Genomic DNA, 72,089 nt, shown 5'->3' with positions numbered 1-72,089 from the left:
CTCGATAATAATTAAATAAATAAACAATCAAAAGTAAATGAAAACCAGAATGAACCTAAATATTTTACGCGCACACACACATCAATTTCTTAGTCACTATAATATTTTTTTTCGAATATGGACTTGATATTATCAACTACGTAAAAAAAATCACCTCAGTCCTTAGTTGTTAATACTGTTCCTTTTTTACCTTCCAGTTTTACCTTTTTTATTGTTAGAAATGAAGGTCGGTAGACTCGTGGCGTTCTGAAAAACGTTTAATTTGGGTTTCTGTGATCTCAGGGAAATTACTAATTATCTTCTCGGCTCACGAAAAAATTCAGAATAATTTAATTTAATTTTGTGGGCATCGCGTTGACAATGCGAGAAAAAATGTAGAATAGCAAAATCTGTAGCATTTATAAACTGGGTTGGCAAATGGCTCTGAGCACTATGGGACTTAACTTCTGAGGTCATCAGTCCCCAAGAACTTAGAACTACTTAAACCTAACTAACCTACGGACATCACACACATCCATGCCCGAGACAGGATTCGAACCTGCGACTGTAGTGGTCGCGCGGTTCCAGACTGTAGCGCCTAGAATCGCTCGGCCATCCCGCCTAGAATCGCTCGGCCACCCAGGCCGGCTATAAATTGGGGATTGATTATCGTTACTGTGAAATGAAGCATAAATGCCAAATTAAACAATCATTATTTAACGAAAGAAGCTTTTTATACAGACATCTCGTGCATTAATCTCACAGTTTTGAACATAACAAGAAATTTTTTGCCGTATTCCGGTGAAATACGTAGAAGTTACAATAATATTAGCCCAACTAGGGAGCGAAAGAAAAAAAAGTATTCATAGTAAAGTCATTTCAGTAATCGGAATTGACGATAATAATGGCACAATCAAACAAATTCCTAACATGAATACAATTTCAGTTCATTTGAATAAAATGGAAGAAAATAAGAGTCTGATAGCGTAAGATGCTGTCGGAAAGGCGCGCGACTAAAGAAGAAGAGGAGAAGAGAGAGAAAAGACGAACGCGCATTCTTATATAGAACAAAATACACATAATAATGTTACGCCGTTCTCATTATGCTGACTTGCAGCGCAGTTCATTCACTCAGTGGTTAGATTATATCTTTAACTCTTGGTATTTCGATAGTAAAGGAAAATAGTATGTTATTACTTCGAGGGGAGGGCACAATATTACAATCGCAACGAGGTAACTCAAGCCTGTCAGGTTTCGCACGTCCCAGTCGGCAACACATCGCTGACTCCTGCAATTTTGGAATGTGCGAGCACTCATTCGATGTTTTCGAAAGGATTACAGTCAAACATCTCGCTCCTCAACTGGACGTCTCTGTTAGTAGTCCACTTGTTGGGATACTCAAAGGTATGATCCCGTTGGATTCCTCCCCTCCTAACGGAATACCAAAAAGAGCAAGAAAGGACCGTCTGTGTGGAACTGCTTGACCGTTATGACGCTGATCGTGACGATTTTTTGTCGAACATCGTCACAGGCGGTGAAACGTGGGTTCATCACTTCGAACCGGAAACAAAACGTTAATCCATGGAGTGGCGCATCACCATGTCTTCTCTGAAAAAATGTTCACAGCCGCAGCCTCAACGGGTGAAGTCATGGTGACGGTTTTCTGGGACTCTGAAGGATTATTCCGTTTCGTGTCCTCCGTCATGGTGCGACGATCAACTGTCCTCAGAAAAGTGAAGAAACGACGTGTCTGCCACCACAAAAATGTAAACCGACTTCTCCCTATCCATAACGACGCAAGGCTTCACAGAAATCTGCGCGCTCGAGAGGAGCTTACAGAAGTTCACTGTACTGTTATTCTTCACCCAGCCTTCAGCCCGGATCTCGCATATTTCGAATTTCATCTGTTTGGCCCAATGATGAAAGCACTCCGCGGGAAGCAGAACATGGGTGATGGGGAGGTTGTTGATGCAACAAGACGTTCGCTCCGACGTCGAGCAGCTACATCGTCCCACTGAACGGAGATTGTCTTAAAAAATAGGGTTTTGTAGCCAGAGGAGTGAGGGATGGTATAGTGTGTTGGAATCTTGAATAGAACCAATATGCTTTCAGCGAAACTATGTTGCATTACTCACTGAACGCCCCTCGTATATACTCGTATGTCTTTTTGCATGCTGCATATGAATTTTTATTTATACATCCAGGCGACATTCGTCTTTGTAACATTTTTCATACAATTCCTCTCCCCCCCCCCCCCCCCGCTCTTCCCCCCTCTCATGTGAAAAACAGATTGAATGGCGCACTTTTCAAGGAGTATTTACCCGCCGTTTTCGATTTGTGAAGTGTCTTATGTCCAATAGGAAATACGGATGAAGGACAACAGGCATGTTCCATATCCCTAGAAAGGCAGCTGATACTGCGACTCACTGCAGACTGCTGATGAGAGTACGAGCATAGGGAATAGGTTAGCAGATATGTAACTCGAAGATTACTTAAGTAATAGAACCCATTACGGTGTCCTCGATGGCGAGTGTTCGTCAGAGACAAGGGTAACGTCGGGAGTGCCCAGCGGAAGTGTGATAGGACCGTTCTTACTTCTATGTACATAAACAATTTGGCGGACAGTGTGAGCAGCAATCTGTTTGCTGGTTATGCAGTGGTGTGCGGAAAGGTTTCGTCATTGAGTGACTGTAGGAGGATGTAAAATGTCTTAGACAAAATTTCTAGTTTGTATGACGAATGGCAGCTAGCTCTAAATGTAGATCAATGTAAGCTAAGGCGGATGGGTAAGAAAAACGAAACCATAATGTTCGAATACAGCATTAGAAGGGTGCTTCGTGACAGAGGCGCGTCAGTTAAATGTTCAGGTGTAACCTTCCAAAGATATCTCAAACGGAACGAGCATGTAAGCATTCTAGTTGGAAAGGCGAATGATCGACTCTGGTTTATTGGGACAATTTTGGGAAAGTGTGGTTCGTGTGTAAAGGAGACCGCATGCAGGACATTGGTGGATCCTTTGTTAATCACTGTTCGAGTGAAACTTCCTGGCAGATTAATACTGTGTGCCGGACCGAGACTCGAACTCGGGACCTTTGCCTTTCGCGGGCAAGTGCTCTACCAACTGACCGAGCGAGGTGGCGCAGTGGTTTGCACGGGAGGACGACGGTTCAATCCCGTCTCCAGCCATCATGATTTAGGTTTTTCCGTGATTTCCCTAAATCGTTTCAGGCAAATGCCGGGATAGTTCCTTTGAAAGGGCACGGCCAGTTTCCTTCCCAATCCTTCCCTAACCCGAGCTTGCGCTCCGTGTCTAATGACCTCGTTGTCGACGGGACGTTAAACACTAACCACCACCACCACCACCAACTGAGTTACCCAAGCACGACTCACTCCCCTTCCTCACAGCTTTACTTCTGCCAGTGCCTCGCCTCCTACCTTACAAACTGTTCGAGTGCTTGCAATCAACACCAGTTCGGATTAAAAGAAGAAATCGAAGCAATTCTGTGGCGTCCTGCTAGATTTGTTATCGGTAGGTTTGAACAACACGCAAGTATTACGGAGATGCATCAGAAACTGAGATGGGAATTCCTGGAGGCGCAGCGACGTTCTGTTCGAGAAAAAATAGAGAACTGGCATTTTAAGCTGACAGCAGGACGATTCTGCGGCTACCAACGTACCTACATTTCGCGTAAGGACCACCAAGATAAGAGCAAGTAACGCTCTTACGGAAGCATATAGATAATAATATTTCCCTCGCTCTATTTGCGAGTGGGACAGGAAAGAAATTGACCAGTGATGGTAAAGGATACCCTCCGTCACGTACCGCTCGGTGGCTTGCGGAGTGTGTATGTAGATGTAGGTCACAAATCTCGTTATTTCTGGTATATAAACACGTACATGCAAACGCACACACAGATCCACCCACACATATAGACACGCACACACACACCCACACACACACACACACACACACACACACACACACACGCACGCACACACGAATAACAGGTAGAAACAACAAATCGGGGACTCTGCACCCACACACAGAACCACTGACACTGTAGATGTCGATTATGATTATGACAGTTGAATCAGTACTACGTTTGGAAAGGGCAGTGACTCGACTGTACACGGAAAAGTGCCCCTTTCAACCAGTTTCCCACACGTGGGAAAACTACACGACCTTCAAGAAATGAATCACATGTTTTACTGTAAGTGTATTTTTATTTTTTATAACATATTTCCGTGATCCGTTTGAAATGTAGAAATGAATACGTGAAAACAAAAAATTACGCACGTGAAAAGGCGAAAGTAGGTAATAACAGTCATGTGCAGCACGCAGAATAGCGTTTCTTGCTAATTACTACACCGAAACTGTGTAACTTTCCGCGTACAATATGAGAAACATTTATCGATGTCTCCGTTCCCTAGTTCGCAAGTGGTAGTTGTCGGGCGACACTAAGCAAACAGGGGGTGTCAACCTTGAAGACGAGCAACATTTCAGCAAGTGGACAGGGCGCAGTGCCACTGTTCAATGTTTCCGTTTTTGGTATCATATTTATGTTGTTGCAGCGTAGAAAGAGAGACGAATTAGACAGGCCACCCGTAATAGATCCAGAAAAAGTAAATAAATCGAGGTGCGTATTGGAAGTACCTACTTTTTATGTGGCTAAAGCCTTAGAAGATGTGACGTCCCTTCCCTCCTTCTTCACTCGCCGGGAGGAGACGCGACTCGTAACGATGTTCGTCCCCGTCGGCATGACGTGGAACAACACCTGAAACTCTCGTAAGAACACAACTTCTCGCGTGATTTAGAAATATTCTGTTATCTGTCCCTCAACAGTCTTCTCAGCTTGTGCGAACTGGTAAACTGCAATCCTTTATTTCTATTTTATGCCCGGTTAGTTCCGTGATGAAGTAACTGTCGTTTTTCACATCATACATAGCGAGGATGAAGTTTTACTGTTTACTATTCCGTTGCGATACTGTTGCTACGTCAAGTTATTAACAACGGTCTAACTTAACTCCAGAGATAACTTATGTTGAAGTAAATATATTTTTATTTAATACGCCGTAATACTGGTTTCAACTAATCACTTTTCACTGTCTATTATTCATGTATTCACTTAGTCACTTAGTCACTAGTGTTTAAAGAGTCAATCAACTTGCATTAATACACATTGTATTGTCGTTTAATGAGTTGGGCGACACGTAAAATTTATCTTTTGACTCAGATTTTACTGTACTGTACTGTAATTAATCGTTTTTCCCTGCAACACACGCACATCGATATATCATTCAAGATTAACTTCTGTTCAGTTCAGTAATCGTGACGCTGACAAGTTTTGACTAATCAGCGTACTTGTGTTCTTCGTATCTTCGTTTTATTGTGTCCTACCCAAGACTACGAATTGTTTATCTGTCGTTGATCCATTGCTCTCAAGGTTTGTAACTGTTCATCAGTACGAAGGCCAAGTCCGATAAACCAGTATCACGCAATTGAAGCCTAACACTCGTCTTACTATACCGTCGAGTTGAGAACAGTAAAGATTAACTTTCCTCAGTCGAATGACTGAGCAATACTTCAGTCTCTACCTCACGAACCGGCCAGTGTGGCCGAGCGGTTCTAGGCGCTTCAGTCTGGAACCGCGCGACCGGTACGGTCTCAGGTTCGAATCCTGCTTCGGGCATTGGTGTGTGTGATGTCCTTAGGTTAGTTAGGTTTAACTAGTTCTAAGTTCTAGGGGACTGATGACCTCAGATGTCAAGTCCCATAGTGCTCAGAGCCATTTGAACCATTTAAACGTCACGATTTATCAAACTTACAAAAAGTGAAACAATCTAATAGCGTTTGCGTCTAGACAACTATGGCAAAAGTACTCTAGTGCGACTCAAGAGCAACTAACTGACTGAACATTTCCATATCCGAGTTGCATTGTAGTCGCACTGAATTTCCTTTTCGATGCGGCTACAACTCTCTTCCATGTTAAATATTATCTTTGATTTTCTTGGATTTAACATTCTTTCATATGATTTTGAATTTATTCTATAGATGTTTGATAAAGAATCTATCATAATCCTTTCCTTTTATCTACCCTTTTTGTATGCTATTCTCTGTATTTGAATGATATATATATGTTATTCAATATATTACTAGTGAAGATTATATCGTCAATAGTTGTCGTCACTGTCAAGATGACTCGCTTCCCTTTTTAATATTCCACAGAGTTTGTTAATTGGGGTTTTCTGTACTTGTAGAGTTACAAAGAGAACATCAACAACGTAACATGAGCGTAGCTTGAATAAATAGTAACAAGATAAAGAGGTTCCACAGACTTCTGCCTTTTTGTGCCGAATGTAAGCAGACTCGAACTCACGTACATTTCGTGTGTTTATTTTTATGATTGGCATATAAAATGCTCCAAATGTTGAGATTCATCTGGTCTCGACGCAGCATTAAGGTCTTCGCTATAACTTCTTGTTTTAATTTTGTTCACAGATGAAAGTCGAGAAACAGCGCTTAAGGTTGTAAAGGAACTGAAAATATTGTGATTTAATCGCAGAGGTGCTGAAAAATTGTTCCAGTGACACACCAGAGAAATATCTGGTAAACTTTTTATCTTTGAGAGACATAGGAACAATTTCGCCCTTCGTTTTTTATTTCTTGTATGAACGACTATTTTTTGTTCTGATGGGCTGGTGGGATGTCGTACTGTCTAATTACTAGTGTGTGTGTGTGTGTGTGGTAAATGAATGAGTTAAAAGACGCAAGATGTGTTTTATATTATTTTCATCGCACAACAAGCCTTATTCCCATGCCTATGGAGTATTTATGTTAAGCAGAGAAGGCGAGTTTTAGATGGAACCGAAGATCTTCAAAACGGCGCTGCTCAACAATAGAGGTACGTGATTGTGCTCTCTACTTTCCTTTCGTGGCCGCTAAAATTACTTCCGATTCGTTTTGCCGAGACATTTAGAACCTGCAATCTTCTTTTTCTTATAAAAATACTAGTCCGATGCAAAAGAAATACTCTTAGATTTAAATAATTGCCATTCTTTTACCCAGGCCACGGGGAATGATAGAACGTACGTGCCTCTACTCTGAATGTACGTTCGCAATCTCCGAGTGTGTTACGACGAAATTATTTCACAATGAAAATTTCTCATCAGACCGCAACCACTCGCACGCGAATGTACGTACCCTCTGAATGTATCTAGTCAGTCACGCGCGTTGTTCAAAAGCTTTACTTTTAATATTCAGTGGATTACATTTCCGAAACTAATTTTTGTTTATGCTGCAAATCGTACTTCACGCGAAGTATTTATTACGTAAGTTTCAGGCTCAATTTAATAAAAAAAAAGATTCCGAATAATAGAAATAAAGAATAACAATCAAACAAATCAAACCTAAATAAACAGAAAGAGGGGACGTTACAAGGTCTTCGAGAGTCGTCGATACTTTCCTGTAACTTCTTGTTTCAGTTCTCCCCTCGGATGAAAGTTCAGGGCAGTTACGTCCGGTGAACGTGCGTACAAATTTGTATTTCCCGAACAACCGATCCCAGGATTTCCAAATTTTGTACTGCGATGGTCTATAATAATGTGTGAGAAATGGACGGAACATCCGACACGTATCACATATATTTCCTTATTTAAACAAAATCTTGCATAAAAATGCCACATCACATTGCGTTTTTAGAAGACACGAGACGGAGACCTAATCAATTGGCACGAAGCTGTAGATGGAGCGAAATGTGTAAAGGAGGTAGTGCCTGCAAACGCAGTATGCGCAGAACTCACCATTGACTGATCCCATTCCAGAATTTTTTCGTAATATTTGCAAAGATAGTTCGTGTGGATTTTGCACGATCAGCAAAGATGCCATTCAATTTTGAATTGCACCGCTGCACTAAGAGTTTGGCGACTTTCGCCATAAACGGAAATCGTATTCACTTTATCGACTGTCGTAAAAACTCCGAAAGTTTAAACACCTTGACGAATAAGTTGCGTGGCCGCTAAAACAGCTGGCTATGAACTAATTGGCATCAAGTACACCGGTTAATACACGAACCGTAGCTGATTTACGTGTTTGCGTTCGTTTGGCGCAAGAGGGACGACATTCGTAGCAGCTCTAACGACGGGATACTGGTTTTACGGTGCTGTTACCTCGTTACTGTTCGATTAATTTCCACACATGTTATGTCACCGAAGTCATCTTTGAAGACTTGTAACAGAAGAAAATCGGTGTCATAATTCGGCAGCTATAAACGCTAAAAATTACTTGTTTACGTCTGAAAATTGCCCGCAATGCCCGCTATAGAGTTAGAGAAACTGCAAACATAAAATGAGTCGCTGCAAGTACACACTGTCCATTCAGATTAACGAGACCACTGCCTATTCTCGCGCCCGTCGGCCGTCGTAATTCAATTTATTATTTACTTCACAGATTGATTGGTAATGGTGATTGCGCCGACTTACGTGGTGGGCCTTAATCAAAATTATACTCCATTATATTTTGATTTACAATTAAATGCTTTTGTGAAGTTGTCTCCTGTTTTTTACAATATTAATCTTCAGTGGAAATTATTTGTTACGCCAATGACTGTAAGACTCGCTGAATCTTAAAGCATGAGCATTAAGTTGAACTTTGGAATAAGCTTTTCATATTAATTTCCTCGGCTAGTCAGTTCACTTTATAGCAAAAAATCTGTAATTATTAATTACAATTGCGGCCAATACATGCGCTACAGTATTTTTTCTTACTTCCGTTAACCACTGCATTGTAGTCGGAGTCCTGGCTTTGGATCTCGGCTGTTGTACTGAAAATGAAAATCTTAAATCTACGTGTTTTCGGCAACGTCGGGCGGCTGTGGACAGAAATGTATATCAGGTTAATAGCGGTCAAGTTTTTCGCTTCCGCTAATTTTTATAAGTTAATATCGCCACGTGATGTCGTCGTTGGCTACATCGGCCGCTGCGATTGTTGCACTGTAAATTATTCGAATGCAGGTTAATTGAAGGCAGGTGGTCATGAAATCGGGATCACCTCTTACAAATTAAAAGTGAACAATATTATCAAATAAATGTATTATCTGCTTAATTAGTACAAATATGCTTACATTTGCCAGCACTCGCAAGGTGTCCGTCTACACGCTACCAAGACAAGAGAAGAAGTGAAGACGACTAAAAAAATTAACAAGAGAGCGCATCTTGTCGTCTCTTTAGATTATTTTGTTTCGAGTGCATATTTATATTTCTTTGCCCTAGAAACTTACACAGAGAAATTATTATAATACGGATACATGAGAAAAATACATGTTCGTCTGAGCGGCTAGTGTCCACTTATTATTCAATTTTTAAATATCTCTTCTTTATAAATACTATTTTTAAGTCTTTTCTATACTATGTTCAACGTCAATGTGCAATAACCACTCACAGACGTTAAGTGGCAGCAGCAATAGCAGTGGAGAATATATAAAGTGTGTCAAGGGATGCGGAAAACACACAGCGTTGTGTGATAAGAGTTCTTGGATGCAGAGGGTGAAACGCCCATTCGCATTCATGAAAGACTGAAAAATGTATACAGTGATGTGACAGTGGATATCAGCACTGTTAAACGATTGTTTCGACGCTATAATGAAGCTGAAGCACAAACACTATTGGCTGACGAAACACGGGGCAGCAAGCTGAGCAGAAAGTGTGATTGTGATTGATTTTTTGGAACTGTGGTGCACAATAAATTCTCTCCAATACTTCGTAAGTCTGAAACAGCTTGAAGCACGTCTTCAGCGAATTCGCCCAACAGAAGGTACGGCAGATTTTCTTTCTTTCCATGAAAATAGATGGCCACACTCCAGTCATCACACCACTGAAGAGATTTGAAAATTGGACGGGAAGTCTTGCCTGTTCCCCGCACACAGCTCTGACTTGGTCGCTACAGACTTCCATTGTTTAGGCTGCTAAAAAAAGCATGGGATTCACTTTCAACACGAGGGATGTGTGAAAACGTTTGTGCGTCAATGGCTTTGGAAAGAGGACCGTCAGTTTTACCACACTGCAGTACATGCCCCCGTTGAAAGCTGGAACAAAACTGTAAAAATAGACAGCCATTATATTGAAAAACTATAAATTAATCGATGTTGTTGTGGCTCTATTTAGTTGTGTTTGAAATTATTGACACACAAAATAAGAGGCACCACTTTCTGACTGACACTCGTAAAAAGGAGAAAAAATTAGGTAAATCAAATACGCAACAAACGTGCAGAAACTAAAACCTTTTCACGAGTACAAACCACAGAAAACTGAACATTATGTGCGAAAATAGTTTCAGAATGTGTTGCATGAAGCTTTCCCGCTGGTTTCCTTCTTTTGTCTGGTGCAACAGGACAGGTAATTCTTATGAAAAGAAATGTATTGGTCTGCAAAATTTAGATAGTTTACTTATGTGAAACTGAAATGACTGAAAACTAATTTTACACCTCAGACTGGATTTTATGTGCAAGATAATTTTGTATGTGCTTCAATACTATAACATGGAGTTACCAGATGATAACGGAGACACTTTACAGTATACATCCGTGCTACGCCACTTTATAAACGATGTTTTCGCCTACCACCGGATTTTACATGTGTATTTTACGTTTACAAGTACGGTAACTTTGAACCTCTTTATCTCGGAAACGGATAAAATTTTCAAGGTTATACGGCATCAGGATCTTAGGAATGAGACAAAAATTTCAACCATTTTCTATGAGTAGCCGCCTTGGAATCCTCGGCTGTGTTTTGGTCCCGCGGGTGACGGCGAAAATATAGTAAAAACCTTTTTGTGCGATTTTCGGAGAAACCGTCCGTAAACTAATGGCGATTCCGTAAGTCCAATCAAGTCCACTGTAGACCACATCTGAATGCAAGAAGAACCAACCGATTTGCTCAATTTGCCTCAGCAGGAGGAAGTGCGTAAGGATATCATGCAGAACAAAGCGGGAATTGTATCAAAATGTTAGAAGTAGTCACAATCAAGCTACAGTAGCCCACTACAAACAGTATTGTAAGGTGCTTAAAATCTTATTAGCAAGGCAAAAAGTAAGTGGTATGCAAATAGAATAGCTAATTCAAAGGATAAAATTAAAGCCATATGGTCAGTTGTGAAGGAAGTGTCTGGTCAGCAGAATAAGGTTGATGATATAAAGTCAGTCGCAGTAATAACAATTCTGTTACTGATAAATCAGATATATGTACAGTATTTAACAACAATTTTCTGAGCATTGCTGGTGAATTAAACAAAAATTTAGTTTCTACAGGAAATCATATAAATTTCTTAGCAAATGCCTTTTCGAGATTGACGTCTGAAATACTCCTCTGTGATACAGACAAGAGGGAGATTGAGACAGTGATCAAATCACTGAGGACTAAGGACTCTCACGATTATGATGGAGTGTCTAGTAGAATATTAAAGTACTGTGCTGCGCACGTTAGCCCTGTATTTAGCCATATTTGTAATTTTTCCTTTGGGAATGGTCAGTTTCCTGAGCGATTAAAGTACTCAGTAGTAAAGCCGCTTTATAAAAAGGGAGAAAGGGAAAATGTAGATAATTTTAGACCTATTTCTATGCCATCAGTGTTTGCAAAAGTTATCGAAAAGGCTGTGTTTGTAAGATTAATAGATCATTTTACATCACACGAATTGCTATCAAATGTACAGTTCGGCTTTAGAAGTCGTTTGACAACTGAAAATGCTATATTCTCTTTTCTCTCTGAGGTACTGGATGGGATAAACAAAAAGTTTCGAACGCTTGGCGTATTTTTTGATTTAACAAAGGCATTTGACTGTGTTGATCTCACAATATTACTCCAGAAGTTGGACCATTACGGAATAAGGGGAGTAGCTCACAATTGGTTCACCTCTTACTTTAGCAACAGGCAGCAAAAGGTCATTATTCACAATGTTGATAACGGCTGTGATGTGGGATCTTAGTGGGGTACTGTCAAGTGGGGGTTGCCCCAGGGATCAGTGTTGGGGCCGCTCCTGTTCCTTATTTATATAAATGATATGCCCTCTAGTATTATGGATAACTCTAAAATATTTATGTTTGCTGATGACGCTAGCTTGGTAGTAAAGGATGTTGTGTGCAACACTGATTCGGTTTCAAGTTGTGCAGTACATGACCTCAGTTCATGGCTTCTAGAAAATAAACTAACGTTAAATCACAGTAATATTCAGTTTTTACAGTTTCTAACACACAATTCAACGAAACATGACATTTTAATCTCACAGAACGGGCATATAATTAGTGAAACTGAACAGTTAAAATTCCTAGGTGTTCAGATAGATAGTAAGCTGTCGTGGAAAGCTCACGTTCAGGATCTTGTTCAAAGACATAATACTGCCTTTTTCACTATTCGAACGGTATCGAAAGTGAGTGATACTTTGACGCGTAAATTAGTCTACTTTGCTTATTTTCATTCACTTTTGTCGTATGGTATTGTGTTTTGGGGTAACTCTTCCCATTCTAGAAGGATATTTTTGGCTCAGAAAAGGGCGGTTCGGGCAATAAGTGGTGTGAGCTCACGAACCTCTTGTCGTCCTCTGTTCACGAGTCTGGATATTTTGACATTGGACTCTCAATATGTATATTCCTTTATGTATATTCCTTAGTGTCGTTTCTTGTTACCAATATTAGCTTATTTCTAACAATAAGCAGCTTTCACTCGGTTAATACTTGTCAGAAATCAAACCTCCATTTGGATCGGACTTCCTTAACTCTTGTGCAAAAAGGTGTGCAGTATGCTGCTGCATCCATTTTCAATAAGTTGCCACTCGAATTCAAAAATCTTAGCAGTAACCCACGCTCTTTCAAATTGAAACTGAAGAGTTTCCTCATGTGTCACTCCTTCTACTCTGTCGAGGAGTTCCTTGAAAAATTGCCGGCCGCGGTGGTCTCGCGGTTCTAGGCGCGCAGTCCTGAACCGTGCGACTGCTACGGTCGCAGGTTCGTATCCTGCCTTGGGCATGGATGTGTGTGATGTCCTTAGGTTAGTTAGGTTTAAGTAGTTCTAAGTTCTAGGGGACTAATGACCACAGCAGTTGAGTCCCATAGTGCTCAGAGCCATTTTTTGAAAAATTAAGCTGATTCTCATTGTATTGCTGATAGCGTTAGCTTAAACTTATGGACTGATTTTCTTTCAGGTTCATGAAGATTTATTTTTATATGTTATTACTTTTATGTTGTAAGTTCATGTACTGACAAATTCCATGACCCTGGAGATTTGCTCCTCAATTTGGTCCTACGGAACTTAACATGTAAATAAAATAAATAAAATTCATATTTTGACCTTGTCTGTAGGATAGTGATACTAAGACGATCCTACTGTTGAATGTTCAAATGGTCCCTAGCCCAAGGACGTTTTATCACCAATAGGATCCGGGGTATGAGCACCGTAAAAACCTCTTCTTTCGCGCAGAGTTCTGGGACATATTAGGTACGCATGCTGAATTATGCATACTGATACGTTTGTGGATCGACGCAACGGTGTTTATTCTTTCTAACTTCGTTGTGATTTACTAGGAGTACGACATATTTATTTAAACAGAATAGTCGCTTACTTAGCTACACGCATTTCAGGTAGAAGAAAAAGTGCCTCCCTACAAAGACTGTAGCATGACACACGCTGAGAGAGTCAAAGAAGAAATACTTAGCTTCATAATCAAATATAAGTCTGGCAGAAGATGCAGTGAAAGCCGTCGATATTCCAGGAAGTCTATCCACAATTGAGGAATTTGTCTAAAACCGGCAAAGGAAGGTATTATGAGTCAAAGAACGTTTGTTGGATGTAGAAAAATTACCGCTACCAGTCACTAGTCACAATCTGTTGGATACCCATTGGGCTAGCGGGAACAGACTGTTCATCTGCTGGATTTTCCTAACAGTTGCAATAGCAGAAGATGAAACATGTTTGTAGATTATCAATGTACCAAAAAGTATAAGACGGTGATGACCTGAAGGTAAAATAGCACTGGCGTTTCTTGCAGTTTTGATGTCGCTGCTTCTGTTGAGTGAATGGTATTTGAGAATAGTACGTAACATAGAAACAAGGAAATTACAAGTTCGTATAGAAAAGAAGATAATTATATTAAGAAAAGAAACACTAACTCAGCATACCTGAAGAAAGTAGAAGAACACGTAAATAGATAGTGTCTTAAGATAAGTTACAAAAGGCGCCAAAGCAGTTTAATACATTACTTTAGAAGGCAAAGAAGAACTGCAAGAATAGGGAATGTAGTACAGAGGAAGGAAAGGATCCTAGAATCGACAATCGAATAAAAATCAGAATAATAAGCATAAATATCTGCTACTTAATAGAAAAAAAGCTTTCAAAAATGGTTCAAATGGTTCTGAGCACTATGCCACTTAACTTTTGAGATCATCAGTCGCCTAGAACTTAGAACTAATTAAAACTAACTAACCTAAGGACATCACACACATCCATGCCGAGGCAGGATTCGAACCTGCGACCGTAGCGGTCTCTCGGCTCCAGACTGTAGCGCCTAGAACCGCACGGCCAATCCGGCCGGCAAAAAAAGCTTTCCACTGTGCATAAATACGTGTAGTTATTGAAGGAGGATCATGCTGTCAGCATAATGTTTGGAAAGTAGTATTTTTTTCAACAAGGTCATTGAAATACAATACAGTGATGCAGTAAGAAGTTACTACAGCATTTACTCGAATTAATAGAATTAAAACAAGGAAGATATGATACTTTGGCAAGACATAATGAAGGCAAAACTGTTATTGAATATGGGGAAACAGGACTAGACAGAACTCACGAGTAAAATGATAAGCACTTTTAGTTATAGAAGACGTTTATGTCATACTATCAAAAACATGCACATTACAACCTCACAATGTTAGCAATTGTAATACTTTTCATTATGTATAATACTGTTTCCAACAAATCTGTAAAATTTACTGACATAATCGTTTCATAAATTTTATAAAATTCTTATTTGCTAACGGAGATTACAACGGAATTGATACCAGCTATTCGTTGTTGTTTTCAAGAGTCTAAATAGTTTCAAGGTATTCACAGAGTTTTTAATTTCGTCTCTCTTTATTCGTTGCAGAAATTACCGCATTACCTTTCTGAGTTCTGTGAAAAGTCTCTCAGCATAGTATTTTTGGTACCAGAACTGTGTCAGCTTTTCAGTAAAGGTGCTCATGTATCACAGACATTCTTTTCGTCAACTCCAAAGTATCGAAACATTTCTCAACGTGTTTCTCCATACCTTCCCTGTAGCAAGGTGCTGCCACATTTTCACATCACAGACGTTTTACATATACAGATTCCGACTCAGTATCACAGTCGTGCTTTACTACGTAGCTGAGCGTCTACTCGGCTTTGACTTTCACTCTAAAGCCTGCGACGAACTGGAAGATCGCCCGAGCAGACAGGTACAGTACGTAGGCTGCGATGGCTGCGACTAGTAGAACGAATGCGATGACGTCGAGCATTAGCCGCTGCCACCAGTGCAGATCGAGGGCGGCACTGCGCATGTGCGGAGCCCCCTTGTGACGTATCACGTACTCCAGCCACCACACGGCGCGCTCCAAAGACTCCGCCTTGTGCTCGCGGAATATCGACGACAATGTCCTCATGTTGTCCTTGTACCTACAAATAAAAGAACGCTACATCATTGGGCCTCACACGTAAGTACAGTAATGCAATAAGAGAAATCCAGAAACAGGAAATTTGTCAAATTATAGCCAGAATGCCAATGGTGGCCACAGAGAGACAGAGAGACAGGCCATGTAGAGAGAGAGAGAGTTCATGCATGCGTGAGGTATGGTTCCCTCTGTGAACGCGTGCGTGTTTTCTTTTCTTTTTGGAAGAAGACTTCGGGCGGAAGATCAGTGTAACTGTGCCTATCTGTAACTTAACGTGTCATCTTTATGGTGAGTAGCACTTATCCTTTCCGTGATTAAGTGTAAACCAGTTCAGAACTTCAGGTTTGGAATATAACTTTGCACATACATTTGTTTACATTCTTGTCCTCTGAAACTTCAGAAGTATATGTTGTTACCTATGAACGGCACCTGTTCTCTTCCGCAACTTTTCATCGTTACAGATATAAACAATATAAACAATTATTGTCTCCTGTCGTTGTTGTTGTTGTGGTCTTCAGTCCTGGGACTGGTCTGATGCAGCTCTCCATGCTACTCTATCCTGTGCAAGCTTCTTCATCTCCCAGTACCTACTGCAACCTACATCCTTCTGAATCTGCTTGGTGTATTCATCTCTTGGTCTCCCTCTACGATTTTTACCGCACCACTCTGCCCTCCAATGCTAAATTGGTGATCCCTTGATGCCTCACAACATGTCCTACGAATCGATGTCTTCCTCTAGCCAAGTTGTGCCACAACCTCCTCTTCTCCTCAATTCTATTCAATACCTCCTTATTAGTTATGTGATCTACCCATCTAATCTTCAGCATTCTTCTGTAGCACCACATTTCGAATGCTTCAATTCTCTTCTTGTCCAAACTATTTATTGTCCATGTTTCACTTCCATACATGTTTACACTCCATACAAATACTTTCAGAAATGACTTCCTGACACTTAAATCTATACTCAATGTAAACAAATTTCTTTTCTTCAGAAACGCTTTCCTTGCTATTGCCAGTCTACATTTTATATCCTCTCTACTTCGTCCCTCATCAGTTACTTTGCTCCCCAAACAGCAAAACTCCTTTACTACTTTAAGTGTTTCATTTCCTAATATAATACCCTCAGCATCTGCCAACTTAGTTCGATTACATTCCATTATCCTTGTTTTGCTTTTGCTGATGTGTCCTGTAACAAATGTGTCCTGTAACAAACAAGAAATGCGACAGTGATTTACAATTTTGTGAACCACTGAATGGTCTCTCTCTCTCTCTCTCTCTCTCTCTCTCTCTCTTTCTTTCTTTCACACACACACACACACATACACATACACACACACTCACACACCCACATCTCTTTTTCACTCTAGTAGGTTTTGTCCTAAGCAGGGGTTCCCCTTATTGGAAAGTGCAGGACCTCTGACTTGCGTGAAAAGACGTGACTTGCATAAAAAGACGGTGCGACTGGCATCGATTGTGTGGGAAGGCACCTAGTTTTTGTAAGTCAATGACATGGTGTGACAAACATAATTCTGTCCCTCTTTACTCACAGCTCGGAGCAGCAGGTGGAGCGACATTTTTCTATGGGTGTTCGAACAAGCCAATATTGCCAATAACGAGTGTGTATGGCAGCAAGCAACTGGACATTTCGATATTTCCATTACGTTCAAATATGTAACTATCGGGGCATAAATGAAATCGACCAGACAATGAAGTGTTCAACTGAAGTCGTCCTGTTTTAGTTTTCAGTTTTATTCGTGGAATTTTTAGTTTTCGCAGTAACATCTCACTCCACTTCAGTTTAATCTTAGCCATGTATTCTGATCAATGAGTGTGACGTCAGTGTCATTTCGAATATCATTTCGCAGTGCTTGGCTTATAGTATCCCTGCATTTGACTCCTTTCTTGTGTTTACGCAGCCATTAAGAGTTGCCGGCTCCTGTGGCCGAGCTGTTCTAGGCGCTTCAGTCCGCAGCCGCGCTGCTGCTGCGGCCGTAGGTTCGAATCCTGCCTTGGGCATGGATGTGTGTAATGTCCAAAGGATAGTTAGGTTTAAGTAGCTGTAAGTCTAGGGGACTGATGACATCAGATGTTAAGTCCCATAGTGCTTGGAATCACAAGGTGTAATTGAACGTGTGCAGGCTTCTCTCTGGGCATCACCCTTAGTAATTTTGCCAAAACCTCCCGGAAAATTGAGACTTTGTGTGGACTTCAAGGCAACAGTGAATCCACAACTAGTGATAGCAACTTTTCTTTTACCCCGCCCGGAAGATCTTTTTGACAAACTGTGCCCGGGTAAATATTATTCGAAGTTGGACCTGGCAGATGCGTACTTGCAAATACTGGTGGACGAAGAATCCCAGCACGTTTTGGTGGTTAACACGCATCTTGGGTGGTATCGATTCAAAACGACAGCCATTCGGGTGTGCATCCACCCCTGCATTGTTTTAGCAATATCTACAAACTGTTTGTGCGTCGGTCCCTACTGCAGCCAATTATGTGGACGATATTGTGATCTCCCGAAAGACGGAAGAAGAACATTTGGCCAATCTCAGAACATTATTTCAGGTCTTGCGACAAAATGGTCTTCGCTTGCGGAAGGACAAATGTGTGTTTTTTGCTCGGGACTTGCCATGCTTGGGACACGTACTCAATGCCCAAGGTATACATCCCAGTCCAACGCACCTTCGTGCTATACAAGACTTGCATTCGCCGCAGAATTTGAAGCAGCTACAGAGTGTGCTAGGAAAAATCAACTATTATGATAAATATGTTCCACATGCCTCTTCCATTTCAGCTCCGCTTCATCGCTTACGCCGTAAGGGTGTTCCGTTCGCCTGGACGACGGAATGCGAACGCGCCTTTCGCCAGTTGAAATCGGCGTTGCTTTCTAATACTTGCCTTACGCCATTCGATCCCCAGAAGCCCCTTTTGTTGATGGTGGATGCATCGGATTTCGGGATCGGTGCTGTGCTAGCGCACAAAGATGGATCGCACGATCGCCCTATTGCCTTTGCGTCCAAATTGCTCTCGTCTGCGCAAAGAAATTATTCACAGATCGAGAAAGAAGCATTGGCTCTCGTATTTGGTGTTACAAAGTTTCATGATTTCTTGTATGGTCGTCACTATACCATAATCACAGACCACAAACCTTTGACATCGCTTTTTCATCCGACCAAGCCTGTCCCTCCACGTACAGCGCAGAAATTCATTCGCTGGTCTATTTTCCTCTCGCAGTACAGCTACGATATCTTGTATCGGTCCACTGCTAAGCACGGACACGCCGATGCGTTGTCCCGCTGGCCTGTTGCTGAGAATAGGGCATTCGATTCCTCCGAACTTGCTTGCATGTTCATTGATGCGGAAACCGATGTCGTGATCGAATCGTTTCCGATTGATTTTCGTCGTGTAGCTACAGCCACAGCTGCCGACCCTGTCCTTGCTCCCGTTCTGAGTTTTATTGCTACGCAATGGCCCTTGTCAAAGTCACGGATCGGGGACCCGTTGGTTCACCGACTTTTTGCTCATAAGGAAAGACTTTTTGTACGACGTGATGTTTTGCTGTTGCGTTCTGATAATGATCAGTCCAGGGTCGTGGTACCACGTTCGTTAGTCCTCTGTCTTACAGCTTCTCCACAAAGGACACTGGGGTATAGTGAGAACGAAACAACTTGCTCGTCAGTACTGTACTTGGTTCGGAATCCATGCCACGATTACGAATATGTGCTCTTCTTGCATGGTGTGTACCGAACAACAATCAGCACCACCGCGGAAATCTTTGCATGGCCAAAAGCCACTTCCCCTTGGCAACGCCTACACATCGATTTTGCTGATCCATTCTGGAATGCTCGATGGTTTGTTGTGGTAGATTCATTCAGTAATTTTCCTTTTGTTGTCCGGATGTCTTCCACGACATCGTCTGCCACCATCCAAGCATTGTCTGCAATCTTTTGGATTGAAGGTCTTCCACAGACTATTGTTTCCGACAATGGCCCACAATTCATGTCCGCAGAATTTCAGTCATTCTGCAAGGCCAATGGTATTCAACATCTGACGTCCGCGCCGTTTTCGCCACAGTCAAACGGTGCCGCTGAACGGTTGGTCAGGACTTTCAAGTCACAGATGTTGAAGTTGAAAGAGTCGCATTCTCGGGAGGACGCGTTATTGCTCTTTTTGTCCTCCTATCGCCTTCAGCCCCGAGATGGTCGCTCGCCGGCTGAGTTGCTCCACGGTCGTCATCATCGAACCTTGATGTCTTTGCTACATCCGCCGCTTCAGGTTCCTGTGCAGCGGCAGACACCTGCTTTTGCTCCAGGCGACGTTGTCTACTATCGCCACTATCGAGGTTCACGGCGTTGGCTCGAAGGGCGCATTCTTAGCTGCCTCGGACGCGCTATGTATCTGGTTTTGGGGGCCTCTGGTGAGGTGCGTCGGTATCTCAATCAGCTGCGCCTCTGTCGTCGCACGTGATCTGCCGCTCGCCGTCTGCTTTCAGCGACGGTGCCGTCCGGTCAGCGCCCCGGGGACCCATCTACTGGCTCGCCTCAGCCCCAGGTGTTACCGACGCTGCCTTCCATTTTGCCCCATGGCGACGCGCCGCCGCCGCCGCCGCCGCCTTTTCTCCCGCCGGCGACGCCCGCAATGGACGCGTCGCTGCAACCGCCGGGCGCCTCCCTGGGTCACGCGCCGCCGATCGCTTCACGTGACCAGTTGTCGTCCGACATGGAACTCTTGCCCGCTCCGGACCGTATGTCGTCTTCGCCCGTCGGGTGCCCCGACCCGATGGAGGTCGACCCTTCGGCCCCTCCTGTCTCTCTACGGGCGCATACACCGCATGTTGGCGTGCACCTTGGAGCAGGTTTTCAGGCGTTTCCTAGCTCCCCGCGGTCCGAATGGCAGGGTGCGGGTGGTACAGCCTCGCCTGTTGTTAGGCTCCCCACCTCGTCGCCTACGTCAACAACGGGTCCTCCCCACGGCGGGCGGAAGGCTTATGCCACAACCGTACGCCGATTTGCGGGGGAGGAATGTGGTGTCACCGCCAGACACCACACTTGCTAGGTGGTAGCCTTCAAATCGGCCGCGGTCCGGTAGTATACGTCGGACCCGCGTGTCGCCACTATCAGTGATTGCCGACCGAGTGCCGCCTCACGGCAGGTCTAGAGAGACTTCCTGCACTCGCCCCAGTTGTACAGCCGACTTTGCTAGCGATGGTTCACTGACTTCTACGCTCTCATTTGCCGAGACGATAGTTAGCATAGCCTTCAGCTACGTTATTTGCTACGACCTAGCAAGGCGCCAGTATTCGTACTATTGATATTGTGAATCATGTACCATAAAGAGCGACGTTCTTCATGAATAGATTAAAGTTAAGTGAACTAGCTAGTTCTGCATGTTTCGCAGAAGAGCTTCTGTAAAGTTTGGAAGGTAGGAGACGGATACGGGCAAAAGTAAAGCTGTGAGTACCGGTCGTGAGTCGTGCTTCGGTAGCTCAGTTGGTAGAGCACTTGCCCGCGAAAGGCAAAGGTCCCGAGTTCGAGTCTCGGTCGGGCACACAGTTTTAATCTGCCAGGAAGTTTCATATCAGCGCACACTCCGCTGCAGAGTGAAAATCTCATTCAGGAAACATCCCCCAGGCTGTGGCTAAGCCATGTCTCCACAGTATCCTTTCTTTCAGGAGTGCTAGTTCTGCATGTTTCGCAGAAGAGCTTCTGTAAAGTTTGGAAGGTAGGAGACGGATACGGGCAGAAGTAAAGCTGTGAGTGCCGGTCGTGAGTCGTGCTTCGGTAGCTCAGTTGGTAGAGCACTTGCCCGCGAAAGGCAAAGGTCCCGAGTTCGAGTCTCGGTCGGGCACACAGTTTTAATCTGCCAGGAAGTTTCAAATAGTATGTTATTTGGAACAAGAATAACACATAAAAATGTCACATGCACGTTCGTAAGGATAGCTATATCGGCAAGTTCATATACGCAGCTAAATACGTTGTGTAAGTAGGCTGTTTAGATTTTCTTATTGGTAACGCCATGTAGCGCTCTGTATGAAAATCACTGGCTGTGCTGTGTGCAGTCTGTGGCTAGTTTGCATTGTTGTCTGCCATTGTAGTGTTGGGCAGCTGGATGTTAACAGCACGTAGCGTTGCGCAGTTGGATGTGATCCGCCAGCAGTGGTGGATGTGGGGACGTGATATGGCGGATTTTTGAGAATGGATAATCTGGAGGTGTGTCCATCAGAAGCAGTACATTTGTAAGAATGGATGTCATGAACTGCTATATATATTATGACTATTAAGGTAAATACATTGTTTGTCTTCTATTAAAATCTTTCATTTGCTAACTATGCCTATCAGTAGTTAGTGCCTTCCATAGTTTGAATGTTTTATTTAGCTGGCAGTAGTGGCACTCGCTGTATTGCAGTAGCTTGAGTAACGAAGATTTTTGTGAGGTAAGTGATTTGTGAAAGGTATAGTTTAATGTTAGTCAGGGCCATTCTCTTGTAGGGATTATTGAAAGTCAGATTCCGTTGCGCTAAAATAATATTGTGTGCCAGTTTAAGCACAGTCATGTATAATTGTTCTAAGGGGACGTTTCAGTTGATTACGAGTGTTTTAGTGTTACATGGAGCGTAGATCAGATAGAGTGTTTTCCTCTGAAAACAGCAAGAATGTAACAAAGAGCTCTAAACCTGATGAGCTAAACCTGTATCTGAATGTATTATTTTATACTCACGTTTTCCACAGACAAGTGATATCCGGATCTCACACGCTTCAAACCATCAATACTGCACTTGAATTCGTAGGACGTACTGATCCGAATTGAGTTTTAATACTGCTTTTTAAGTCATGAAGCTTAAGGCCATTTGATTGTAACAATCCAATAGGTCGTCATGTATGAGAAAAACACGTAAACGTTGACTTACTTGCAGTCGTGCAGGACGCTCCGCAAATCCCTCAGCAGGGTGTCCTTGGTGACGTCACTGTACTCCAGCCAGACGCCTATCCCTGCCTGCTGTATTTTGGCGGCGTTGTGCCCCTGGTCGGAGAAGAACGGAATGACGAGCAGCGGCACGGCGTGGTACGTGGCTTCATTCAGACTCTGCAGGCCGCCTTGCGTTATGAAGAGCCGCACGTTTGGATGTGCTGTAACAACGAAACAACCAAAACGTTACTACAAGTCTGAAAATTCCATAACGATTTCCGAGATTTAATGTCCCATGCGTCTAGCACCAACTACCATTCAACGCTGGAAGTCTTAATTCCCGTCTTGCGGTGATAATCACGTCGCAAACCTTTTCACGTCAATGATCTGAGTACAAATGACAGCTCCGCCAATGTACTATCCTTTTATACTTTGTGTACGCGATACTATTGCCATCTGTATATGTGCATATCGCTATTCCGTGACTTTTGTCACCTCAGTGTCTTCAGCTAGCCGACAAACATTACACTACCGTTGTGATTCCACCGCGCAGCAAGGGGACGGGCACCTAATTGCTAATTGTGGAACGATGACGGTCACGTAAAGCGCTGCCATGTCTACGTTCTAGTGGCACTGGCCGATCGCTTTCTGCAGCTTGGTAAGGGCTGTTCGACGAAACGCCAGAGAAAGGATTAGGGCTCCGTAACTGCGCGGTTCTGTAATGGTTCGCTTTCACCTTCCACCCTGACTACAGATAAGTGTCGGAACCGCTGCCGCATCGAGTAACCATCATAATTTCCCGTGAATAGTGTGACAACCAAACGAACTGAAAATATAAGGATCAGTCAAATGAAAACGAGACAGATGGTAAAAAGTAAGTAAAACTGAATGCCTTCATGAAAAATGTTTGCGGTTGCCAACAGACACATAATTATACCCAGGCGTGCACCTCTTCTTCCGAAGCAAATGGACGGCCACGAATATTTATCTTCAGAGCTCCAAAAATATGATAATCGTGTGGGCAGAGATCGCGACGTGGACAGTGGGTAAGGGCTTCCCAGCGAAAGTTCCACTATGTAACCGAAACAGCCTTGGCAATATGTGGACGGACACCGTCCAGGAAGAGAATAATGCCGCCCGTCAACACTCTTATGCGTTTAGTCCTCAGCTCGTGGTCGTGCGGTAGCGTTCTCACGTCCCGCGCCCGGGTTCCCGGGTTCGATTCCAGGCGGGGTCAGGGATTTTCTCTACCTCGTGATGACTGGGTGTTGTGTGATGTCGTTAGCTTTAAGTAGTTCTAAGTTCTAGGGGACTGATGACCATAGATGTTAAAGTCCCATAGTGCTCAGAGCCATTTGAACCTACGTGTTTGGACTTGATGGCGCGCTTCAGTTTTCTCAAACTGTCCAAGTACCACCGTGCATTAGTTGTAGAGCCGTGTTCCAAGTAGTCAATCAGCAGCGGGCCATTGCAGTCGAAGAAAATGGTTATGATGACTTTACCAAAGATGGCGTGTCTGTTGGTTCGATTATGCTGCAGAAATTTCGCTGGAAAGCCCTTATACATCCTCCATACAGTCCCGATTTCTCACAATGCGATTTCCATATTTTTGGAACACTGGACAAAAACATTCGTGGTCGTCGATTTGCTTTGAACGAAGACGTGGGCGCCTGGGCACAATAATGCTTTCGTAGTGTAATGGTACTTGAATTACGTAACCATTTCGGCAGCTCACCTCAACCTCTCGATACTAGCAATATTCTACTGTGTTTCTGTAAAGTAGTTAACATATTTCTGAGACAACATTCAGATTTGATTTCATTAATGTAGAGGTACTTTGATACATCGATATGTTTATATTGAAATGATATTATTCTTATGTGTATTCTTTCTTTCTTTTGCCACTATGATCTTTGACGTATTTGTAACTCTGATTTTTGGGCTTGTAAGCGGTTGTTAGAGACTTAGTGAGGAGTCAAGTCATGGACGTCATGTTGGAAAGACACAAATTATAGTCAGTTTATAAAATGTGAACTTTAACAGCGAGGAAGATATTTTCGAGTATGTTTTATATTGTGAAGTGATTTTTTGTGTTACGTGATATTGCAATAAAAGTAATAAAAAAGAAGTGTAACTTAAATTCGGGGCCCTGATTACTTTTTTACATCACCATTGTGCTAACTTTCAAAGGTTTAATCTTCAAGAATGGTTTGTGAAACACATCTATAAAACTTTTGAATATCGCAGAATAAAACCTAGGCCTCTTTGCATCCGAGCTTGGAATCATCGCCACCTACTTTTTCGACGATTGAGCCATGAATTCACAACGAGACCAGCGTGGGAAACACGAAAAGATGAGTGCCTAGTTTATCCATTATTTCATCAAATGATTTTATTAACTGTGCTCTAATGACACCTGCCACATAATATAACTTTATTGTTGCCCGAAAATGCAGTACTTAGCAGCGTGAGCAACACCACAATCATAATTAATTTTTGACCTTTGTTGTGGTAGGGTTGTTAGAGTAGGCAACTGCAAACATTTTTCCATGAAGGCACTGACCATCTTGTCTTACACTGCGACAAATGCATTAACAGTTATGGCGATTACTTTTGAAATAATAAACTATTTACTTAATGTTTTCCATCTGTCACGTTTTCATTTGACTGCCCCGTATATATAGGCATTCCTAATGTTGCAACATTTTCCCTCGCTCTGCGCAATGTAAAATCTGGAATTTTCTAGAGTCACAGACTGCTAGCAGTTCGTCAGAATCCTCATATGAATAAAAAATCTGTACCCAAATTAGATTCCAGGAGGTGACGAGCATCGCCTCTTGCCACACTCGCGGGCGCCAATAGTTAGAAATAAGAGAAACCCTGAGCGCCCTCACCTTGTCGTGTGTAAAAAATGCATAAATGGAAATAAGGTAAACTATTTATAACAGTATAATTTAAATAACACAGGGGAAATAGAAAACATGGAAAAGAAAGATAAGAATAAAAAATGAAACTATCGAGACTAATTGAGCCGTGGCAGGGTTAGTGGCGTCGCCGTCCGAATTCCTGGCGACACTAGCTCGATCTGTCGTGTGATATCCCTCTTATTTGAGGCCACTAAGATGATTGCTCGGGGTTGTTGATGGGGAATGGGTTTGTGTGGCGTGGTAACTGAGCGGGATAGGACGGTGTGAGAGGTCCGCCCGGCGAGTGAAGCGAGCACTTGCGCAAGCGTCTTGGGCTCGGAGTCTGGCGTATTTGTGGTCCGATTTGAATCCGTGGCTCACTTGGGGTGCCGTCTTCGTGCATAGCCTGGCCAGTCAGCTGTGGGACGTGACACACTAATGAGAGAGTTCAAGCCAGTTTCGGTGTTCTGAATTCTGGGCCCTCTATGGAACCGCCAGGCTTCAACTTCGATTCGTGAACTTCAGTTAACTTTTGGATATTAAGGCTATTTTCTTATTGATACCTAAAGGTCTGTTGGGATCACTGCGATTTCTTAGCTGATCTGTTTCACCACCTGTTGGTTCCTTGAATTGTGGCTGTTGTGTGCTTTTCCTGAGTCGATACTGGCCTTGGTTGTTTGTTAACAGGATATCTTAAATATGGCCGGGTGCCGGTTTCCGGGTACCTTCGGGCATTGCAGGCGTCATCGCTCTGTTAATTATATTGGCTTAGGAGGTGTCTGGGTCTCAAAATTTGCAATTGCAGAGGCTATGTAATAGGGTCTGGCAGCCTAGTTTTCTTTCGGGCGTTTCGTCGTCGTTGTAGAAGCGGTATCTTGCAGTGACACGAGTATACAAACTGGCTAGTTGTTGCTTTCACGTTGTTAACCTTGCTAGGTTAATATTTCTTTAGCCGGTCTCTACCTAACGAAAAGGGCCTTGGAAGTTCGGCCCTCTCGTTGTAATCTTTCTTGGCCTTCCTATTTGGTGTAGTCTTGTGCTCCTTGCTATGAGCCTTCTGGTGCATCCCGTGTGAGAAGGCAGTTCAAACTCTTGGTAACTTGATGAAGGAATTACTCATGGAGGCCTACTTGTTTTCTATTTGGTAGTCTTACTTAACTGAAGCTGTTATTAAAGGAAGCCTGCTTGTTTTATATTTGGTAATTTCACTAAACTGAAGCTATTATCATTGAAGGCCTGCCTGTTTTCTATTTGGTAATTTTACTTAACTGAAGCTGATATGATTGAAGGCCTGCCTGTTTTCTATTCGGTAATTCTACGTAAATGAAGCTGTTGATATTGAAAGCCTGCCTGTTTTCTACTTGATAATTTTACTCACCTTAAGCTGTAATTATTGAAGCCTGCCTGTTCCCTTTTAATTAAACTGAGAGCTGTTTCATTAGCTGAAACTCTTATTAAAATTGAAACAAATGCGCCCTCGGTCACAATTATTTTTAGGCTTATTCACCAGGTTTCAACACTTCTAAGAGTGCCTTTATCAGAATTAAAACAATTAAAATGGCCTATAATATAGCTACAAATTTATAGAAAAAGGCATTTTTATATAAGAAGTGTAAGTACTGTCTAACAGTAAAAGACAGAGGCAGTACTTACGTGTCACATATAAAAGAGTTAACAGGCCAGAAGTGCTTTAGTCACAAAATATATAAACAGGAATGCGTGAAAGCGAGCCACTATGGGCTGCTCGTAGCTGACCATAGTCACTCGCTTTCACGCATTCCTGTTAATAAGCCTTTCTGGCCTGTTAACTATTTTATATGTGACATGTAAGTACTGCCTCTGTCTTTTACTGTTAGACAGTTCTTACACTTTTTATATAAAAATGCCTTTTCCTATAAATTTGTAACTATGTTATAGGCCATTTTAATTCTGATAAAGGCACTCTTAGAAGTGTTGAAATCTGGCCAATAAGACTAAAAAATAATTGTGGCAGAGGGGTCAAGTGTTTCAATTCTAATTTAGAAATGGTCAGTGAACCAAGGTGCCATGTTTAAAACTTTGCGAAGCTCTTAATAATCAAGGCCTACTTATTTTTATTGCCCTATTATTGAAATCTGATATCTTGCTCAGTCTGTGTTGTAAGTAACTGAAATTGTGATTGCCAAAGGCCTACCTGTTTCAGAGGTATTTGTGTCAGTAAGGTGGTAACAGAAAAAGATACATGATGGTACATGGGCCCTGAGCTTTTGCCTTACACCCCCTTATCTATAATTTCAGGTTTCAGTAATGGAATAAAGCAATAAAAACAGAAACAGAAGTAATGATGAGCTGCACAAGAAAACTGAAGAAATAAATGTAACGATGAGTAAACGTAGGCTGATGTTTTACTGCCATCTGGTATGGGTGAATAATAACAGCATATGCAAGAGAGATTTTCAACACGCCCACCGCAAAAAATATCCAGGATGTAAGTGGCTCCAAGAAATGAGATCTGAAAGAGGTGAAGACCGTAGAACATGGAAGTCACAACAGTGATAGCTTTTTGGAAAAACCGGAAGTTAAAACACATGTAGTTATTTACGTGGTCCGCAGGAGACCCAAATTGTGTGAAGAGTAACCATAGCAGTAATTTTGGATTTAACGTCTTCGAATTAGCAATAAGAGCACTGTAGACCATTGCAACTGAGGTACTGCAAACTGAGAATGCTATCAAGGTCAATCAAAACAAGCACGTCGGGTGAGAACTGATTAAGTGTAAAGAAAGAAACATTTTATTTATTGGAAAATAGGCAGTCGCATCCTAATGTAGAAGGGTACTGAGTTACTATTAGGCTGAGACAGACTCCCAAGGGGATCGTACGAACCTCCATTCACCAATCTGAATCAAATTCCCAGGGTGAGCATGGCTAGTGTAGTACTGCAGCATACATAAACAGGAAGACGCAATTCTCAACCGGTTTTGAAATCGAGTTTGAAAACTTTAGGCGTGTTTACACAAGTTGTCTGCTCACAAATATAAAACCAGTTTGCAGAGAACCAATCCAGCACGTAGCTTCATAAGCGTGAGGTCTCTGGTTCGAATCTGTCTAATGACACTTTTTTCCGTTCCCACGTAATTATAACAACAGATTTTTACCACTGTGAAAATTATCAATAATTAATGATCCTTTTTTATTTAAACTATATTTATCCTCAAAAGGAGAAAAAAATTTCGTAAAGAGATTGGCAATGAAAAAGGATAAACGAGACTTTAAATGAAATGGGTATCGTCATTTCATTTATATTATTTTATCTACATTTATGACAAGTGTAATATGTAACGTATGGGCACTGCACAAATCAGGATGTGTAACACCCCACCCATCACTTATCTGGTTTTGGCATGTGTTCACCCCAGGTAATTGACTAACAGATCAACAGAGAGTGCAAAACTGTAACAATGTCAGATAACGCAAAGAAAGTAATAAGGCCCTGTGACTCCTGATTGAACTGCGGTGGCAGTGTTGACATTAATTGATTCAGAATTGATCCCTTTTAATTAAAAAGGGGTGCACATTGATGTTATATTCAGCTATTGAACACCAGTTGCAAATGTCGAACATAAAATTAATTAAGAAAGTGACTTGAGATTTCATCTACTTGATTGAAAACAGATGCAGTCGATTAGCACAGCTTTATTTTAACTCACGACCTTCAATCATCACATTACATGAGTCTCCTAACACGCAGTGGTAATAAATTGCGTTTGCGTGGAGTAAAGCGCGGTAAATCAAAAGTAATTCCTATCGACTGACCCAGGCGTAATGCGAAGTGCAAGAAGAATTCTACAATACACGGCCCATGAAACCCTGGTGGTAACTTTGCCGACGTGATCCAATAAATTAATCAGTGGTGGGAGTGGGCGCAATATCACCGAATACAGTGTGGCGGAGCGTCGTCGTCGTGTGGACGTCGGCCGACCTCGTGGTGCTGCAAGGCTGCGCTCATCTATTCACTCCTAGCTATCTTGCTCAGTACATAGCTGAATCAAAACTTTCTATCTCCAAGCTCAATCGTTCCATTTGCTAGGTCCTAAACTGCAGATGCTCACTCTTTCTCAGGCAAGCAGGGTAAAGAACGCCACGTCCGCACTCTAGGCAAGCTGGGAACGGAAGACTACTACAGAGACTTCTCCCAGTCCACACTTCTCGACGGTTTCCCCTCTAGCAAAATCACTTACGCCAATTGCAGCGCCAGTCGCGTTAATTATGCGTCGCTTCCCAGCGCTGACCAATGCCTGCTCTGGGAAGAGAACAAATCCCCTCAAAATTTCCCTTCCTCTCAATTTCTGCTACTTAGCTCCTCCCAGGTCACTCATCAAGGTTAGCATCTGCACAAAACACCAAACTTTCCGGAATTCTGACTCCCAGGAGAGTACTTCAAATTGGACGCCGACGTATTTCATTTTGTCGCTCTTCAACTGATTTACTTCTGACTCTGCGGACCGTGAATTCAGCGTGAAGTTGCTATAGTCACGAACACACATATTTTGGCTTAGTTGATCGTTCCACTGTAGCTTTGCGCGGCTTTCTCGCATGTTTCACTGAAAAAGGGACGATGGACATTTATCAACAGGTGTACAAGTTCTCTGTCTGCTTCCCGGTACACCAGCATGGGGTGAACCACCCACTCACTGTCACTCATCTTAAGGCAGCTGGAGGCCGCGCCCCGTTACCACTTCCTCAGAGCTTGAGCCGACTTAAGCTGCCTATTGTCGCTTCCCTTCGCTGCTCCCAGTCGGCCTCGGTCAACTCTTGAACACTTCCCTGGGATAAACTAGCCTCCAGTAAATCGACACGTTTCCACAAAGTTTTCACTTAAAACCATCGCCCGACATTAATTATTCCAATATGTCCATACTATACCCTCTACAAGATACATTGTGCCTTGTCAGTCATTTTTGTTCAGCCCTACTGTTCGCCCAACGTGAGTTAGGTGATCTTTAATGACTTCATATAAGGGGCATAGTTTTCGCCAGCTTACAGATGATACTGATTGAAGGAAGATGGAAAACAATAATTATTGCGACGTACAGCACGTGTGACGATCGCCGAACTTTTATACAACGGAAGGTTTTTCAGTGTGTCTATTGCAAAGCAAACTTGCTTTACATTCGTTAATGGTTCTTAGTCATCAAACACTTTAGCGGTATACCACGTATTTTGTTAGAATAATGTGGGAATGACACGTTAGAATAACGTGGAACCCGGCACCTATGGAACTAGCATCTTACTCGCCTAGCTGCGTGTTCCTTGGATGTTAGCGATCACACAAAATAGATAACCAAGTCTAAAATTTTCAAACTTGATTTTCTCGAAAACAGTTGAGAGTTGTGTCTTCTTGGATACATATGGTGAAGTCCTAATAACGTTCAAACACCCTGTCAATATGAATCAAATGACTCGGGGGGGGGGGGGGGGGGCATTTTTCGTAAGGTCCCTTTTCAGCAAATATAGCAAGCTGCGTACCTAGTATGTCCTCTTGCGGCAACCACTTGCTGATCATGAGGTTGTCTGGCTGACCAGGAAGGGAGTCGTTTTCCCATTTCCAGAGGACCCTCTGGGGCAGCTCCCGGAATGCTTCGATGAACGCCTGTCGCTTCCACTCTGGCATCGCATTACTGCGCACGTTGGAGCCCAGGCTAAAGTAGATCACGCCGTCTTTTGCCTCGTCCAGGAATTTCTTGATGTCCTGCAGACAATGCACATAAAAACTGTCAGCCGCACCTGTTAGTATGTCCTGTATGCCGAGAGATGGGAAGGCGCTGCTGCACGAATTTGCTGAGGCATGTGTAGTATCGGTACAGCGTTGGTAGGCAAAGATTCCCAATTTATTGCTTAACGATTTCTTTTTGTCCTCATATCTCAAATAAAAATTGACTGAACAGCAATTTTCATCAGCTTAAGCTTTCCAAAACAACGTTTTTGACATGCCAACATCAGAGTGTAAAAATATTTTCGCAACTTTGCGAACACATGCAAAAATGATTAGATTTTAAAAGCGAATGTTTTGGGAAAGAATAAAACAAAATGAATCAAAAATGTTTTCTTTCGTCAGTTTTGTATAAAACTCGAAAGACGGCCCTAATAATCCCTTGTAGAATGTACAGTAATGGAAATCACGTAAAGGCAAGGTTACGTGAAAGTAACAGTACAATGTCTGAAGCATACATTTATCGAATTGTAGATACACATAAGACATAAGCAATCATGATGGAATTACAAAGTTTCTTTCATGAGACGAGTAACAAATTAAAGTGTTTACACTTCCTGGATGGAAATTGGGATAAAGGCACAACACCGGCCGGTTGTGTTATTGCATTGTTAGTACTTTGTCCAACCTTCGTTCTTCCTAATTACTTAAAAAATTCTCTTTGGCATCGATTTTGAAAAGGTTTGCAATTCTTTCTACGAAATTGTTGCCCACACTTCTCGTACCTCTCTTTCAGGCTCACATACGGCCTCATTGTGATAAACACGCCTTGTAAGTATTCCACAAAACCTTTCCACGGGGTTCAATTCCAGGCCGGACCAAGACATCGATATCTTTATGTTCAAACCACTTTTTTTCGTTCTAGCAGAACCATATACAGATGCATTATCTTGTTGGAACATTAGGCTTTCGTCCCATGGGTCCTCACATATTCCATCGATTTTATTTGCTACATTTCGGTATACACAGAGTTCATTCTAGCGCTCAGCCAAACAATGCGTGATTTACTTCTAGCGCAGGAGGCTGCCGAAATCATAATACTTTCATCATCAAAACTTCTATTCATTCTCATTTGCTGCTCTGCCCTCAGATCATGCCAATAATACTGAAATCCATCCTGCCCACCTAAATTAAACGTCGTCTCATCACTGAATACCACTTTATCCGATTCTGAAATCCATGACATATATTTTTCAGCAAATTCCAATCTAACATTTTGTTTTGAGTGATAATGCAGTTTTCTGCAGTCGTTTCCTGAATGCAAGATGTTTGTCGCGTGACAACGTTTGTCCTACACGTCTGGCAGTTACTGGCAACTGTAAATCAGCAACAAGTTGATGTGAATAACGGTTAGCGGCCCTTGTTTTGCGCTAAAGTAACACTGTATTTGCCTCAGATAATTTTTTACTCTGCCCATATTTTTCGTTTTGTCCACATCGTGCGCCCAGTCCAAAGAAATTATCGGTGACTGTACTTGACCAGTTCATCTGCTTGGCAAATTGATGATTAGAGAGTCCCATTTCCTTGGACATACCAAGTTATGCTGTTTCATCATATGGTAACTATTTTCAGCGTGGCATTGTCACAATCGTGGTTTATGTATGCAACATTCATTGTCACTGACGGTGTCTGTTCCCTATCTGCAGTTAAGGCACGTACGCACACACTAAAACCGCGCAGAGATGACTGCCTTTATACCGAGTTCCATTCTCTAACAGCTGAATCGTTGTTATGTTGTCATATATTGTACTACTGACATCAAATACGACGCTATTTGACTGCATTTGTCGGTATACTGGGTTTGCATGGCCATTGATCACAACTATTCCAATCGACAATGTTAATTTTTTTGCAAATATCCATGCTTTTATGCTGATTTCCACTGCTGTATAAGGAATTGTACTGTAACAGTGTAGATATTAAACACAGCAACGTTAGCCTCAGCAGAACAAACCCTGGAGAGAGACTACGAATAACCAATACCTTTGGCAGTGGCTTCTGTTCTGTGGCCACATGGATTCCGGTAACCTCGATGATGTTGGGCAGGTGTGGGCGAGGATATTCCAAGACAAAGTGGTTGGTAATTATGAGCAGACTGACGTTCCTGTCCGCTTCGTAGACAGACGGAGGATCTGGACCAAAGTATTTCCTCATAACTTCTTCTTGTAAAGGCATGACCTGGTAGAACCACATGTACATCAGCCGCAAGTAGAAGTACGTGTTGTACAGCCGCTGCCAGAAGTCCATGTGGTCTGAGTAGCCGAGCCACATGTCCGGCATGTATGCCGGCTCCATGGGGCTTCCGAAGTTGTAGTAGACGGATGATGGAGCCGTGAGAGTCAGAAGCTTCGCCACAGGCGGCGAACCCATTCTGTGTATGAGTCCATAGTACGACATGAAGGCGAGACCCTCCAGTACTGCGAGGTCAAACGTTTCACCAGACCTGCAACCAAGAAGACGCCGGGAGCCGTTTAATGGCTTAAAACGCAGATAGTGCTCGTCTAACATACACTACCGGCCATTAAAATTGCTACACCAAGAAGAAATGCAGATGATAAACGGGTATTCATTGGAAAAATATATTATACTAGAACTGACATGTGATTACATTTTCATGCAACTTGGGTGCATAGATCCTGAGAAATCAGTACCCAGACCAACCACCTCTGGCCGTAATAACGGCCTTGATACGCCTGGGCATTGAGTCAAACAGAGCTTGGATGGCGTGTACTGGTACAGCTGCCCATGCAGCTTCAACACGATACCACAGTTCATCAAGAGTAGTGACTGGCGTATTGTGATGAGCCAGTTGCTCGGCCACCATTGACTAGACGTTTTCAATTGGTGAGAGATCTGGAGAATGTGATGGCCAGAGCAGCAGTCGAACATTTTCTGTGTCCAGAAACGCCCTGCGACAAGCAGTTGTGCATTATCCTCCTGAAATGTAGGGTTTCGCAATGATCAAATGAAGGTAGAGCAACGGGTCGTAACACATCTGAAATGTATCGTCCACTGTTCAAAGTTCCGTCAATGCGAACAAGAAGTGAGCGAGACGTGTAACCAATGGCACCCCATACCATCACGCTGGGTGATACGCCAGTATGGCGATGACGAATACACGCTTCCAATGTGCGTTCACCGAGATGTCGTCAAATACGGATTAGACCATCATGATGCTGTAAACAGAATCAAATTTTTGGGCCAAATAGTTTTTATGCAATCGAATGATAAAGCGTGTCACAGCATTCGAAACACCATGTGTCTGGACAGGCGAGCAATGCAACGATGACAAAATCGCGCACATTGCGGAATGCGGGGAGCACGTCTCTGTAGCAGCGAAAGGGTTAATGCGCCCGTGGTGCCTTTACTTCATAAACTGCGCGCTCCCCCCTAAACGTAAGTTTGCGAACTATACTATGGCGCTGCTTCTCTTGGCACGTACAACTGGCAACGCAGCAATCTCCCGCGTCTCGGCGGGCATGCGCGAACCGCCAAGATAAAAGAAGTGAACTATAGGAGACTGCAAACCTGTGCGCGTTCAGTGCTCCGTCTATTATACACGGGCCTGCGAGCTGATGGTTCACTATCCCACACCCCATGTTTACATTACATGGTCGCTAACGTTCCACCTGACGAAGCCAACGGGGACTGTCAGCAGACCAAGTGCACGTTTCGGCGGTTTACCTTGGCATGATTGGTAAATGTGGCTTGATCACTAAAAAAGATACGTGATACATCTGCAGTATCCTGCCTTAGTGCCCATGTACAGAAGTTAACACGATTCTCATAACCGTTTCCAGGCAGATTTTGATGGAGAGAGATGTGATTAGGAATGGAACTTATGTGGATTGAGAATGCGTAGAACACTTTCCTGACTCATGCAACGTCCTCGTGCGATTGTGCGGGAACTAATGTGCGGATTAACTGCAACAGCAGCAAGAACATTAATCCCCCCCTCCCTCTGCTATCGTCTTTTGTTACCTTCTGTAATGTTGTCTAGGTGTTACACTACCGCTCTCACGTAACTGACTGAAAAGGTTGATAAGTAATCGACGAGATGGTTGACATCTGTTGTGATATCTTGCCGCAAACACCGCGCAAAAAGGAGCTGCATTCTTCCTTTATTCGGCTTTTCTGCGTAGTGAATCCCATCGTCCACTCAAGATCTACTGCTCGGACTGTCGTACACTAAATTACTTGCGAGTTGCAACGCACTCAACGCTCACACAAGCATACTGCAAGCATACATAACAACATCGTACCTAGCAACTACGCAGGCTGAATGACACAAACGAGTGGCGACGTGGAAACTTTTCGAAACACTATGGGGACGTTTAACCTTCTCAGTCCGGTCACGGAGTTAATCCTCCTGAAATAAGAAATACTCCAGTAGTGTGCTACCTCCTCACAGCGTGAAGGTCGTTTTGCCTGCAGTCCATGCCAGTACCTCTGTGCCAGCGCATGTGGTTTTAGTAAGGGCGCTTTCTGTTACACTGTTGTCAGCAAAGAAGAACATACTCTAGAGGTGTACCGTGCACAATAAAGTAAAATTTTAAACTTTTATTGAGCTTGTATAAGAACAAAGGCTAGTCAATGTGTGTCTCAACAAATATTGATGGTTTTTCCCACAAAGATATGATTTGTCACGTTTTTCGAAACGTCTGCACGCTAAGCTATTTCGCCCTTTACATGTGGGGTTATTTTCACTCAATCCAATTATTAGTGTGATTGGTGCCGTACTGCGAAATTATAGAGTACACGTTTTCTTGGTTTCTCATCAGGTGGTCCGTACATACAAAAGGAAACAACCAAGTTCTTCATGGTCCGAGGAAAATATGAAACAAGCATTAACAAGTGTTACAGGCAGTTCCTCTGGATAAAGTAGCAGCAATGTGCTACTTGGTTCCACGAAGTGTGTGGCGTGCAAAAGGACGAAAAAGTTTTACTCGTCGTAAATGTCGTGTGACTAGGGCCTCCCGTCGGGTAGACAGTTTGCCGGTTTCAAGTCTTTCGCTATGACGCCACTTCGGCGACTTGTGCGTCGATGGGCATGAAATGTTGATGATAAGGACAACATAACACCCAGTCCCCGAGCGGAGAAAAATCTCCGACCCACCCGGGAATCGAACCCGGCCCCTTAGGATTGACATTCTGTCTCGCTGACCACTCAGCTACCAGGGGCGGATGTTTTTACAGTGAAACATACTGCGCAAAAGAGCCTCTTGACTGGGTGTAATAGCCCCATACACTGTGTTTTCCGCCTTCTTCATATGTTTGTTTAAGACATTGTACGTGTAAAGAAATTGCGTCTTTTTATATACCGGAATGTACACAGAATTCAAATACAATAATTGTATCACATTGACAAATTTTGTAAGATGTTTCATGTCATATTATACAGGGCATACAGTTGAATGAACGGAATAGTCCCTCTGTACCATATACGTTACGTCCAAATTACCTGATTGAGAGCGCATATGTTTTGTCATGTGCTTTCAGTGCATCATTTCTTTTCATTTCTGCATGTTCCAGGCAGGTCGCAGCCCCTGCTTAAAACACAATGTTTATCGCAGTATCGGCACGTCTTCGAGAAATAAAGGTGATTTCTGTCAGTTTTTTTGTAATTTCGTACTAAAATGTGTTTAAAACGTGCTGAATAGGCTAATACGTCCCATACTATCGAATAAGTGGTAATTTATTTCAGTACAACAGTAACGTGATATAGTTTTTTCGATGCACCACTGCATTCGGCAACGATAAATACTGGTGCTTGGTATTGAGTTTTACAGAACTGCACACATTTATTTTATTACACAAATAGTGTCCGCTCTAAACACGTTCAAAAATTTTGGCGAATCACACCACTTTTTTAAATTCAGTATTTTAATCTTATTTTGCCCAGAAAAATGCACTGAAAAAATATAAAGTTTTGATTAATAAAAATCTAAGTTTAGGACTAAGGAGACTGATGGCACTGGTGTATGCCCAACCCATCGACAATGTGCAGACGATACAAGAGCGCGTGACCAACGCATGTGGTGCAGCTGGAATGGTGCCAGGCAATCTGAAGGAATGAGTCATTAACTGTGGAGAAGAGCTGAAGGATGGATCAGGATGCACGGTCACCCCATGCAACACTGCCTATACTGTTGCTTCTACGTAAACACACATATGGGAATGAGAAGACAGACTGGTACTGATTTTAAGATGTGCCATTATCAGAACTTCAGTTTTAGTTCTGACCAGTGTTACCTCCTGTAGTGATATGTGACACTTTTTCAAACACTCTGTACAGGATATTCAAAAAAGATTCTGCCGATTTCGAGATACTACATTTTGTACATGAATGAAGACAGACACTTGGGGTGAATAGTTTTGCAGAAGAAAACAAAGTTTTTATTTCCAAAAGAATTATCCGATTTTCAAGACCGTATGCTTTTGTGCCTGCTTGTACAACGCTGGTCTTTTCCCTACAATCGCGTTTATATTGGAATCAACAAAAATATTATGACTTAAATAAAAATGAAAATTTTAAAGTGAATCAGTAAATTTTTTCAGGTAATTCGATGGTATATTTAGACAAAAATAGTGATGCATAGAAATAAATACATTTGTAAACATATATAAGCAAATAATGATCCACATTGTTAAGAAAAACAAAGGGTGTATGGAAGGACAGTATATAACGCTCTGCGGACGACATATAGGTGTAATGAGGGGAGATGGAGCTACCGAGGCGGTTGGGTGCTGCAGAGTTGCGGTGTATATTGCTTTGAAGCTGGCGCCACCATGCTCGATGCCCCAAAACATTAGCAGACATCTCTTTACGATTGCAACACATTCTTAATTTCTGTTGTAAGTACGCAACAGTTGTTTAAAATAGTAAATGTTACAGTGCTTTCGTAAATAACATAGTGTCAGGATGGCATTTTCTGGTCTTACATGCATATTTGATCCAGTAATAATACATATTTGTTCTCATTGCAGTAATTTTCTTTTTCTTATACGTTTATAAAAACAAAGAGAAGAAGTAAGTTATGCAAAGAAGCAGCTTTAGTAATCCAGCACTTTGCTCAATGCGGATGGGGGAAATTAATGTTCAGTCTGTGTTCTCTTCCTAAAAATACTGAGAATATAATTTGCCGGTTCCCAGTCTTTCCTTCTCAGAGCGTTTACACAGACAGAATTTAGATCTGGACTGATAAGAAATCTAAACTAAAAAGACAGATACAAGACCAGCGGGTCAAAAGTAAACTGCGTATCTGAAATTCATCTATATAAATGAAAATATCTCTTGAACAACTCCACTAACGTATCGAATATTACTCCTTTACATTTTATGCTATAACCAGAGTGGTTTGTACACCCTATTAGTATTTTTTTTATAAAGCCCTACTACCAGAAGCTAATGTTTAGGGCAACTGACAAGGTGGACGTCGGTTTCAAGTGTGTGACGCCGTGACTCCCATTACAGGCTAACGATATACAGGGTGGTCCCCCCACGAACCATGGACCTTGCCGTTGGTGGGGAGGCTTGCGTGCCTCAACGGTACAGATAGCCGTACCCTAGGTGCAACCACAACGGAGGGGTATCTGTTGAGAGGCCAGACAAACGTGTGGTTCCTGAAGAGGGGCAGCAGCCTTTTCAGTAGTTTCAAGGGCAGCAGTCTGGATGACTGACTGATTTGGCCTTGTAACGCTAACCAAAATGGCCTTGCTGTTCTGGTACTGCAAACGGCTGAAAGCAATGGAAACTACAGACGTAATTTTTCCCAAGGGCATGCAGCTTTACTGTATGATTAAATGATGATGGCGTTCCTCTTGGGTAAAATATTCCGGAGGTAAAATAGTCACCCATTCGGATCTCCGGGCGGGGACTACTCAAGAGGACGTCGTTATCAGGAGAAAGAAAACTGGCGTCCTACGGATCGGAGCGTGAAATGTCAGATCCCTTAATCGGGCAGATAGGTTAGAAAATTTAAAAAGGGAAATGAATAGGTTAAAGTTGGATATAGTGGGAATTAGTGAAGTTCGGTGGCAGGAGGAACAAGACTTTTGGTCAGGTGAATACAGGGTTATAAATACAAACTCAAATAGGTGTAATGCAGGAGTACGTTTAATAATGAATAAAAAATAGGAGTGCGGGTAAGCTGCTATAAACAGCATAGTGAAGGCATTATTGTGACCAAGATAGACACGAAGCCCACGCCTACTACAGTAGTACAAGTTTATATGCCAACTAGCTCTGCACATGACGAAGAAATTGATGAAATCTATGATGAGATAAAAGAAATTATTCATGCACTGAAGGGAGACGAAAATTTAATACTCATGCGCGACTGGAATTAGAAAGTAGGAAAAGGGAGAGAAGGAAACATAGTAGATGGATATGGATTGGGGCTAAGAAATGAAAGAGGAAGCCGCCTGGTGGAATTTTGCGCAGAGCATAACTTAATCATAGCTAACACTTGGTTCAAGAATCGTGAAAGAAGGTTGTATACATGGAAGAACCTTGGACATACTAAAAGGTATCAAAAAATTATGAAATGGTAAGTCACAGATTAGGAAGCAGGTTTTAAATTGTAAGAAATTTCCAGGGGCAGATGTGGACTCTGACCACAATCTATTGGTTATGAACTGTAGATTAAAACTGAAGAAACTGCAAAAAGGTGGGAATTTAAGGAGATGGGGCCCGGATAAATTGAAAGAACCAGAGGTTGTACAGAGTTTTAGGGAGAGCATAAGGGAACAATTGACAGGAATGGGGGGAAGAAATACAGTAGAAGAAGAATGGGTAGCTATGAGAGATGAAATAGTTAAGACAGCAGAGGATCAAATAAGTAAAAAGACGAGGGCTAGTAGAAATCCTCGGGTAACAGAAGAATTATTGAATGTAATTGATGAAAGGAGAAAATATAAAAATTCAGTAAATGAAACAGGCAAAAAGGAATACAAACGTTTCAAAAATGATAGTGACAGGAAGTGCAAAATGGCTAAGCAGGGATGGCTAGAGGACAAATGTAAGGATGTAGAGGCTTATCTCACTAGGGGTAAGATAGATACTGCCTACAGGAAAATTAGAGAGACCTTTGGAGAAAGGAGAACCACTTGCATGAATATCAGGAGCTATGATGGAAACCCAGTTCTACGCTAAGAAGGGAAAGCAGAAAGGTGGAAGGAGCATATAGAGGGTCTATACGAGGGTGATGTACTTGAAGACAATATTATGGAAATGGAAGAGGATGTAGATGAAGATTTAATGGGAGATATAATACTGCGTGAAGAGTTTGACAGAGCACTGAAGACCTGAGTCGAAACAAGGCCTCCGGAGTAGACAACATTCCATTAGAACCACTGAGGGCCGTGGGAGAAGCAGTCCTGACAAAACTCTACCATCTGGTGAGCAAGATGTATGAGACAGGCGAAATACCCCCAGACGTCAAGAAGAATATAATAATTCCAATCCCAAAGAAAGCAGGTGTTGACAGATTTGAAAATTACCGAACTATCAGTTTAATAAGTCACAGCTACAAAATACTAAGGCGAATTCTTTACAGACGAATGGAAAAACTGATAGAAAACGACCTTGGGGAAGATCAGTTTGGATGCCGTAGAAATGTTGAAACACGTGAGGCAATACTGACCCTATGACTTATCTTAGAAGAAAGATTAAGGAAAGGCAAACCTACGTTTCTAGCATTTGTAGACTTAGAGAAAGCTTTTGACAATGTTGACTGGAATACTCTCTTTCAAATTCTGAAGGTGGCAGGGGTAAAATACAGGGAGCGAAAGGCTATTTACGATTTGTACAGAAAGCAGATGGCAGTTATAAGGGTCGAGGGGCATGAAAAGGAAGCAGTGGTTGGGAAGGGAGTGAGACAGGGTTGTAGCCTATCCCCGATGTTATTCAATCTGTATATTGAGCAAGCAATAAAGGAAACAAATGAAAAGTTCGGAGTAGGTATTAAAATCCATGGAGAAGAAATAAAAACTTTGAGGTACGCCGATAGCATTGTAATTCTGTCAGAGACAGCAAAGGACTTGGAAGAGCAGTTGAATGGAGTGGACAGTGTCTTGAAAGGAGGGTATAGGATGAACATCAACAAAAGCGAAACGAGTATAATGGAATGTACTTGAATTAAATCGGGTGATGCTGAGTGAATTAGATTAGGAAATGAGACACTTAAAGTAGTAAAGGAGTTTTGCTATTTGGGGAGCAAAATAACTGATGATGGTCGAAGTAGAGAGGATATAAAATGTAGACTGGCAATGGCAAGGAAAGTGTTTCTAAAGGAGAGAAATTTGTTAACATCGAGTATACATTTAAATGTCTGGAAGTCGTTTCTGAAAGTATTTGTATGGAGTGTTGCCATGTATGGAAGTGAAACGTGGATGATAAATAGTTTAGACAAGAAGAGAATAGAAACTTTCGAAATGTGGTGCTACAGAAGAATGCTGAAGATTAGATGGGTAGATCACATAACTAATGAGGAGGTATTGAATAGAATTGGGGAGAAGAGGAATATGTGGCTCTACGTGACTAGAAGAAGGGAACGGTTGGTAGGACATGTTCTGAGACATCGAGGGATCACCAATTTAGTATTGGAAGGCAGCGTGGAGGGTAAAAATCGTAGAGGGAGGCCAAGAGATGAATACACTAAGCAGATTCAGAAGGATGTAGGCTGCAGTAGGTACTGGGAGATGAAGAAGCTTGCACAGGATATAGTAGCATGGAGAGCTGCATGCAAAATCATGGTGCGAAAATTGGCAGTTGACACTAAATAATATAGGGTGTGAAATTATCCAAATGGGTACTAAAATAATCTTTTAAATTTCGGTTAGCCTACATGATAAATGGCGCCAATCTAAAGACTGCAAATCAACTAAATACGAGGGTTGCCCAGAAACTAATTCATCGCATGTTTTTTCAGCAGAAAACAATGCTACGAATACGAAACTTTACGTATGTATTATTTGAAGTCTCCTGAGTGAGCGCGCCAAGTTTCTGTCACTTCCGACAGATAGCGTAGCTGCAGGACAGTTTCAAAATGGCGTCTATAGGTGATGTACGTTACCAGCAACGCGCCTTCATTAAATTTCTCACTGCAGAGAAAGAAACTGTGGGGGATATTCACAAACGCGTGTGCAAAGTCTGTGGAGCATCTGCTGTCGACAGAAGTACATTTAGTCGCTAGGCACGGAGGGTGAGATCATGAGAAGGCGATTCGGCGGAACTCCACAATTTACAGCGGTCAAGGAGACCATCCACGGCTGTCACACCTGACATGTAGCAGCGAGCTGGTGTTGTCATTCGTGGAATACATTTTGAGGACGATGAGGAGGAGATTCACACAGTGAAGCGCTGCTCCACTACCAGGAGAAGGATTGGTACCGACAGGGGATGCACGCCCTTGGCTCTCGCTGGAGGAAGGCTATAGAAGGGGATGGAGATCACGTGGAAAAATAGGGTGTATAGGTAAAACACCATTCTCTCTTGTGTGTAATTCTCATTATGTTCAAGAAAGAATTTTTGAAGAAAAAAATGCTGTGCATTATTTTCTGGGCAACCATTGTACTTAAAGATTACAATTACAAATAAACTGGAGGGAACACATAGAAAATTTTGCGGGGAAGGCAAAATAAAGACTACGTTTTGTTGGTAGAACACTTAGAAGATGCAACAGGTCTACTTAAAGACAATGCCTACACTATGATTATCTGTTGTGGCGAAATAAGTAAAAATAAATAAATTTATTGACTTTTTTTTTAAAAAAAAGAGGAAAAGTTATGGATATTGAACTGTAAATTTAGAACTTTTGAAAGGCTTTTTTACGGACTGTATTGACCGGCTTGAATTCGGACAAATTCAGTTCTGTGTGAAATTTGCCTGTAATATAATTTACCATTCCGATTAATTAGATTTTTGAATTCTACGTCATTGTTGATTTATTCAGAGTTCTCATCTTACACGTAGAATTCGTCCTTCTACCACAATATTAATTCATTAGTCGCCATTGATGTTCTTCTCTTTGTTTACTGTATGTAACTTCCTGAGTCGGCATCGGTTCACTTCACGAAGACAGTGGAAACCAAGGAATACAATGCTACGTCGCATTAAATAACTCTCGTAAAACTTAGATACTTCTCACTATTTTTTATGCACACGACAATAAGACTTGCTCTGCTCGTCTCACAAACCATAAACACTAACAATATGGCTGCCTTTCCGTACACACCAAAAATTACGTCCATCCTCCACAAGGCAACAATCGAAAGTGTCTCTTAATTCCTTCTTGGAGAATGAAACAAAAGAGAATCCAATATGCACATTACAGAGATTATATTCTACATCCTTCTCAATTTAATCTTTGGTGCAGCCTTAAAGGTATTGTATGTCTCTGCATCGGAATGTGCCATTACACTGTCCTCTTCTGAAGTATTGCTGTATGGTGTGGGATCTGCATCAGACAGGATTGGCAGAGAACATCGAATATGTTCAAAGAAGGGAAGCTCATTTTGTCTTATTGCGAACCAGGGGAGGGAGTGCCATCGGTATGATAAGCGAATTCGGGTGGCATCATTAAAACAAAGTCGTTTTTCGTTGCGGCAAGATCTTCTTATTGAATTTCTATCACCAACTTTCTCACCTGAACCGAAAAATTTTTTGTTGACTCCCACATTCACAGGGAGAAATAATCATTGTAAAAAATGACGGAAATCAGAGCTCCACGGGGAGGTTTTTGTGTTGGTTTTTCCCGCGCGCTGTTCGACGGTGGAACGATAGACAAGTAGCTTGAAGGTGGTTCGATGAACCCTCTGCCAGGCAACTGTGAATTGCAGACTAGTCACGTAGATATAGAGATACCTATTCGTCGGCACACTGAAATGGATAATAATTTCAACGAAACAATAGTTAAACCTAAATAATATATTTACCTTATGAATTTCTGAACCGACGGCTCACCGAATTGCAAGTCGACTGAGCCACGGCCAAGGTCACGCATTATTGTCATCGACTGCGTCAGCGATTCTTCGTATGTCTTCACAAAATCATACTGACCCCTTATGTAGTTGTAAGCTACCGATAAGTCAATTTCGGTATAGTTCTCGTGGGATATCTGAAACGAGAATTACAGTCTCAGTGATTCTACTTAAAAGATATACAAATGCTTCAAGATGGTACTCACCTCTGGGAAAAACAAAATTCGAAGTCTCGAAAATACGTTGTTTAATATGCAACGAGATTTCGAACATTTTTATTCTGTCATTCGCTGCTGTTAATGCAAATATCGCAGGAGTTTTGCAGACTGGAATTTGTAAGGTCTACTCCACACGGTTGGTAAGTACACAGAGGAGCTATCAAACGAATAGTAATTTTACAAATAATAGACAAAGTGATTTTCATTATTAGCATCTTAAATAATTTCTATGCAATTTTAGTTCGTTTCAAGAAAAGTGCAACTGTAGATCCATTGCGACGTAGTTACAAACAGGCGTTTCAATGCCTTATGGCCAAATTGTAAAGATGGGAGAGGAAGACAGAGTGATCACATTGATACGAATTATCAGAACCTGTGTTATTAAGGAGTACGGTGCAGGCAATATTCCTTCGGTCTGATATTTCGTATTTATTCGCCAATACAAGGCCCTTAACTCTCAATAAATATGTCTTTCCTGGACGGGAATCTATGAAACGTACGAGTGCAGGTTGTGACAGTTGAACGACATATGGAAGTTTGGATCTGGCCGAAATTCGTGCACGGGTATTTGAAGCGGTTAAAGTGATTGATCGCGTAAAGCGGAAAATCCAATATTGAGTCCTTTTCCGGCACAAATACACAGTCGATATACAGAGTGAGCACAAAGTCTTGCTCTGATTATAAAAAAAAATTATAAGAGAATAACCGTTTGCCATAATAAGTTACATTTAGTGGAGTTACCTAGGTTAGTGTTACTAGTTGTTGTGACCAATAGACGGAGCTAGTGATCCACAACACCGACACGGTCTGTTAGGTCACGTTAGTTGCTGGCGAAATGGAGTCGAAGCAGGAGAAACTGCAATGTGTGCTTTCGTTTCACAAAACGAAATCGCCCATCAGTCTTTCGCTACCGCCTTTATCCCGCATTGTGCGCAGGGTCGGCAGGGTTAAGTACGGATTTGGCATGGTTAATTTTAAGGGGTGGCCGGAAGCCCTTCCTGCCACCACCCCATAGTGTATCCCAGCTGTCTGCGTCTAGTGTAAATCGTGAAAGAGTGTGAATGTGTTTCAAATGTCTGCGCGACATGTAACTCAGGCGGGATGTGGGGACCAACCCGGTATTAACCTAGGAGGATATGGAGAACCGCCTAAAAACCACATCCAGGCTGGCTAGCACACCGGCCGTCGTCGTTAATCCGCTGGGAGGATTCGATCCGGGGCCTGCCTGCCTACCCGACTCCAGGAAGCAGCGTGTTAGCGCTCTCAGCTACCCTGGCAGGTAGACGAAATCGCCCATCAGTGTTCGGCATAAATTTCGGGCTTCTTATGGATGCAGCCCTCCTGACGTAAAATCAATAAAGCGATGGTATGCAAAGTTTAACGAAACAGGTAGCGTTGGAAATCGTCCTCGAATTGGCAGGCCTCGTGTGAGTGTTGGAACTGTTGATCGTGTTTGGCAATCGTTTCAACGGGGTCAGTCTAAACCAACTCGTCAAGCATCACGTGAATGAACTTCAACTACCGCAAGCAAGTGTGGTGAAGATTCTTCATGAAAGGCTGAGGTTGCATGCTTACAAAGTACAAATCGTGCAGGCCTTGCAACCGAATGATTTGCTGACACTTGCTGAATTTGCAACTGAATTTTCCAGCAAGGTGGAGCACACTCCACAGGGCTTTGATAGCTCGTGATTTCCTGGATGAAACACTTCCGGATCGGTGGATTGGAAGATACGGTCCAATACCCTGACCACCCCGCTCTGCAGAAATTACGCCCCTTGAATTTTTTTTCTGGGGCTATATCAAGGACAGAGTCTTCGTCACACCAGTTGCTGACGTCGACGAACTGAAGGCTAGGATACAGGATACAAGCTGCTGTGGATACTGTGACAGAACACATGTTACGAAACACCTGGCGGGAACTGGAATACCATCTTGATATTCTCCGAGCTACCAAGGGAGCACACATTGTGGTTTACTAACATAAGTGGTCTTAAAAAAAATTAGTAACACTAACGTATGAAACGGCATCAAATGTAAATTATTATGTCAAACGGTTATTCTGTAATAAATTGTTATAATCAGGGCAAGACTTTTCGCTCACACTGTACATTTTACTGTCCAAAGCTCCCGAGATTGGTCGAGAGCCTTGGCCTGTTCTCCGGCTCTTGAACTATCAGATAGACCTACGTGTTAAGTTTATATCCACAGCGATGAACTGCTTCAAATTAAAAGGTTAAACTTAAATATGAGTCCAATCTAGAGTAAAGTCGGCAACTGTAACTCGGAGTTGTAGCAACTGCTCCTGTGAATTATATACGAACTAGCTTAACCAACCGAGGGTATTAGCTCCTCTTTTAGTAAATGCGCAAATTGGAGGAAGAGTGGCTGTGGTAACAGACTGACCTGTAAGGTAGCCCGAGGTCTAGGTTAGGCTGGTAGGGTGACAGTTCGGTTGTGCGTTGACGAAGCCAACGATTGTGTATGAAAGAAAACTGACTCTGGTGGCAAACGGATATCTATCGTAGCCCAAGTTCTAAATGAGGTCAAGTAAGGTTGGCGAAGCCAACGAATGCGAATGTAAGAAAATGGGTTGTTGTGACTAACAGATCTGTTGCATAACCCGAGGTCTACGTTTAGTTGAAATACGACACTTTGGTCGTTTACTCGCAGCAGTCAGATTTACAATGACCGTTTCAATAACGTTGTGGAATATTTTCAGACTGTCCCGATTTCCAACGTGGTGGCGAGGAATGTGATTCAACGTAAGAGTATAGCTTAAATTTTACGCAGCATTCTGTTTTATATGACAGAATTCTGCAGAGCTATATTTTATTAAGCCGCCATGTTTTTCATAACGTCAGCAACATACTAATGTTTAACGATCGATATTTTTCTCACTGGGTCGCCATGTTATCTAACTAGTCAGGACTACCCACTGCGAATTGCTGTTACTTGTTTCACGTAATTATCTTAAAATACAATTTTCAATGCACTGTGAGTGAACTGTTACGATTTGTATTAGTGGGTGTACTTCTTAGCTGCATCTGAGTGCCAGTTAATTGGCTCCGGATGAATTCGTAAGTGTTACCAAATTGTGATGATATTTGTTCTCTGCTCATTCGATCGGTTTTCCGGGCGCTACATCCTGTTGCATGATACAATAAATGCACGTCTGTAGCTTAATGCGAAGACTAATGCTGCAGCTTCGATTACTAGTCGTGACCTGTAAAGAGGAGTAAACTCCACGAAGGACAAGACACAGGCGACTGCGTGTTGTTTCTCAAGGCAGCGACACAAACGACGATGGGGCAGGCAGTTGTTTGTTATGAAACATAAATAGTTTATGGATATCAGTGAATACCCACTCCACTAAAGTGCTAACGGTATTTGAGTTCGTATCCGGTTTCGGCTTGTATACTGAAACGAATTTCTAGTGGAGGTTGAAACTGATATTCTGAATACATGATCAAGTGAATATTTAGATACTCGACATATCAGGAATGTAGGAGTTTCGACACGAAAAATTTATGTCTACATGCAATAAATGTATTTGCAATTGCGAATGTGGACAACTGTCAGCTGTAGAACAGAATGACGACAAGTAAAATCTGTTCTAGAACGGGACTCGAACCCAGATTTGCCCTTTATCGCGAGCGGTTGTCTTACCAGGTGGCTATCCGTATACGAGTCACGGCTAGTCCAAAAGTTCCATGAATCGTCAACCATTGGTCTACAACCTGTACTCGTACATCCATTATGTACATTTCCGTACAGGTGAGACAATTTACTTGAAGGCAGCTTGCCCGGCGTCAGCAGGTAAATACGATATTGAGTGGCTGTATTATTCTGAATTACTGTCCAAAGAACCTTTGGATACGCAAGCATACATGCATGGTGCTGCGGTGAAGCAACGTCAGATAATTATGAAAGCAAATGTCACGTTGATTGAAAAGTGATGTGTCCAATAATAACGTAGGAAAAATGAGCGCGACTTGATTGTAACACACGATGCAAAAAAATGGCTCTGAGCACTATGGGACTTAACATCTGAGGTCATCAGTCCCCTAGAACTTAGAACTACTTAAACCTAACGAACTTAAGGACATCACACACATCCATGCCCGAGGCAGGATTCGAACCTGCGACAGTAGCGGTCGCGCGGTTCCAAACTGAAGCGCCTAGAACCGCTCGGTCACAACGCCCGGCCACACAGTGCATTTTGATAGATTAAAAGTACTGGGGTGCTTTAGCATATCAAAGAAATATATTTCGACATGTTCGAAATTTTATATTATATGCTTTACCAAGGAAGAGCTACAGGTTACAGTGGTACGTCCAAGTTGAGCGTAAAATTTCCCTCTCCAGCGTGAGCGGGCAAAAGTAACTGCGTTCATTTGTTAGTAAACATGCTCTTACCTTATAAACATTCCACGCTGCGTGAGTGACATGATAATGGTCTCTAAAACTCTCTGTGTTGTGACTATGGCCGGTCGCGCGAAACGGCGTAACTTTAATTTCGACTTGGATACCCTGTAGCCCGGAACAAATTTAGAATTTCATTAAATCTAAACCACTAGCTGCAGCTTGTCATTGGAAAAGCATGCAATTAAATTTTTCGAACATGTCACAATAAAATCCCTACTAATACTGAAGTACGCCAATAGTTTTAAGGTATGGAAGTGTACAATTTTTTTATTATCATGTCACGCCCATTTTTCCTACGTCAATAATGGGCACATCATCTTTGAATCTACTCGACTTTTTCTTTCGTAACCACCTGACGCTGGTTCACCACAGCAAAATGCAAGCTACGTTCTTCTTTCTTCTTTCTCTTGCCGAAACGATTACATTCCTGTTACGTTAAGTATTTAACCATTCGCTTTATTAAGGATTTACAACTTCAGTTTCAAATTCCACTAGAAAATGGCTTTAGTATAGAAATCGGAACCGGTCACAGAGTACAATAAAGAACTAGCCGGCCGGAGTGGCTGAGCGGTTCTAGCCGCTACTGTCTGGAACCGCGCGACCAGTCCGGTCGCAGGTGCGAATTCTGCCTCGGGCATGGATGTGTGTGATGGAATTAGGTTAGTTAGGTTTAAGTAGTTCTAAGTTCTAGGGGACTGATGACCTCAGCAGTTAAGTCCCTTAGTGCTCAGAGCCATTTGAACCATTTTGAATAAAGAACTTTTTAGCAGGTGGAGTGGATATTCACTAATTAAGCACACAGCTGCAATATTTCTTAGCACGACACGTTTCGGTGGCCTGCTGCCAACATCAAGTGTTTTGCAGTTAAATGCATGTTAATTTTTTAGTTATAGATTCCTGTGGAGAGTGATAAGGTCTATTTACTGGGCATAACTGAGGAGTTGTGGGAGGACTTAATCAATTTTTGCTGAATATGTTCTTCTCTGAAAGACACACACATGTCGAAATATAATTCCTTGAAATGCTAAAACATCCCAGTACTTTTAATTTATCAAAATGCACTGTGTGTTATAATCAGGTCGCGCTCATTTTTCCTACGATATTACTGGACACACTCTCTTCACATTTTCGTGTTTAGTTGTTCACATTTCAGTTTTGAAAAAGGTAAATACAATAACAACAGTCCCTTTTTTTCAACCTTTCAAGTTACCACTGAGTTTGCAGCTATCATTTTTCCGCTCCTTTGCTTCCAATGAAACTGATGTTAACATGTCTTTTTAGTGCACTAGAAATAGACCCGAATCTACTTTTAAAACGTTCAAATGTATTCTTCGCTCTCATAAGCGTGAAATGTATTCTGTTCGCAGTTTTTTTTCTCGCTCGCAGAGGAGTACTGTCTTTGTACAAAGTACACTACTGGCCATTAAAATTGTTACACCACGAAGATGACGTGCTATAGGCGCGAAATTTAACCGACAGGAAGAAGATGCTGTGATATGAAAATGATTAGTTTTCAAAGCATTCACACAAGGTTGGCGCCGGTGGTGACACCTACAATGTGCTGACATGAGGAAAGTTTCCAACCGATTTCTCATACACAAACACCAGTTGACAGGTGAAAAGTTGTTCTGATGCTTCGTGTAAGGAGAAGAAATGCGTACCATCACGTTCCTGACTTTGATAAAGGTCGGATTGTAGCCGTTCGCGATTGCGATTTACCGTATCGCGACATTGCTGCTCGCGCTGGTCGAGATACAATGACTGTTAGCAGAATATGGAATCGGTGGGTTCAGGAGAGTAAGATGGAACGCCGTGCTGGATCCCAACGACCTCTTATCAATAGCACTCGAGATGACAGGCATCTTATCCGCATGGCTGTAACGGATCGTGCAGCCATGTCTCGATCCCTGAGTCAACAGATGGGGACGTTTTCAAGACAACAACCATCTGTACGAACAGTTCGACGACGTTTGCAGCAGCATGGACTATCAGCTCGGAGACCGTGGCTGCGGTTACCCTTGACGCTGCATCACAGGTAGGGGCGCCTGTGATGGTGTACTTAACGTCGAACCTGGGTGCACGAATGCCAAAACGTCATTTTTTCGGATGAATCCAGGTTCAGTTTACATCACCATGATGGTCGCATCCATGTTTGGCGACATCGCGGTGAACGGATGTTGCAAGAGTGTATTCGTCATCGTCATACTGGCGTACCACCCTGCGTGATAGTATGGGGTGCCATTGGTTACACGTCTCAGTCACCTCTTGTTCGCACTGACGGCACTTTGAACAGTGGACGTTACATTTCAGTTGTGTTACGACCCTTGGCTCTACCTTTTATTCGATCCCTGCGAAACCATACATTTCAGCAGGATAATGCAGGACCGCATGTTGCAGGTCATGTACGGGCCTTTCTGGATACAGAAAATGTTCGACTGCTGCCCTGGGCAGCACATTCTCCAGATCTCTCACCAGCTGGAAACGTCTAGTCAATGGTGGCCGAGCACCTGGCTCGTCACAATATGGCAGTCACTACTCTTGATGAACTGTGGTATTGTGTTGAAACTGCATGGGCAGCTGTACCTGTACACACCATCGAAGCTCTGTCTGACTCAGTGCCCAGGCGTATCAAGGCTGTTATTACTGCCAGAGGTGGTTGTTCTGCGTACTGATTTCTCAGGATCTATGCACCCAAGTTGTGTGAAAACGTAATCACATGTCAGTTCTAGTATAATATATTTGCCCAATGAATACCCATTTGTCACCTGCATTTCTTCTTGGTGTAGCAATTTTAATTCCCAGTAGTGTATAATATTCATTAGCAGTTACCATATGATCTATGTATGTAAGAAATAATTATAATGCATAATGGATTCGAATGCTTGATACGCTAATGTACTACTTCGTCTTGTTGATTGTGAACATTTGGATTGAGTACCTTAAGGGAGTTCGTCGTCATGAGGGTAACTTGGTGTCCTCTCTGCAGCAGCGCCTTGGACAGGAGATGGAACGGCAGCTGGTGGCTGATGGATGGGGTTGGAGCGATCACCAAGATCTTGGCTGCCGAGCATGCGCTCATCAGCGCCAGCAGCCACACTGCAACCACTCGCAACATGGTTCCTCCTGCAATAAAGAATCTCATCTTGCAGCGGATATGTGGATGATGTTTTCTGGTAACATACACGTAGGGGTAATGTGGGCTAACTGTTCAAATATCAATGTTAATATTAAGCTAACAGTAACTGGTTATTTTTTTAAGCTACGGCAACTAGTCCACCAAACAAGACATCATCTTCATCATGTGTAAGGTACGACAGGAACGTTGGGAGCCATTCCAAACCAACCGATGTTTTCTGAGGCTGATCGTTTCAACAAGGTTTGTTTTACTGTTTCTCAAGATCTTCACGTTAAAATGCATAAAACTTTTCATATGTTGTTGTGTACATAGTTCCGCGTAGTCAGCGCATACACAACTTTCCCTCTAGAGCGCGCCCCGCTAAGCACAACAGCGCAGGCGCAGTGCTCATCTTCTCCACACTATGAGATGGCGCTGCCTTAGAGACGGACCAAATTCGATCCGCGTATTAATATGTAACGCAGCCAATGAGATTGCTACTAACGTAGAACCTTTTCTGCTCGCGGATCACACTCGCGCAGTGTGAGGTATTATAACGAGTGTACAGGCCTCCGACTAGTCAGTCTGCATTTGTCTGCACCAGTGGGTACAAGTTCTACATTTGTCTGTACCAGTCTATAGCCAAGTTTCAGTCTGCGCTTAATAAGATTACTATATTCCTGTACATAGCCATGAAGAAAAATGTATAGGCACTTTTGTCAAGTATCAGAGATATATGTGAGAATAAGATTAACGTACCAACACCAAAAGAATTTCAGATTGTGAGCTGTAAATAGCACCCAGACCCAAGTTAAGTAATTTTTATGCTTGTTATTATTTTAATGAATCTGTGTGAAAATTAATCAAGTTCTGTTTACGGTTGGTCACTGTCAATCTGCTACTCTGAGCGTGCAAGTGGCATTTCTATCGTCTGACCTAACGGCAGAAGATAAACAGGCCATGATAAGACCACGAGACATATTGCTGACACTCGCCTACTTCGTTAGAGCGACAAGTCAAATAATCTGATGGTGTGTGTACTGAAGGTCTTACAGCACGCACACCACATACGTTTAAGCGAATTCTGGAAACATTTATCACTCTCACGTCAGGGCTTCAATAACATAGCTTTGATATTATGCAACAATTGCCTGAGGTGTTAAAATTCGGTTCCTTTTTTTGTTTGACATAAGGGGACCAAACAAGTCCTTAGACGTTAAATCATCTGAATATGGGTAACGATGTATTATTTCGATGCTTTTCCTCGTCAAATAATCAATTTTGTGACAGCTGTTTCTAACGTGATGAAGAGTGTCCGATTGTTCTTCTCGCTCTCCTCGAAGACATATGACAAATACTTTATTTTGTATTACTCAGAATCAACTGCTCTTTGGTTCTCTGATGCAATGTTGCGACATGACAAGGCTAATCAAATCGAGAAGCAATCATTTTCTTCGAACTGCATTGCGAACGATCACTATTTGTTGGTTTCGGTTCATCTGGAACACTCAGATTGGTGCTTAGTTTCCTAAGCTTACGAATATACCCAGGACTCGCCCCCTGTGACGGCTTTTTCATTTCATCAGTCGAAATCTTTGAGCTCACAGAAGACGGCAGCTAAGTCATATGCCGACCTTCTCTAGCCACGTTGTGCGCAGCGTCCGTGTGATTTGGAACATCCTCCAGGAAAGGTGTCGCTGATGGGAGCAAATTTGTGCTGAAATACTTCAGAGCCATTTAAACGGTCTATTCTGAAGGTGCTTCATTGCAGAAAGGTCATCGGGGTGCCTTGCTCATTGGTGTTTTTTTAGGCCTTCACGAAACATGTAAAAAAGAAAAAAGACACAGAAAAAAATCTTCATGTGATCTTTCTTTCCTTCACCAATCTGTTTTTTTAATGCCCGCTGAAAGCAAACTACCAATAAAAATTTTGAATTACAATTTTATCAGCAATAACAAATCACAAATTTTAAAACAATGGTGATTTCGCACCTCATTATCGCCATCTGGTGGTGTTTTGTAAAATCGAAAAACCTGATACCTGCTGCAGTCGTTATACAGATCCGCTTTCATTCGGTTTTTGACATCATAGCTGAATCTAGTTGAAGGCAGAGTGGGCTAAGGCCGTTACTAGCGAGTTGGTGTGGAAATAAAACGAACTCGTGAAGTGTCATGTGGGATAGTGCATTCTGTTGCATTGTGTCTGTAGCGCCAGCTCCCTTCTTGAACCAGAAAATCTTCAGAAATTAGAGATCAGGCTCGTACGGGCAAGGATCGATTGTTGCAGCAGGCAATGACGGTTCATCCTGGACGTAAATAAACGTAAAATATTGCGCGTAAATAAGCAAAGAGGTCCTTTACTGTTCGATTACGATGTGGGTGCAAACTCACTGAAACAGTAACAACCGTAAAATACGTACTGCGATCTGTAGTGAAATGATCACAAAAAAATTACCAAGAGAAGATGTCAGGCTGAGAAAAATTTCGACCATGTTAAGGAAATGTAACTCATCCACATGCCTTACAAACCACGCACTCGATAGATTCCTGAATACTGCCCATCAGTCTGGCACCCTTAACAAGTAAGATTAACATAAGAGATAGAGAAGATCCAACGAAGAGCTGCACATTTCCTCACAGTAACAGTTACACAGATGCCCAACAAACTGCTGTGGAAGACGCCACAAGAGAGGCATTACGTATCACGGAGAGGGTTGAAATTCAAAGAGCGTAAACTCGAAAGAGAGTTAAGGCAAAACAAGGTTCTGCATTCTCACCCAGCTGTGCCAATCGGTACCGACCGACCGCCACGTCATCCTCTTCCAACGACTTCATTTTGATCTGGTGACGAGGGGCATGGGGTCGGGTATCTTGATTTGGAGCTGATAGTTATCAATCAAGTAGCTCTTCAATTGGCATATTCACGATACTGAGTGCACCCTACTGCAGTCCGTCCACTCCACCACCACCAAGGAAAAATCCCTGGCAGTTCCGGGAACACACCAGACGGGCTGACTATTGACCTACGGAGGTGGACTGAAGAAGATTCGGGAAACATCAGGAAGCATATTACTTCCTGCCACCTACGTCTAGCGAAACAACCACGATGAAAAAATATGACAAATCAGAGCTCACAAGAAGTTAATCGACAATTGTTGTTCCTACACAACGTTCAAGAATGGAAAAGAGGAGAGGTAAAATGACAATGGTACCGTAAATTACCTCGGCCACACATCGGAAACATGGAGAATGTAGAAGTGTTTCCATAAGTGATGTGCCACTATGATGAAACAGACATAAAAGCTCGGCAGGATGCAAAGTTTCTGTAATCTCATGGCGTCAGCACTCAAAAGATCAGTGCACAGAACACAGCATTATTTTATTTATTTTTGCCGGTTTTGCTCATCAGATGCGGGCATGCTCAGATACTGATTGCCCTAGAGACACAAGTTAAAGCCACCGCTCAGCACCATCGTCGACGGAAAGTGAGAGATGGCTCTAATAAATGCTCTAAATCAGAACCTGTGGCTGTGTTACAACGGTCGCTGCGTTCCCTGTAGGCGATACCTATGTTTGCTAACTCGATGAATTCCTGTAATTAAAGGCCAGAATGAGACGCAAAGAGATTCTTCGACCTGTTGTAACCACCAGGAACACGGCAGCAGTGCTCAGTACTTCAATAGGTAGTAGAGCAAGCGCCAGTGATTACTGGCGCTAACACTGTCGGATGTTTGAAACGCATAATTATGTGGCTAATGTATGGCAGATGGTCAAAGAAACTTACAGTAGAAACCTGGCAGCTGTTTGAAAGTAACGAGAGGGCGTTAACCGGCAGGAGAGAAGACTCGTGCCCCGTGAACAGTCGGTACCTCTCCGTCCACTACCCTGGTCCGACTGTCCCAGACTGGCCCCTCTCTGCAGCAGAGCCCTATTATACACATCAGCAGCCGCCGTGACCTTGAATCGATTCTGCTGACGGGCGCGATAACAGGTCTGCCACGCGACGGCGTGCAGTAAGTTGTGCAATGTGTCATCACAGCTTCCGCTGGATTGCCCGGTAAGCCAAGTAGCTTTTCGTTTTCTAGCACCGTTTGCATGCCTGAAGCGTGTCACCACTTGACCGGCGATAAGAGGGGAGCAAACCGTCGCGATGTAAGGGTATTTCTCAGAAAGAAAACGAATCCTGCTTGCAACTATTAAACCGTGATTTATTTTCAAAGAATATTCTAAAGAATTTATTTTATTTACTAGCGATTCATCAAGAACATTAACACATTTAATCACACAATGTAAGCAAGGAAGTAGTTGCCAGGGAGTAACTGATGAAATCATATCCGAATTCCTTTTAACAAATGGGAATTCTATTCAGTTTAATAGTGCCTAAAAGCATTTTTTAAAAGAAACAGATTTAAAATTATAATCAGAAAGCACCCTCTACATATCAAAGTTACAATTTATTCAGGGGCAGAAAGAAACAAGTTTTGACTGTATGAGCTTTCTGGCAGAGAACCTTGCCGCTCCCTTTTGACACGGCCGTAGTTACGACCGCTCACAACGGCCTCCGAAAGACTACAATGGTGCAAATCTGCAACACACCAGATAACTTTAAACTTTAACAATTTACACAAGCAAGTCTTATGGTGAAAGGGTGGCAACTTTATATACTAAAATGATCATTTAAATAAAAGCCTATGAAATGCAATATTATATAAAATTCTACAAGGTTGGCCAAACAATAGTTAAGATGCTCTACAGTATACAGATACCGCCTTTCAAGATCATAGGCAATAATATAATAGTTTCCAAGGATCAAAACATATTTCAGATATTAGGCCGTTACAGTCCAAGCAATAAATTCGTTCACACACCAAATCCGACAAACATGACAGAGGCAGCTACTAACGTGCGGTAGATTGATAGGGAGATTACCGAACAACCCGAACCGCAGGTTGCTCTAATCCGCCCCTACTCCACAAGGGAGAAACGGACCACCCAATTTCTAAACAACCACCTTCCCGCGGGTGGGCAAACGGAGAAGAATGGTGGGACGACCCCAAAGCAAAACGGCTGGTGACCTCACATAGAAAACAAGTAGGATTTAACAAGAGTAAATCAAACAACATGTCACCAATCACTTAACTTTTAATAAACGGCGATTTCTCGAGAAGACCTGGCGCAGCACCCCCAAATCGCTCTCCCAAACCGTCCGCTGCCAGCCGCTTCAACGGACACAGGAAGGCGCGCCGATCTCCCTTCTCACGGCGTCGCAGCTCGCACCGACCGCACTGATGTCGTGGGTTGACTCCTGTTGCTCTCGTGTCGACCGCGAAGTCACTATCCCTCGCTATACGCCGCAGCCCACTGGACTCACGTGGGGACCTCAGATGCGCCGACGCTCAAGACGGACAAGTCTGACCCAGACTCAGTGCGCGACCGACTAACCGATCGACCCAACCGCCAATGACCATTGCCTGAGCAAACTCGAGCAGGCTGGCGTCCTAACGCGTAGACTCAGATGCAGGAACTAAGTCCCGACCGTGCGACCACTCGCTGAGTTCTCTTACTGGCTGAGTGGAGAGACTCTCATTTTCCGGCTTTAAGTGTTGATCCGAACGACAGGCAGACACTAACTGCCTAACAAATGCGGACGAGAGACAGACTAGCAAGCTGGGGACGAGAGATTGACCCAGACTGACTGGCTGACTGGCGAGCTCATAGCGCCCCTTACATGCAAGTGAACAGGCAACCTTTCCCCTTTCCCACCAGAGGGAGACACCAAAGCTGCGATTGCCACAGCGGCGCCACCGCCAGAAACGGAGGGTGACTGCCTCACACTGCGCGCTGTGACGCGCTCTTCAAACCAGCAATTTTTACCACGGCTCAGCTATATTTCGACAGGTATGACGCGTTTCGAGAATTCATTCTCATTTTCAGATGCTTTTTACTAAAAATTTTCATTTCTGATTGTCTAGTCACGTGTTATTCTCGTGCTGCCTTTCACGTTTAACTTCCTCATGCAAAATCTGAAATAATCACACACACTTACACAAAGCATGACGTCCATTTACAGACTTGAAATAAGGTCTTAAGATATTCTATCAGTTAAACTAAGGTTAAAGAAGGTATTTAATATTGTAATTAGATATATGTTAACACCAAAAAAAATTGGAAATTATGTACAGGATGAACAGTTTAAAATTAATTCAGAAATCGTTGTCAAATATTTTAAGCACACCTAAAAATAAAGAAAAGAAATTGGGTGCATCATTCCATCTCAGACATCTGATAAACTAATGTTGATACTGTAAATCTGTTTTTCTCTATAGAAAATACATAGTCTTCGACATATCCATGATTTCGTCTAAAATATGTTTCACATCCTGTGACAAACATGCACCAGAACGAATTGCTGCAGCGCCAACTATCTGTTATACAGTAAGTGACTCCTACCACACCTTAAATGCAATTTAAATAGTTTTAAATGAGGATTTTTGGTTTCTTCTTCGTATTACATTAAAAAAAGACAAAGCAAGACGTAAAATCACACGGCGCAAGCATGACACAAGAAAACGGAACTGCTCCCATGAGCCCAGACACAAGACTGTGAAATTCAAAGCAGAGATATCTTACACTAGAGCAAAAGCCGTGAATGAAAGTGTTTAAAAATAATAATTACAAAAAAATTAAACTACTCTCAAAATCACTCTGACGGGAAAGTACATTTCGTCTGCAGTACGGTGTGAGCCAAGTTGTGGAATGCCGTACATGAACATCTGCATCTACATGAACACTCCGCCAGCCACCATATGATCCATGATGGAGAGTACATGAATATGTGCATCTACATGAACACTCCGCCAGCCACCATATGATCCATGATGGAGAGTACATGAACATCTGCATCTACATGAACACTCCGCCAGCCACCATATGATCCATGACGGAGAGTACATGAACATCTGCATCTACATGAACACTCCGCCAGCCACCATATGATCCATGACGGAGAGTACCTATCTCACTGCTAGTCATGTCCTTCCCTGTTACATTTGAAAATAATAGAGCGAGCGCAAAGCGAGTGTCTACAGGCCTCATCGAGTGCTGATACCTCTTACCTTCGGAAAATACACATTGGCGGCAGTAGAATCGTTCTGCAGTCATCCTCAAATGCCGGTTCTCTAAATTTTCGCAATAACCTTTTCGAGAAAAGACCGTCATCTTACCTACAGGGATTCCCATCTGGGTTCACGAAGCAGCTTCGTAATACTCTAGTCTTGATCGAACCTTCTAGTAACAAATCTGGCTGCAAGCCTGTGAACTGCTGCGATGTCTTCCTTTAATCCGAACTGGGGAGACCCTAGCAGTACTCGAGAACTGTTCGCAGTAAGGTTCTGTACTCGGTCTTATTTATAGATGAGCTACACTTTCCTAAAACTATCTCACGAAATAGAAGTCGATCATTCGCCTTTCGTACTACAGTACTCATAGGCTCGTTCCATTTCATATCGCTTTGCTGCTTTACGCCTGGACATGGACGTAACTGTGGCAAGCAGCATACAAAAAATGGTTCAAATGGCTCTGAGCACTATGGGACGTAACATCGGAGGTCATCAGTCCCCTAGAACTTAGAACTACTTAAACCTAACTAACCTAAGGACACCACACACACCCATACCCGAGGCAGGATTCGAACCTGCGGCCGCAGCGATCGCGCGGTTCCAGACTGAAGCGCCTAGAACCGCACGGTCACTGCGGTCGGCAAGCAGCATACAACCAATGCTGTATTCGGACATTGCTTTTGCCACTCATCTGCATCAACTTATATTTTTATATGTTTATAGCAAGCTCCTATTCATCACATCAATTAGAAATTTTGTCTGAGTCATCTTGTATCCTCCTACAGTCACTCAGTGGCGACATCTTCCCGTACAGCAAAACGTCATCAACAAACAGCTGCAGATTCCTGGTCACGATATCCGTCAAATCATTTCAGTATGTACAGAATAAGAGTGGTCCTGTCACACTTCCATGGTGCACTCCTGACGATACCCTTGTCTCCGGTGAACACTCGCCTTCGAAGATAATGTACTGGATTCCATTACATAAGCAGCCTTCGAGCCACTCACGTATCTAGGAAGTTAACCCGTATGCTCAGACCTCTTTTATTAGTCTGCTATGGGGCGCAGTGCCAAACTCTTTCCGGACATCTAGGAATACGGAATCCGCCCACTGACCTTCATTCATGGTTCGTTGGCTATCATGTGAGAAAACAGAAATCTTAGTTTCGCACGCGATGCTTTCTAAATCCGTGCTTTTCCGTCTCAAGGCACTTTATTATCTTCTAATTCGGAGTATGTTAACGAATTCTTCACCAAACCGATGTTAACAATATTGCTCTGTAATTTTTCGGGTCTTTAGTTTAGTCTTTTTATATCTAGGCATCATTTGTGCTTTTTTCTGGTCGCTTGGGACTTTGTGCTGGGGAGAGATTCACGATAAATGTAAGGCGCCAGTGCCGTACTCGTAGGGATTCCATCTGGACCTGGCGCCTTAATTGTTTTCAATTCCTTCAGTTGCTTCTCTACGCCAAGGATGCCTACTGCCACGTCCTCCACACGGGAATCTGTAAGACCGTCAAACGACAGTACGTTACTACAATCCTCCTGCGTGAACGATTTCTTAAACCCGAAATTTTCTCTGTTCTGGTGCCACAATAGACTGTTCAACGAGTGACAGTATAGAAGCCCTCTACCCGCTTAGCGATTTTAGTAGGACAAGAGTTCTGGAAAAGACTTTTTGCTAAGGAATGACGGTGGAAATTGTAGCATGCTTCTCGCATCGATCTTTTTACTGACGCTCGAATTTCTATCAACTTTTGCCTGTTGTCATTTGCGCGCTCAGTTTTGAACTGAGAGTGCGACAGGCTGATTCCTCAGCATTCTCCGAATTTTGTTATTAAACCATGTTGAATCTCTTCCGTGCTTGATCCACTTACTCAGCACGTTCTTCTACAGAGCACGATCGGTTTAAACTTTGCCCATAATCCCTCTTCGTCCGTAATAACGGAACTGATGACCGTGCACTGTCTAAATGGGGTGCTAGCAACTGCTTATGTGCTCTTTCTAGCAAAAAAGACTCTCCTAGTCTTCTTGATGGACCTCTTAATTTCAGTAACCATCGTCGCCATGATGACGTCATCACCACTAACCCCTTTCTATATAATGACACTGCGGATAAAGTGAAGCCTGTTTGTAGCTACAAGGTCTAACTTATTTCCATTGCCGAACCAGCTACTCAAGACAGTTTTACGAAGACGTATTCGAACCTACTTCACAAGACTGTCTGGGCGTATCACATAGCTGTACTCGGTGGGTTAAAGTCTCCTCCAACTAAGACTGCATACTCTGGATATTTCCGCGCTGCTGAGCGTAGATTTTCTTTGAATGATTCTAAAACGGCACGACGGAATCGAGTGGCTAGTAACAACATCCGATACAAAAAATCAATTCTTTAAGTACCCTGCTACCTGAGTAACTCCTTGCTTTGTGTAGTGCACCTCTGACGTATCAAGGGGAAGCTAAAATTCTCCGTCCTATAACGCGGGTCTAGCAGTCTGCAACCGTGACCGTCACTGAATTGACAGCGTCTTTGGTTGAGACTCTCCACTCGGCTCCAAATCTCCGGTCAACTCTGGGAACAATGCTCAAAGTTTTGAGCTCTGCTTGCACACTGCGAGTGAGTCCAGCAGTCTTCATTACTTCCGCCAGTCCGCCGTACGAGCTTGGGGTGGCCTCAGAACAAGGCGACAAACGTTCTTGGTGCTGACGGGAGTCACAACTTCCACACGACTGCTACGGTGTTCGACAGCCTCAGGCAGGGCCTCTTCCACATCTCGTATGAGGTTCCAGGCAGACACACCAAACCCACATTGAATTTCTCTCCAGCCCTGAACACTATTTCCCTAAAGGGTTCCATTACGCGCCTAATATTGGAACTCGCGATAGCTACACTGTGCAACACAGTTAAAGGATCACTTTTATAAAGCCCCGTCATTTTTTCCCATTGCGTTGCAGAAGTTCCAAACTTGGCTACAACCTTTGCCTACAACTTTTCACTGTAATGGTGCAAAACCGTGGTGCCCTGAGAAATCACCCTTGGGAATCTTCAACCAGCAAGATGATGACATATGCGAAAAAAGGTCAGAGCTCAGAGGTTCATCTGAACTGTAAGGTGGGTTAATGATGTCACATTGACACCAAATTTCATCACTATTTTGTGTAACACCACCGTGAATGTGTCCGCCCATCCCACACTTACCAATATCTCATCTCTTCTTTTGATGCCTCTGCGGTGGGGGTCAGAACCACAACGCCCAGCGTAGAAATCACGCGGCTTTCTTCTGGGTGGCTGAGGAAAATATTTCACTCAGAGCACTACTCAAAATCGACACGAACACGTCTCAGGAAGTGGCGTAGGGGGCGTCAATGAAACCGCCCATTCCCATGGGGAATTCACTTACGCACACTGCACGGCCAACAGTTTGCTGTTAATTTAGTAACAGAACCACGTTCTTGAGAACATTAGACACAGCTGATAAGTCATGAACGATTCAACCCTTCTCTAAGGACATAGTGAGGCTGCTCGAGCATTGAATGTGAGCTGACTCTTTGGAGCAGACCGCGACCGCAATTTTTGTTCTGGTATACAGGATGGAACCACTACCGACCTTTGAACGCGACGCGACGAAGCAGAGGATTTTTATGCTTTTTCAGCACTTCTGTTTCGCGCTCTCCTGTGGCGAGATCACGCGGAAGGGGGACTTTGAAAAGCACGCAGAGCGAAACGTCCCTCTGAGGAACAGGGAGGATGAAAATGTATAAACATCCTTTGCTATTTCGGATCACATCCAAATTTCATCAAATGGTTTTGAGCGTTCCCTATGGATTCCACCCTGTATATCGCCGGCCGGAGTGGCCGAACGGTTCTAGGCACTACAGTCTGGAACCTCGCGACCGCTAAGGCCGCAGATTCGGATCCTGCCTCGGGCATGGATGTGTGTGATGTCCTTAGGTTACTTAGGTTTAAGTAGTTCTAAGTTCTGAGGGACTGATCACCTCAGAAGTTAAGTCCCATAGAACTCAGAGCCATTTGAACCACCCTGTATATCAGAATAAAAATTGCACTCGCTCTCCACTCTGAAGGGATCAGACCACGTTGAATGGTGTAGCTGCCCCACGATGTCCTTACAGGAGGCCTAAATTGTCCACGGGGTGTCAGCAGTGCCTAAGATTGTCAAGGGGATCGTTCTTTTGCACGTTGCAATGGGAAGTGTTATTTTCGACTGCCTAGTAAGTGTAAATAAACACTACTAGGGAATGGGTGGTTTCATTGACGTTACATACGCCACCTCCTGATGCCTTTCCGTATCGATTCTGAGCCGCGGTGTGTCTGAAACGTTTTCCTCGGCCACCCATAAGAAAGACGCATGATATGTACGCTGAGTGCCTGAGCTCTGGCCTACGTCGCAGTGGCGTCAAGGAAAGGAGTGAGATGTTGGTAAGAGGGGAGGCGTGTGGCAACCTTCCCATCCTGCGAAACGCGCACTGTGTCGTTGGGCAGAACTGTGGTGAAATTTGGTGCCTCTTGACATTGTTAACCCACCTTACACCTCATTCGAACTTCTGAGCTCTGGCCTTTTTCTCGCGGATGTCGACATCAAGTAATTGCCCATTCTGTGCCAGACAAATGGATTTGTCCTTTAAATTTCGGGCAAGCAGCCGTACAAATAAACAAATAAAACTTCTTCCACTAGACCAGTCGTTCCCAACAGGTGGCCCACGGACCCCTGCTATTAGAATAAAAAATATATTAAATATATTTCGTATGATAACAGATGTTTTGTTTTGGCCGCTTCCTGCATGAGGAGAGCTTTAGCAAACGCTAACTTCTGCGTCTAGCGTCTTCCTAGAGTGTAAAGAGTTCGGCAGTGAGCATGAGCAACTTCTTATTCTCGCGGAAGAAAGATGGCTTTCTCGAGGTAGGATCTTGTCAAGATTTTTTGAACTTAGAGACGAGGTTCGTGTCTTCCTTCTTGACACAAAGCACGTGGATTTTCTCGATAACTTCTCTTGGCTTTGCTCAGTTGCGTACTTAGCTGATGTGTTTGAACACTTGAATGTGTTAAACTTGAGTTTACAAGGAAAAAATGTAGACATGTTCAAAGTTGAGGATAAGATTAGTGCTATGGTAAAAAAGTGTCAGATATGGACGTCAAGGATAGAAACCGAGTCACTAACTAACTTTTCTATTTTAAAACAATTCTTGGAGCCCTCAGAGGAGAGTTTGCCTGACCAGATCAAGATCAATGTAGCCGAGCATCTACGCAGCCTAGCCACCACTTTTAGAGAGTATTTCCCTGAACCTACCCTGACGACAGATGGATTCGAAATCCGTTCAGCTGTCAAGAAATAGACAAAATCCAAGGTCACACTGAAGAAGAACAAGATAAGCTTGTGGATCTGTCCAGCTGTGGTACGATGATAAACATTTTCATCGGTGATAAAATTCAGACTTCTGGGCATCAGCACGCAGGGACTACAAGAAACTTGGAGATAAGACAACCACATATCGGTGTGAGCAAGCATTTTCTTCCATATCTTTCATGAGAAACAAATATAGGACTCGGCTCGACATGCGGTCGGATTTCAGAGTGAAAGTTTCAAGTTTGGAACCTAATATTTCAGAAATAATGGACTCAAAAGTGAGACTGAGTTCATCTCATTAAGAACTGAAAATTAAAACTAACTGTATACTGATGGAGTACTGTGTTGTAACTGTATTTTTTCAAATAAATAATACCTTGTATGAAATTAGTGTTTTCTTATTTTTCACACATGTCTACTCAATGCCGTCTCAAGTGTAGTACACTTGTAAGACCAATATATTGTTTTAATTTTTTCCGGTCATTTTCAGTTAATACTCAATTTTTATTTTTTTAAGGAGTTTGTTATACTAAACACCCAAATTTGAAGACAAAGATTTTGAGCAACAATCAGAAATTTAACAATAACAAAGATGGCTACATTAAAAAAGTTTTAAGCTCAATATGTTTTCAATAATGAATGTATCAATGTTTCTTCTAAGTACCAAACATAGAAAACGTATAAAAAGACTCTTAATTTTGCTTTTTTAGGTGCTTGATACTGTGATATGACAAGGTACCAATCTTTATCGATGAAGGGGTCCTCGAGAAAATTTTGTTGGGAACCCCTGCACTAGACTATTCATTACGCAGCGAAAAGTTGAAAATGGATATGTCATGTAGAATTATCTCTTTAGTTACTGTAGTATTCATTGCTTTGATTTCAATTTAAACATCACGCTGATTTAAGTAACTGTTAATAAAAGTGGGCGCAACTGACAATATTCTAATTTATTAATACATTAACAATGTGTGCCACATTGGGGCTCGAAGGCGGACAATGCTGTCACCAACCGTGCTCCACGGCCAGACACGAATATTGCGTCTCTATCTGTACGTCACTCCTGCTTTAGAAATTTCACTTGCATGCCTGCCTGGCAGGGAGAATACGACGGGAAACGGCCTAGCCACTGCATAAGGGTCGTTTACATAATCAACTTTGCGTGTCCAGTGTAGTATTGAATCATCCATTTAGCTTAGAACAATGTACTTGGCCAATAATCGAATCTACGTCTCGTCTTCGCTTTGAAGACCTTCCCAACTGAGTTATCAAGGTTAAAGTTGCAAGTCTTTAATGTTTGAAAGTTTTTATTGAACGTATACTCAGCTGCAGAGTGCATGTCCCCTTCTAGAAATATCACCGCCTTCGGCCATCATGCCTTTCTTCGCATTCGCGTTTTCCATTACATGATGTTATACTCAGTTCACACTGCGTGTATATCTTAAGTGAATGCTCTGAATGATTTTTACGTGGAAGCTTACGCTGACATGCAGAGAACTCGATGGTAGAGGTCGATGTAGTTGAGTTCTGCGAGGCTTCCATGTACGCCGTATGCGGCGTTGCTCTTCAAATGCACTACAGATGTAGACAACTTGCCGCCAGCATTAGCCCTTCGACTACCAATTTTATTTCAACTTCATTAATGTCTTAGACAGAACTATCAATACGAAAAGAATATTTCTCGCCGTTTCCTTTTTCCGCTGGGGTTGGTTGGGGATGTGGGGAGTACCTCCAAGGTTTCAGGAGACGCCTGCACAAAAACTACAAGACATACTGAAAAACAGACCACACCAGTGGACCAAGCATCTCCCCAAATTAGTAACTCACATTACAGGTGTTCAATATGGGCATTGTTTGTGATGTTGCAAGCGCCAATTCATAGGTGCAAATCGTTGTCACGATGTGTCCGAGAAGCCATGAAGGCAGCCCGCTTTGCGAGTCTGGTAGCTGTGTTGCCTGTCTAAAGGTGCAAACTACTTCGATGAGAATATCTGGAGACGAAGGTTAACAATGAAATTTGAGGGCAGCACAAGCTGCAAGTGCTAACCATTAGCAGGAGTCTGTTCACCCGTGGTACATTGGTACATAGTAAAAACATGTAACAAATTCCAGTTGGTTCTCTGATAACTTGTTGTGGGACACATACGTCCCGATGGAAGTCAAAGGTTTAAAACCTTATACAGTTTCGTCCAAGGATCGTGCATTGTGTCGGATCTTCTTCACGAGGCGCTAACGTTGCTGTCTGACACACGTCACTGGAGCTCCATGAGGTCTCGACCCAGATTGCAGTTCGTTGTAAACAACATCGTGGAGGAAGGTTGCACCACTCATATCGTGGACATCTACCGGTAGTCCTGATATCGGACGTTGTTGGCTTCTGAGCTGCTGACATGTGGTCTTCCTAAGACTTGGTTGTTGGTAGCACGGTCCTCTCACTTGATCTTTAGAACTGCTCTTAGCTTTTGCTCGTGAGAACGCCCACATCATTTGATATCACAACGTTTAGCGTCCATGTTCCCCTACTATATACATTTTCGTCCCAGGATCGTGCTTTGTGTTGGATCGTCTTCACGAGGGTGACAGATTACCACTTGAGGTGATGCTTGGAGAGGTCTCTATAGCCAAAAGACCTGTAGGACGTCCTGTACTGAGGTTCAAGGACTCCTGTAAACGACATATGGAGAGCTTGGAGAGGTCTCTATAGCCAAAAGACCTGTAGGACGTCCTGTACTGAGGTTCAAGGACTCCTGTAAACGACATATGGAGAGCTTTGGAATCGACACTTCCTCGATTCACCGCCAGTTGTCCCAATTGAAGGAAGGTAATGTTAACTCGGTGCTTGTGTTGCCATGCGACTCATTGCTCTAAAGTACTAGCATCTAGCACATCAGTATGAAGCATCAACAGGTTAGTGTTCATCACGAACGTGGTTTTGCAGTCAGTGCAATGTTTACAAATGCGGAGTTGGCAGATGCCCATTTGATGTATGGATTAGCACGGAGCAATAGCCGTGGCGCGGTACATTTATATCGAGGCAGATTTCCAGAACGAAGGTGTCCCGGCAGGAAGACGTTCGAAGCAATTGATCGGCGTCTTAGGGAGCACGGAACATTCCAGCCTATGACTCGCGACTGGGGAAGACCTAGAACGACGATGACACCTGCAATGGAAGAGGCAATTCTTCGTGCAGTTGACGATAACCCTAATGTCAGCCTCAGATAAGTTGCTGCTGTACAAGGTAACGTTAACCACCTCACTTTATGGAGAGTGCTACGGGAGAACCATTTGTTTCCGTATCATTTAGAGCGTGTGCAGGCACTATCAGCAGCTGACTGGCCTTCACGGGTACACTTCTGCGAATGATTCATCCAACAATGTGTCAATCCTCATTTCAGTGCAAATATTCTCTTTACGGATTAGGCTTCATTCCAACGTGATCAAATTGTAAATTTTCACAATCAACATGTGTGGGCTGACGAGAATCCGCACGCAATTGTGCAATCACGTCATCAACACAGATTTTCTGTGAACGTTTGGGCAGGCATTGTTGGTGATGTCTTGATTGGGCCCCATGTTCTTCCACCTACTCTCAATGGACACGTTATCATGATTTCATACTGGATACTCTACCTGTGCTGTTAGAACATGTGCCTTTACAAGTACGACGCAACATGTGGTTCATGCACGATGGAGCTCCTGCACATTTCAGTCGAAGTGTTCGTACGATTCTCAGCAACAGATCGGTGACCGATGGATTGGTAAAGACGGAACAATTATATGGCCTCCACGCTCTCCTGACCTCAACCCTCTTGACTTTCATTTATGGGGGCATTTGAAAGGTCTTGTCTACGCAACCCCGGTACCAAATGTAGAGACTCTTCGTGCTCGTGTTGTGGACGGCTGTGATACAATACGCCATTTTCCAGGGTTGCATCAGTGCATCAGGGATTCCATGCGACGGAGGGTGGATGCATGTATCCTCGCTAACGGAGGACATTTTGAACATTTCCTGTAACAAAGTGTTTGAAGTCACGTTGGTACGTTCTGTTGCTCTGTTTCCATTCCATGATTAATGTGAGGATAAGTAATGAAATTAGCTCTAACAAGGAAAGTAAGCGTTTCCGGACGCATGTCCACATAACATACCTGTATTTTCTTTCTTTGTGTGTGAGGAATGTTTCCTGAAAGTTTGGCCGTACCTTTCTGTAACACCCTGTATTTGAATACCCATGCCTATACCAATTTCTTTGACGCCTCAATTTAGTACGAGGTGTCGTAAGCAGCTGTATGACCTAAGCGCCTTTGCAGGGCCTCCATTCGACGGCCTGTAGCAGCGCCGCCGCAGACGGCTAGGTTGGGCAGTGTCCCTGAAGTGACGGGCTTGTCTGCAAGTCATCCATCACGCGAGTCTGCAAGTCATCCACCAAGCGTGCGCCGGTCACTTTGCACGTGCTGTCGCATCGCACTGTGCAGTACGCTTCGGGTTCGTCAGTTACGATAAAGGAAATATATTCAAGTTTTGATGAGCCTATCGAATGTTATACCGCTTGAATATCAAGGTACATTGCTAGCTGATAACAACAATGTAACACAATGCAGTTGAGCCAGTATGTACGGCGGGGTTAGTTCAAAGTAAAGCAGAAAGCAGACTTTGATGGTTGCGTCTTTGTCAGTACAATACATTGAAACGAAGTATTTAAAAAGGTAAATGTCGGATTTTAATGTACTGCACTTTTTTGTGTGTGCCTGAGGAAGCAGTGATGAAGTTGCACATTAGTACGTAATAGGCTGTTTGTACTCACTGCTTTCTTTTGCATCATTTACAGATCGTTGGCAACACTGCACTGCGGTTTGGGTGAGATAAGAAGTACAAATGCTGAAGTGTTGTAACGTTATATGCTAACTAAAACAGCCCATGAAAATCGTTCAGGTAACTGACTTGTTGTTGTTGTCTTCAGTCCAGAGACTAGTTTGATGGCGCTCTCCATGCTACTCTATCTTGTGCATCCTGTGCAAACTTCTTCATCTCCTACTAACAACTGCAACCTACATCTTTCTGAACCTTTTTAGTGTATTCATCTCTTGGTCTCCCTCTGCGATTTTTACCCTTTACGATGCCCTCCAATACTAAATTGGTGATCCCTTGATGCCTCAGAATATGTCCTACCAAGCGATCCCATCTTCTAGTCAAGTTGTGCCACAAATTTCTCTTCTCTCCAATTCTGTTCAATACCTCCTCATTAGTTACGTGATCTACCCATTTAATCTTCAGCATTCTCCTGTAGAATCACATTTAGAAAGATTTTTGTCTAAAATATTTATCGTCCACATTTCACTTCCATACATGGCTACACTCCATACAAATACTTTCAGAAACGACTCCTGACACTTAAATATATACTCGATGTTAACAAATTTCTCTTCTTCAGAAACGCTTTCCTTGCGATTGCCAGTCTACATTTTATATCCTCTCTATTTCGACCATCATCAGTTATTTTGCTCCCCAAATAGTAAATCTCATTTACTACTTAAAGTGTCTCATTTCCTAATCTAATTCCTGCAGCATCACCCGACTTAATTCGACTACATTCCGTTATCCTGGTTTCGCTTTTGTTGATGTTCATCTTATATCCTCCTTTCAAGACACTGCCCATTCCGTTCAGCTACTCTTCCAGGTCCTTTGCTGTCTCTGACAGAATTAGAATGTCATCGGCGAACCTAAAGTTCTTATTTCTTCTCCATGGATTATTGTTGTTTCAGTCCAGCTCTCCATGCTACTCTATCCTGTGCAAGCTTCTTCATCTCCCAGTACTTACTGCTTCCCTTTCATGCCCCTCGACTCTTATAACTGCCATCTCGTTTCTGTGTAAATAGCCGTTCGCTCCCTGTATTTTACCTGTGCCACCTTCAGAATTTGAAAGAGAGTATTCCAGTCAACATTGTTAAAAGCTTTATCTAAGTCTACAAATGCTAGAAATGTAGGTTTGCCTTTCCTTAATCTATTTTCTAAGATAAGTCGTAAGGTCAATATTGCCTCACGTGTTCCATTATTTTTACGGAATCCAAACTGATCTTCCCCGAGGTCGGCTTCTACCATTTTCCCATCCGTCTGTAAAGAATTAGTATTTTGGAGTTGTGGCTTATTAAACTGGTAGTTCGGTAATTTTCACATCTGTCAACACCTGCTTTCTTTGGGATTGGAATTTTTATATTATTCTTGAAGTCTGAGGGTATTTCGCCTGTCTCATACATCTTGCTCACTATATGGTAGAGTTTTGTTAGACCTGGCTCTCCCAAGGCTGTCAGTAGTTCTAATGGAATGTTGTCTACTCCTGGGGCCTTGTTTCGACTTAGAGTCTTTCAGTGCTCTGTCAAACTCGTCATGCAGTATCATATCTCCAATTTCATCTTCCTCTACATCATCTTGGATTTCTATGATATTGTCTTCGAGAACTGACTTACTTTTCAATAAAAATAAGTAAATATGTATTTCCTGTCTCCCTGCAGAAGAAAGGAGTACGGTTGTCGTTGGAGGTCAAAAATTTTTCATTTCAGCAAGAGAAGATTTCCAAGTAATTTATCGTTTTGCAATTTGTGACATTGTCACGAAAAAGTTTTAAACGATCCTGGAAACTTTTTGCTCTATTATAGTTCCCGTCTTGGAACACAGAGTTTATTTGTAATCAAGTAATTAATTAGGTTGGTAATGATAACAAATGAAGGTTGTGTTCCAAAATTGGAATTATAATAAAGCAAATCAGTGGGAAACAGTTTTCTGTAAAGATATTCATCCGTTAGCACTAGCCACCTCATTGAGGTAAATAGGCCACAGTTTGCAGCTGAGGCTGTAGTGTCGGCGCTGACTGACGTGGCTACAAGCTTCTGCGACTTTTTTTGTTCGGCGGTAACAGCTCGCCGGATGCCGTACTAATCAGCTTACTTCTCCTCCAGCTCTAGCAAATTCCGGGGCTCTCTCGATCTCTCTTGTCACTGGCACGACACTTACCTACAACCCTGAGCCATCAGAAGTCGTAGCAATCTGTATTCCTGTCAGTCGTCGCCGACGATACAGCGTGAGCTACCAACACTCGCCATCTTACTACACTCTGACGACTGACGTTCGTCGCGAAGTGTTGGCTACTTGTGCTGCACTTGTGTACTGGCTACTTTACTCTTGCTGAGTCCCTCGCACTTCGGGCAACTAAATTCTCGTGACGTGTAATACAGGCATCGCAGGCAGCTGGAGACACATCCTCTTCCAATGTACACTGAGCCAGTCGCATGGGCCATTCCATTTCGGATTTCGATAGGGAATTCAATTTTCCGATATGCACAGTGTTAAGAGTACGTCGAGGATACTAAATTTCACGCATTACTTCTCTCCACGCACAACACTGTGGTCGTTTTGGTCGAGGGGTTCTAGGCGCTTCAGACCGAAACCCCGCGACTGCTACGGTCGTAGGTTCGAATCCTGGCTCGGGCATGGATGTGTGTGACATCCTTAGGTTAGTTAGGTTTAAGTAGTTGTCAGTCTAGGGGACTGATGACCTCAGATGTTATGTCCCATAGTGCTCAGAGCCATTTGAACCTTCATGTAACGACCGACAGCAGCGGCGCTTGCGTAGACGTGTCAGTGCTAACAGACAAGCAGTATTGCATAAAGT

The 72,089-nt window shown here is 42.8% G+C and overlaps 1 protein-coding gene across 1 annotated transcript; it reads right to left on the bottom strand.

Moving 5' to 3' along the window:
• Nucleotides 1-14,821: 14,821 nt before the first annotated feature.
• Nucleotides 14,822-55,854, bottom strand: LOC126336633 (UDP-glucosyltransferase 2-like). The gene is made up of 7 exons (XM_050000525.1): nucleotides 55,728-55,854; nucleotides 51,767-51,951; nucleotides 44,141-44,322; nucleotides 33,188-33,647; nucleotides 30,961-31,183; nucleotides 22,549-22,768; nucleotides 14,822-15,645 (listed from the first exon to the last, which is right to left on the bottom strand). Exons 2-7 carry the CDS (start codon nucleotides 51,941-51,943, stop codon nucleotides 15,366-15,368), a joined length of 1,542 nt encoding a protein of 513 aa, XP_049856482.1. The 5' UTR covers nucleotides 51,944-51,951; nucleotides 55,728-55,854; the 3' UTR covers nucleotides 14,822-15,365.
• Nucleotides 55,855-72,089: the final 16,235 nt, after the last annotated feature.

This window comes from Schistocerca gregaria, chromosome 2, assembly GCF_023897955.1.
Source record: "Schistocerca gregaria isolate iqSchGreg1 chromosome 2, iqSchGreg1.2, whole genome shotgun sequence".
In the NCBI taxonomy this organism is placed as follows: Eukaryota; Metazoa; Arthropoda; class Insecta; order Orthoptera; family Acrididae; genus Schistocerca; species Schistocerca gregaria.
This window is presented reverse-complemented; position numbering and strand designations above follow the sequence as displayed.

What these genes read in the sequence shown, in the direction of transcription:
- LOC126336633 (XM_050000525.1), bottom strand. Translation starts at nt 51,943, where the DNA reads ATGTTGCGAGTGGTTGCAGTGTGGCTGCTGGCGCTGATGAGCGCATGC. An exon ending in TGACGACGAACTCCCTTAAG is followed by an intron (nt 44,323 to 51,766) that starts GTACTCAATCCA and finishes TTCTCGTTTCAG; the next exon opens with ATATCCCACGAGAACTATAC. An exon ending in GCCGCAAGAGGACATACTAG is followed by an intron (nt 22,769 to 30,960) that starts GTACGCAGCTTG and finishes TCGTTGTTACAG; the next exon opens with CACATCCAAACGTGCGGCTC.